We start from the raw sequence: 60,948 nt of genomic DNA, 5'->3' as shown, positions 1-60,948 counted from the left end.
GATCTTTTTCATGGTGTTGTGGTGACCAAATTTGAATTAAAACTCCGCGCTGAAAAAAAAACAGAAAATCGTTAAACATAGGCAACAACGTGCACGTTTAGTTCCTTTCTGGTGGTTGGTAGCTCTCCTAGGAAATTTCTGGGTAGGATGAAGATTTTAATCATTACTAGTTCTAACACAGTTTAACAGTCAGGAGTTTGTTTAAAAGCATTTGCTAGGAGATTTCATGAAATTCACTTATTCAGGACTCATCTTTTGTTTATCAAGTTATAAATAAGATTTCTGGAAGCTTTTTTGTATGTATTTTGAAAAAAAAATGTGTTGAAAGTTTAAAACGCTGCAGAAAATAGATTGAGAAACCCACAAGGTTTCTTTATATATAAAATAAACTGTAAAAAATGTAATTGTTTAATCCTGTTCCAATGTTGTATGAAGAAATGAACTAAGTCCATCTTGAATGGTCGGTATTAAAGTCTACCCCTCAATGTTTCCCTGAAAAAAAGTTACTTATTTCAAATAAGAAAACAGAAAAAGTGCAATTTACGATTTTAACCATATTCTAAGTTTCTTGTTGTGAAAGGATGGCTATGTATATTAAAAAAGTCAAGATGTAAGCCGAGGGGCGGAGCTTAATTGTTAAATCCTTACTTTTCTGTGAGAAATTACCATGTGAAATATGTTCTTAAGCAATTGTGTTATACACACAGACAAAAATAAATGTATTAATTAAAAAAGAAAACCAAAAGGGAAGCCCCCACCCATCCGTCTCGATCTCAATCGTGATGAATTTTTCATTCGGTGTCAGACCGAGGGGCGGAGCGTAATTTCAAAATGGATACTCTCTTACAAAAATTTACCATTTTAAACATGTTTTACCTTTCTTGTTGTGAAAAGAAGACTACACATATTGTGAAAAAGGCAAAACAGTGTAATTGTAATACCTAATCTGTTTTTGAGACGAATAGCAATAAATTTTGTCGATTTAAACGTCGAGGACTATCTTTAACAATGCATGAGTACTGCTAGAAAGCTACAGTGTAGAAAATGATGGCAACTATTTAGAATATGAGGGTTTCGGCGAACAGGTGATTAAATGGCTTAATATTGTTGGACCTCATTAGCTCTATCAAAATTTGATTTTCGTGGAATTAGTGCTGTTAACTAAAAAAATGTCCCCCCTATTTCAGGGGATTTTCCTTCAGGTTGGCAGCACTGCACTACCGCAATTTGATTGGTTGAAAACCCAACGTCAACGGCAACGTAACGGCGAGCAGCAACGTCAGCGGTAAGTTTATAAATCGACTTTTACTTTTCATACGAAATTTTCAGATTTTCGTTTCGTTGTTTGTTATTGAGCTCGATTTATTTTGTTATGGATGAGGAAGCGGGAAGCATTTTTTTCTCTCAGTTCCCTAATGTGATATTACACTCTGTATAGTTAAAAATAATTCTAGTAAATGAAATGCTATTTAAAAAACTATACATCTCTAGTTTTCGACTTTTTTTCTAAGTATTAACTAGAACTAGAAGTTTATATCTATTTGGTATTATTATTTTTGGTAGATAGAAAGTTTTATTGTGTTATGTTCTTCATATAGGTACATTTACGTTATTTATGACATCATACACACTTTTATTTAGATTTCAGTTTGTTTATTTTCTGTTGCTTATAATTTGCTTTTTTTACCTGTAGGAAACAAAGCATTATTTCAGTAACAAATTATTATTGTTATGAAAAAAAGTTTGACTCATACTTCATCTTTAACGAATCATTATGAAGCTCTCCAAAAAATCGTATGAAACTATAGCAAGGCCTCCTAGATATAAATCCAAAGTCCAAGACTTCGTCTCCTCAAGCCGTTCGCGTGAGGCCTTTTTTTATTCTGTAGCTATCTTCAGATCCTTCGCCTACTGTAGTGACATCTATTGGATTTATCGATTAAGTACAGTAATTTCATAATGCTTTTGTCTGCACAAGTTTTACTTCATACCAGATCTTTTTTTTTTAATCTTTGCTAATTTTTTTATGTAAATATTTTGTTGATTAATGTTTTCATCATATAATTTTCTGATGTCTAATCTTAATCTCAAATAAGAATTCTTTGCCGTTTAAAAATTTCACGAGAGTGTATGGCGAATTTAATAAATGTTGTTTATTGCTCTTTGAAACTTTGACACTGGTTCAGTCATTTAAATGGAACTGAGGTAAAATAACACAGAAACACGTAGCGGAAGCGGAGTGCGCGGTTCCTCGTCGAACTGGCGGCCGCACCATCTTGCATAAAAGTCAGGGACGGTCGTGATGACGTGACGCTGTCGATTTGACCCAATAGTCGAGACCCAGCCACGAGTTTGCGACCGTAACGGTTTGTTTCCGCGTGGGAAGTTTCTTGGTCATAGAGGGGTACTGGATGGCATGTGTTGTCGATAGAATAGAATCACCGTCGCGGTGGAAGAACAATCACGACCAGGAGTCCCAAACTCCGCTCGTGCTAGTGTCAATTTAAGGCCGGATATTTGGGTTATCACAATATATCATACACAATCTCATTAAGATTTAAGTTTATTTCCTGTTTCGTGAGCAGAAATAAGAACAAAATGACAATATTTACTATAAATTAATGATACACATAATATTAAAAAAACAAAAAATATAAATTAAAAATAATAAAATAAATTGTAGACCTCATATGTTTAGTTGAGCATTTAACGTCTTCATCCTTTAAGTGGTGTACAATCGCACGCAAATGTTTTGAGCCTATGGGCGGATCGTTTTTGCCTGCCCTCACCGAAGAAGGCGGTCCAAATCCTTCAAGGGTAGAATTTGTAGGTAGGCTCAAACTACAACGAAATTCACATTTTACCCTATAAAATTTTATTGACAATAACGGGAGGGACAGTAGTTATATATACATTTGGTAAGAAATATTTATGGCTCACACTAGTTCTCTGGAATTTGTCCGAGAAGATTTAACAGGTAGTTGTTCCCATAAAATAATGGTCACTTTCGTTCGTGTGTAACGATGGTCCGGACATGAATTATTTTGCTTTCTAACATCTTTCGACCAATTGTTCCGTATAAAAAATTTCATCACTTTTCCAAATAAAATACTCTTAAAAAAAACGATATTGTCGTTGAGTCACATGTAACTGGCATAATAATAAAAACGTGCCATTTTTGTTAACTGATATTTTTTTCATAAATGTCGCAAAATTATTAAATTTGTCTAATCATCCCCACCAATAATGTAATGACGTCACTTCAAATTTATGCATAGTAAATGGGTTTTAAATTGTATACAGTAACATAGTCCTACACATGTAGTTTATGACTCCGTGTTGAGTTTTTATCCGAAACGTCCAGATTTTTGGAAAAAAAATCAAAATTATAAAACAATATTTTGCAATTTAATTTTGAATTTGCAAAAATCGAATACTTTGAAATCTTGCAAATGTTTTAAAATCATGATAAACATGATACATTTTTAATTAAAATATATTTGCTTATCCCCTCTAAAAAATTTTTGACGTCACCTCAAAATTTTGCAGAATAAATCCTATCTTAAATGTATAAAATATGATGAGTTTTATGCTTGTGATTTATCACTGCATTAATATTTTTTAGATTTGGTTATACAGGGTGTCTCAAAAACGTTAATGACTGAGTCAATTTATTTTATTGAAGAAATCAAGAATAGCAAAACTGAATACTTTGAAATATTGTAGATGTTTTGAAGTTTTTGTAAGCATGGTAACTTTTTCGAAAATTTGATTAATCAAATATGCGCAAAATCAAAAATCGGAAAAACTGAAATTCACTAATGCAAAAAACAGAAAATCGAAAAATACAAATCGTAAAAATCGAAAATCAAAAAATGGCTAATCAAAAAATCGAAATTCACAAACCTCAAAAATCGAAAAATCGAAAATTGAAAAACGGGAAAACCAAAAAATCGAAGTCAAAAATTTGTAATATTGAAAATTAAAAAAATCAAAAACAAAAATAAAAAAAATCGGAAATTAAAATAATCAAAATATATAAAGTAAAAAAAATTGCAAAGCCTAAAAACTGAAACGAACAGAAAAATCGAAAAAGCAAAAAATTGGAAAAACAAAAATTCGAAAAATCTAAAATCGAAAAAGTGGAAAATCGAAAATCTGAATAAAGAAACTTGGAAATTCTGAAACTTGGAAAATCGAAAACCAAAAAATCGGAAAGTAACAAAATTGAAATCTAACAGTTGAGAATGAAAAAACTGAAAAACCGAAAATTCTAAAAATCGACAATGGACAAATTGAATATCGCAAAATTTAAATTGAAAAATTGAACATGGAAAAATCGATGAATTGAAAAATCGAAAATTCGACTACTCAAATTTTCTAAAAATCGAAAAATCATAAAACTGAAAAATCCAAAATTCTAATCATCGAAAGTCTGAAAACTGAAAATCGAAAATTCTGAAAAGCGGAAAATAGAATATCGAAAAATTTAAAAGAAAGAAAATTGAAGTCTAAAAACCGAAGAATGGAAAAATTAAAAATCAAAAATTCGAAAAATCAGACCCGAAAAATTCAAAGATTTAAAAAGAAAATCGAAAAATCAAAAATCTGAAAATTGAAACTCGAAAATTTGGAAAATCGAAAAGTAAAAAAATTGAAGTCTAAAAGCTGAAAAATGGAAAACTGAACAATCGAAAATTCGAAAATCAAATATCGAAAAATCGAAAATTTGATAAATCAGATATGCGAAAAACAGAAAATCTGAAAATACAAAACTGGAAAATCAAAAATCTAAAAATGGAAAAACCGAAAATCGAAAATTCAATGAATCTAATACGTAGGTCGATCGAAAAACTGGAAATTCACAAATCTGAAAAATCGAAAATTTGTAAGATTGAAAAACCGAAAATTGAAAAATCAAACAACCGAAAAATGGAAAAATCAAAAATCGAAAAATAGGAAAACCGAAAATTCGAAAATTCATAATATTGAAAACTCTAAACGACAATTCAAAAATCAAAAAAATGGAAAGTAAAATAATCGAAAAATCGAAAAGTAAACAAATTGCAAAGCCTAAAAACTGAATCAAAAAGTGGAAAATCGAAAACTGGAATTTGAAAAATCGAAGATTGGAAAATCGAAAGTCGGAACATGGATAATCGACAAATTAAAAAACCGAAAAATCGAAAAATTAAAAAATCGGAAATCGAAAAATGAAAAAAAAAACGTAAATTCAAAAATCGAATAATCCGAAACTAAAATAATAAAAAAGTGGAAAAGTAAAAATTGCAGTGTCAAAACTGACGAACAGAACAATCGAAAAATAAAAAAAAAATCGAAAAATATCTAAACATGGAAAGTCGAAAAATCGAAAATCGAAAATTCGATGAAACAAAAACTCGAAAAAGCGAAAAGTAGAAAAATTGCAAGGCCTAAAAATTGAAAAATCAAAAAATCGAAGAAATGAAAATCGAAAAAACGACGATCGAAAAAAAATCAAAAAAATCGAAAAGTGGAAAATCGGAAAGTAACAAAATTGCAATCCAAAAGCTGCAAATTGCAGAACCATAAAAACTGAAACAAACAGAAAAATCGAAAAACCACAAAAGCGGAAAAACCAAAATCGAGAAATCGTAAAATCAGAAAATGGAAAATCGAATAATCGAAAGTTGAAAAATCGAAGGTCGAAAAATAAAACAACCGAAAAATCGAAAAATTTTGTGATTAATGGAAAATCGAAAAATCGAGAATAGAATAATTAAAAAACCGGAAAATTGAAAAATCGGAAATCGAAGAATTAAAAACGTAAAATCGAGAATTCAAAAATCAAAAAAATCGGAAAGTAAAATATAACCGAAAAATGCAAAAAAATTGCAAAGTCTAAAAACTGACGAAAAATCAAAAAATCTAAAAATGGAAAGACGAAAAATCGAAAATTGAAAGAATGGCAACTTAAAAAATCGAAACATCGAAAAATCAAAAAAACGAAAAATTAAAAAATCGAAAAACGAAAAAACTGAAAACTCGAAAAATCAAAATACCGCAAATTTGAAAAATCAGAAAATTAGAAAGTAATAAAATCGAAAAGTTGATAGAAAAATTTAAACTGAAAAATCTAATTCGATGAAACTGTTGGTCGAAAAAACGAAAAATCGAAAATCGAAGTGACCTTTTTTTGAGACAGGCTGTATAAGTAAATCTAAAAAATATTACTGCAATGATAAATCACAGGTATAGACTCATGATATCAAATTTTACGATGACGTCATGCATTTTTTGGCGAAGATAAGCAAATACATTTTGATCGTGGCTTTGAAAGTATTCTTCGACTTTCGTTCCATTTCAAAATTTACTCTTTGTATATTTCAGTGGTCACAACGAGTTCACTAACTACGCTGAAGTATGCAAAGATTAAATTTGTCGCCGAAAAGATGTCGGAAGTGATAAATTATCCAATCGGTCGAAGAACGTTCGGTCCGGTGTTACACCTCGATCCAAGAGAGACCGCAGTAAAGGATAGCAAATGAAACGGATAAAATAAAGCGTCAAATATGATTGATAAACTTTAAACCAAAATTAGGAAGTTAAACTGAACATTTTTTTTGCTTTTTCAAATGTAGTACACTTCAAAAAATGTCCGTGACTTACTTTAATGTGAATTTTATAACTATGGTCGGCACAATTAGACCTGATATTAGTGTGATTGACAAGATTCCAAAGTATTCAGTTTTGCAATTCTTGATTTCTTCAATAAAATAAATTGACTCAGTCATTATTTTTTTTGAGTCACCCTGTATGTATAAACAAATCCAAAAAATATTAATGGAATGGTAAATCACAAGTACAGACTCATCATATTCTGAACATTTTAGATAGGGTATTTATAAAATTAAAACTAATTCAGAGTAAGTATTTATAAAATTAAAACTAATTCAGGGTAAGAATTTGGTCAACACGTAAATTTCGTTGTAGTTTGAACCTACCTACAAATTCTGCCCTTAGACGATTTGGACCGCCTCCTTCGGTGACGACCGGCAAAAATGATCCGCCCATAGGTTCAAAACATTTGCGTGCGATTGTACATTTATGTGACGGTTTAAACTGCTCTTCCATTTGGTTTTGTAGGGGCAAACTTTACATTCGTACCATTTAATATCTTCTTCATTTTTGTGGAGTTGTTTTACATGTTTTTGTATAGCAAGTCTATACTTAGTTTTGAATGGACACTTTTTACATCCATACCACTTAGGCCCGGTATTTCAGTAGTCGGTTAAAATCAGGGTTAACTAACCTTGGTTAAATTTTAACCAAAACTTTAACCAAGAACCGGTATTTCAGTGTCGAAAATTTGGTTAAGTATTTTCTGGTTAACTAACCATTATTTCTCTTAGGCCCGGTATTTCAGTTGTTGGTTAAACCAAGAAATTGTAGTTATATTTGATGGTTAAATTTCTTGGTTAACTAACCAAGCCGAAGGAGGTTGGTTACGAATTATTTTTCGGTTAACACATGCGCATTACGGACAATGTATCATCGTGGCTCATCGTGGTTCTAATGTTCTAACCTCAATCTCTTGTTATTCTGTAATTTTTGTTTAGCGGGGGTAGCTTGTGTTTTGTGTTTGATTGCATTATATATCCTAAGCCAAGAGCCAAGATGAATAGTGACCGTGTTAGATCAAAAAATTTTGAGTCCCAAGAAATATCTCTTCTTGTGGACTTAGTTCGAGAAAACAAGAAGGTGATTGAGTGTAAGGAAAGTGGAATTGTCACTAATAAACAGAAGAACATAGCGTGGGAGAAGTTAACAGAAAAATTTAACGCTATTTCTAGAACTGTTCCTCGGACGTCCAGAAATTTAAAAGAGAAATGGACGAATTTAAAAAAAAATGCGGTGCGTAATTTTTCAAAAGACAAAAATTACAGACAAGAAACTGGTGGTGGTCCCTCCAAAGGTCCACGTGAGACGTCAGTAGACGCAATTGTCCGCGACATTTTAGGGGACCAATTGACAGGTTTGCCAGCAGTGTGTGATGATGATGGTATGTTATCAGACTTAAACTGAAAACAGTAACATAGTTGTAATTGCTTCTTAAGTTGTAGATGTTGAAGTAACAACTCACAATGAAAATGAGGATTCAGTTTTTATTTTTAAACAGGACCTACTTAAGGAAGACAGCAAACAAAAACAAGAAATTCATAACATAATAAAAAAACATTTACAGGAAGAGCATGAACAAAAGCTGAGGCATCGAGAAGAGGAACACAATTTAAAATTAAAACTGATGCAGGAGGAGCATACATTGAAGATGACCTTATTAAGGCAAAATAGTTCATCAATAAATGTTGATAGTAATCTGTGAGATATAATAAAACAATTTTATATAATTTCGTTTTTAATTACTTTGTCAGATGTAGCATCAGACAGGCAATGATCAGACTAATACATAGGTGATGTGAACAACAAAAAATATTAAACTAACTAAAGCACAGATCAGAACATAAGTTGAAATTGTATTTAATAAATTCAGAACTACAATGTAAAGAATTATATTTATAAAGTTCTACACCTACAGTATGTAAATTTACAAATTAGCAAAATATGCAATAAATTCATCTCTTGCTCTGTTCTCAGAATTTCTAAAAATTGTTGAGTCGTGAGCAGAACCGGGCCATCTTGCTACAATATTTATTATTTTTAAATTAGAAGCAGCAATTGTTTGCACATTCAGGGAGAAAAAATTTTCGCGATTGCCATAAATTTCAGCATTTTCTCCACCTGCAAAATTTTCTATACTAATGTCCGTTAACACAAACACCTTATTAACATACCCGGTGACTTTATTTTGATATGTGTGCAATCTAAAGCACCATCAACTTGTGGGAATCTTGCAAGTTGATAAAAACCTTGCTGCACTGTAGTCATTTCTTCTCCTGTTCGAGGAAATTTAATATACTCTTCTCGCAAATTTGTCACAATAAATTGAAGGTTACAAGAGCTATTGCAAATTTGCGTGTATAAATGTGTAATTAAATTCACTTTAACCAAGACTTTTCTTAAAATAAACGACGTTTTTTTTTACGAAAAAACAAAGAACGATTTGAAATGCAATATACTTTTCACAATCGCACGGAAGAATTAGTTTAGTATGACACGTCAGTTAGATGACAGGTCCGTCAGAAACGCCAACTATTGAAAGTAATTCGAAGTGGCGATTCCCATACAAAATTTTTAGAATTTTTTTATTTTTTAACTGTTCTTTTAAGTTATCCTTATTTTTTTATTTATAAACCATTCCCGTAATATAAAAAATGTTTCAAATCGGTCAAGCCGTTTTTGAGTCTTGGCGAGACTAACAGGAAGAGCAATTGATTTTTATTTTATTGACGATTAAAAAATGGGGGTTGGTAGTAGAAAGGTGAAAATTTAGGGTTATGTGTATTTTTTGATGCCAATTCTTAAAAAAATAAAAATAAAAAATTTTGTCCAAAAAATAGACAAAAATTTTTTAGGGTGGGCCACCCTTATCACTTAGGGGTTTAAAAAATAGTTTACAACCTATTGTCAGACATACCGAATATACATAAAAAATTTCATACAACTCGGTCAACCCATTTCGGAGAAGTTCGGTTACAAACACTGTGACGCGAGAATTTTATACATAATGCATTATTATTTTAGAACAAATTTCATTACCATAAAAAAGGTTATACTGAGTCGACCTTAAAAGATAGACATATGCTGTCGCAGACTTTTCTTTAGAACTTTTAGAGGGGAACAATTTTGTCATACATGATTTTTACGTAACTTTAACCGTTTAAGCAGCGTAAGCAACGGAAGCTGTCAAAGGAGGAATAATTTTCCCGTTTTTCCGAATTTTTCATTGCTACTTCGCTCCTATTGATCATAGCGTGATGTTATATAGCCTATATGTAATTATGATACATGGACTATCCAACACAAAAGATTTTTTGAATTTGAACCAGTAGTTTCTGAGATTAGCGTGTTCAAATAAACAAAAGCTTCAGCTTTATTATATAAGTATAGATTTCTAAATTCATTAAATGCAATTTCAGCTCATGTTCCGCTCTATGCTTTAGTATTTTTCATTGTTCACATCACTTATGTATTCATCTAACCAAGTAAATAAAAACAAAATTATATGAAATTAATTTATTATATCTCACTGATTTACTAATTATTATCAACATCGGAGAACGTGATTTGTTGTTTCAACAATGTCATCCTTAATGCATGCTCCTCCTGCATTAATTTCAATTTTACATAATGTTCTTCTTCACGATGTCGCAGTTTTTGCTCATGTTCCTCCTGCAATTGGTTCTTCATTATTGCATGGATTTCCTGTTTTTGCTTGTGGTCTTCTTCAAGTAACTTTTTTTTGAAAACTGAGTTGTTCCTTTTCTCGTCGGCAAGCTGACACCATTTGTAATTAGTAAGATTTCCACCCACTCTTATTTTACCTGCGGAGAGTACATTTTATTATCAAAGTTACTTACTATTATTAATTATGTCAAATCACCTTTCTTTGAAACATGTAGTGGTTTCGAGGGAAGCTTTTTTAACATCCTTGGAGTGTATTGTGACCAGTTTTCACTAGGGTGTGATACCAGTTTGTGACTTGACAAGTTGCTTTTATATTTGGTTTTATACGAACACTCTTCACATTCGTGCCACTTAACATCTTGTTCATCTAAATGGTGCCCATTTATATGTTCCTTTAATACTCTATGATATTTAGTCATATATTGACAGCTTTGACATTTATGCCATGTAACATCCTTATCTTTTAAATGATGTACAATAATGTGTCTCTTCAAAGCCAACACATTTTTACCTTTGTATGAACAAATCTGGCACTCGTGCCATGTAATATCCTTCTCATCTAAGTGCAAGGAATTTATATGCTCGATTAAATTCCCCTTAACTTTAGTTTTATGTGGACACTTTTCACATTTATACCATTTAATACCCCGCTCATCCACATACTCTATAACACCAGGAGTTTTTAAAAAAATCCGTCTCTTTGGTTTGTTCATATGCCTCATTACATGTACTTTTAAACGCGATTTCAGAATGGATTTATAGGAGCAATGTCCACAATAATACCACCTGCGTTGATCATCACTCAAATGTTTTAAAATTTTGTGTGCCTTCAAGTTTTGTTTCCTTGTGAATCTGCCTTCACACTGGTTGCAGTAATACCATATGGTAATTTTACCATTAGGTGTTACTATTTGAAAGTTATTGCTTCCCAAACACTGTGTACCGTGCTGAAGCCACTTAAGCTTGAAATGTGTTTCGAAACTGCACTTCTTGCAAATGAAACTTTGAGTTGAGTAAACTTGCTCTGGTAAATTCTCTTCAGACTTCCTATAACACAGTCGGGCGTGCTGCTTGAAAAGAAGTGTTAGTTCTGTCTGGAAATTGCAGTCCTCGCAGTGGTAAGTTTCGACGTCGATATTTTCACAGTTGAAATATTGTGGGGGAGCTTGGTGGCGTTTAACGTGGTTCACCATGAGCAAAAATGAGGTTGTGAAATATGGACAAACCTTACAGCGGTGGACATTGTTCAGGGAAGGCTTCATTTGGACGAGCTTCTTTGAGTATTTTAGTAACGACATGGTGATTTATCTAAAAATGTTTATAAGTGTGTGAAGCGGACGTCAAGTTTGTTCCTACCTGGTACTTTGAGAGAAAAGCGTCTAATTTGTTGTAGCATGTGCTGTAGTTATAACCTCAAATTTGTTGGCTTTCTAAATCGACTTTTGTTTTTTTAATATACAAACATGAAAGGAGAATGAAAGGTTACCCCGTGTTACCCAAACATTATCACATAGTATATTTACTTGATAGAAATATTTTGTAAAATAACTGTTAAAAGGGAAAAATTCCGAAATTAAATAATGCCTCCGATACCACCGTGCTCCGAACCACAACAAAAACTTCAAAAACATTAGAATGACAGATTAGAATGTCACGTTACAGATTTCTGTAAGGCAATGGAATGTCATTGAGAAAATTATTTAATTTGCTGCAGTTTCAATATAACCTCAAATTTGTCTGCTTTTTAAATCAATTTTTGTTTTTAAATATACAAACAAAAAAGTACAATGAAAAGTCATCCAAAAATTATCAAATAGTTTATCATAGATTAATATAGATGCGACATACAGGCTGATTTTGCAAAAAACCACCCGAATTGACATTGGAGTCCTCAACCGCCTAAAACAAGCGCGAAATTTAAATAGTCGATGCCAATAAAAAACTTGTTTCACTACAACTCGTCGCCTGAGAACTTGTTTGTTCTACAGACCAGAGCGCGCTCAGGCCAATGTCGACTCTAAGCGTTCAGAAGCGATTTGGTTGCTTTGGACTATTATTTCTGCGGGAAATAGTTGTTTGGTCGGTTTTTATAACGACTAAGTGAATATTTTTGGTACATAAAGTCGCGATCTTTTCTATGGAACCACTCCCTAGTGTAAATTTTCAAAATTTGTTTAGTGTACCGTGAGTGTAAGTGACCTTGACGGGTTTCTGGGGGAAAACATATGTGTCAAAAATTTGACAGGTTAGATGGCCCCATTGTCAATGTAGATATTTTATTTTAATAAATAGATGAACAGAACATACAGTATGCACGGGATACAGTGCGGCATAAATGAGGGCAACCGAAACATTCGTGTTGTGCTAGTTTCGATTGCCATATCAACTACCGCTACCAACCGCTTTCGGCGTAAAGTACTAGATGACAGGGCTACCAACTTGACTTTTTATCGAGTGGTTCCGTAGAAATGACCGCTACTGTATTTAGATGATTTTACATATTTTCTTTAACCAAGAATTAATTCATTATTTGTGTTTTATACTAGCACAACATCTTAAACTAAGAATATTGTTGAAATCGTAATAACCCAATGGATTTTTTTCGGGAAAATGTTTTGGAAACACTGTGTTATATTTTGTATGAATTTTTAAATGTTTTTATTGACAATTTTTGTGGTAGTTTTCGATACACTGTATGATATTAACAGTGAGAAAAAAAAAGAAAAATTAAAATAAGCGAAAATTCGAAAAATCGAAATTTTAAAAATCATAAAACCGAAACATTGAAAAATCGAATTATCGAAGAACTGAAAATCGAAGCATCGAAAAACTGGAAAATCGAAAAACCGAGAAATCGAAAAATAAAAAGATCAAGAAATCGTGGAGTCGAAAAGTTGAACAAGTGAGAAACCGAAATAGGCCAAAATCGGAAAATCGAAACGTTAAAAATTGAACAATTTATAAATTGAAAAATTGACAATCAAAATATCGAAAAATCCAAATCTCGATAAACTGAGAAATAAAAAAACTTGAAAATTCGAAAAATTGAAAAATTGAGAGATTGAAAGATCCAAAGAACGAGAAATCGAAAAGTGATGAAGTCGAAAAATCGAAAAATAGAGAAATCGACAAACAAAAAGCTAAAAGTTGAAAAACTGGAAAAGCGAAAAAATCAAAAATCGAAAAAATGGAAAACTGGAAAAACTGAGAAACCGGAATAGGCCAAAATAAAAAGTTGAAAAACTGATAAATCGAAAACCTGAACAATCAAATCTCTATAAATCGGGAATGAAAAATTAACAAATCGAAAAATTGAAAGCAAAACATCTAAAACCAGGAAGTCGAAAAATCGAAAGATTATAAATATTGAAAAATTAAAGTATCAAAAGACTGAAAATTCTAAAATTTAAAAATCCAAAAATTGAAAAATCGAAAAAGTAAAAAGGTAGACGGAATTACCATCTGCAGATGGCTACCGAAGTGATGACGAGGTTGATGTAAATTGTACTTTTTCTTTTTTTTTATTTGAAATAAGTAACTTTTTTTCAGGGAAACATTGAGGGGTAGACTTTAGTACCGACCATTCAAGATGGAAGTTCATTTTTTCATACAACATTGAAACAGGATTAAACAATTACATTTTTTTACTGTTATATTTGGACATAAACGGTTTATTTTATTTATTTTTAAAACATTATAAAGAAACCTTGTGGGTTTCTCAATCTATTTTCTGCAGCGTTTTAAACTTTCAACACAATTTTTTTTTCAAAATACATACAAAAAAGCATCCAGAAATCTTATTTATAACTTGATAAACAAAAAATGAGTCCTGAATAAGTGAATTTCATGAAATCTCCTAGCAAATGCTTTTAAACAAACTCCTGACTGTTAAACTGTGTTAGAACTAGTAATGATTAAAATCTTCATCCTACCCAGAAATTTCCTAGGAGAGCTACCGACCACCAGAAAGGAACTAAACGTGCACATGGTTGCCTATGTTTAACGATTTTCTGTTTTTTTTTTCAGCGCGGAGTTTTAATTCAAATTTGGTCACCACAACACCATGAAAAAGATCGTCCAATAGTTAAAATAATCGAAAATTTGCTAGTCTATCATTTTAAAAAAATTGATTTGGAATAAACGCGTTATTTTTCTATACAAATTAAAAAATTAAAAACCGTGAAAATGAAAATAATACTAATAATAGTGAATTTATTTCCACTAGACAATTGAAGATCAAGTATTTTATTTTTTAACTCACAATGGAAAAACTGCAAATTCGAGAAGTTGAAAATTTGAAAGAATAGAAAATTAAAAATTGATAAACTGAAAAAATTGGAATATCAAAAGGAATAAGAAATGAAAAATTGTAAACGCGAGACAGTGAAAAATCGAAAAAATTTAAAATTGTGAAATCGAAAAAACGAAAAATCGTAAAACTGAAAAACTCTAACACTGAAATATTGGATGATTGAAAAATTAAAAAAATTAAAACATCGAAGGATTGATAAATCAAAAGCCTGAAAAATCAAAAAATTAAAGAACTGAAGAACAGGAAAATCGAAACACTCGAAGGTAAAGAAATGGCAAAACCAAAACATCGATTGATTGAAAAATCGAAAAATTGGGAGATTATGAAAGTCAAATTTGAAAAATTAACAAATCGAAAATTGAAAAACAGAAAATCTAAAACCAGGAAGTCGAAAAATCAAAAGATTAAATATCGAAGAATTGAACTGAAAAATCGAGAAATCGAAAAATCTACAATTTTAAAAATTAAAAAATCGAAAAAGTAAAATAATCAACATTAAAAAATTGTAGCTGAAATGAAAAATCGATCGAGAAATTGAAAAATCTAAAATTTTAAATATTGAGAAATTAAAATACCAAAAAATTGAGAAATCTAAAATTTAAAAATCGAAAAAGTAAAAAGTCGACACATCGAAAAATCCAGAAGTCAAAAATGAAAAAGTCGAAAAATCAAAAAACTAGAATATCGAAAAACTGAAAACTGAAAGAAAAACTGACGAATCGAAAAACTGAAAAATCCCAAAACTGAAATAACCAAACACTGAGAATCTAAAGAATCGAAAAATTGAGAAATCGAAAAATCAAAAAAGTGAAGTGGAAATATCGAACCCTTAAAAAAAATCGAAAAATTGAAAAATCAAAAAAGTAAAGTTGAAAAATCGAAACCTGAAAAAATTGAAAAATTGAAAAACCAAAAAACCTAAAAAATCAATTAATTGAAAAATCGAAGTGAAGGAAACAGTAAGCAGCTTATAACATTCTGGTAAATCTAGTGTCAATTTGTCGAAAGCAAAACGCGTCGTTAAAAATATTATGATATTTTTTCAATTGTAGTGATAACTTTAGGATACTAAAATGTTTTAAATGCTCAAGATATGGACATATGAGTCGTGATTGTAAAAATGAGGAGTCAGTATGTTACAAGTGTTCTCTAAGTCATGAAGCTAAACAGTGTACTAGCGAGTCTTATAAATGTATCAACTGCGCTGAGTATAATTTAAAAAACAAAAATTCATTAATTTCGACACAACATGTATGCGGGAACAAGCAGCAGTGCACTATGTACAAGAAGCAGCTTAATATATTAATATCTAAAATTGACTATGGCCAGCAGCTCAAATAAAAATAATTCTAAGCTAATGAGTATAGCGCATTTGAATGTACGTTCCCTGTTTACAGGATTTACTGAATTTCAAAATTTAGTATATTCCAATGACTTTGATGTGGTAGCGGTGACAGAGACTTGGCTTTCTGATTATATACCTTCCTCAGTGGTCAATATGGATAATTATAAACTATATAGGGCTGATCGAAAAGGGACTGGTGGGGGAATCGGAATCTATGCAAAAAATAACATCAGAGCTAAATTGGTGCTCCATGATTATAATGGTATAAGTGGCATTGAACTTTTATGTATTGAGCTTCAGCTTCAAAAATTAAGTTTTCTTATAGGTATTTTTTATAAAACTAAATGTAAGTTAGAGGATACCACTGAGTTCTTTGACAATTTTCTGTCCTATGTGACACCTCAGTATGAAAATATTATCATTACTGGCGACCTGAATATCGATTTTCATTTTGACAACAAGTTACAAGAATGTTTTACCACATATGATTTTAGACAAATTATTACTGAAAGTACAAGAGTTACAGCAACATCTGCTACTTTAATTGATCCCATATTTGTTAATAGTACTGATTTTATATATGAAAGTGGTGTAATTAATGTCGATCTAATTTCGGACCACAGGTTAGCATACTATCTACTGTGTATAAGGTTTCTGAATGCATATACTTAAGTGTTACATTATAACACTTCTTAATTTCTCACACAAGTTAAATTAACAAAATTCATAATATCGAGGGGAAGGGGGGGGGGATTAAAAATTTCTTTACTTAGACAGTTACCATCATTATTATCATCGTTATCATCATTACATCACCGAGGCATTTCCTCGCAACGCTAAAAATTACATCACCGAGACGCTGACTGGATATTTTGTGTTTATTTATCATGTGTTTTGTTTGGGATAAACAGTTCACAATATAAACCTTCAAAACAAATTGTTTTAAGTAACCAATCACTTAGATCACATATGGCATAATGTAACATCAAATAAATTCTTTTGAATACAATTTTTCTCTATGTCACAATTTTAACTTCAGTAATTTTCTTTGTTGTATAATTTAAATTGAACGTAAATTTCCATACTCTGCAGTTTTAACCTCACGTAATATTTTTTTTTTGCACAAGTTTATTTCATACCAGATCTTTTGTTTTTATAAATTCTTGCTATTTTTTTTTTGTTATGTAAATATTTTGTTGATGAATGTTTCCATCATTTAATTATCTGATGTCCAAGTTTAATCTCAAATTTTTGAAACTTTAAGACTTGTTCAGTTGTCGTTAATAACAGAGGCATAGAAATTGAACATTTAAATGGAATTGAGATTAAACAATGCAATAACAAACATGTAGTGGAAGCGGAGTGCGCGGTTCCTAGTCGAGCTAACGGGATTTATCGATCTGTCGAGACCCAACTGTGAGTTTGCGACCGTAACGTCCTTCCGTACGCCACGTTCGTAATAGAGAGATGCTGTGCGGCAGTGCTTACCATAGATAGAATCATTGTCGTGGGGGAGAACAGTCACGACCGGGAGCCCCAAAACTCCGCTCGTGCTACAACGCCCTATGGGTATTTTTGTTGTGCTCTAGAATGAAATTGACATAGTTCGAGCCTCTAGCGCCACACTCTTGTAAGCACTCTGATATCGTTGCCGCTGCTTAATTTGTTTATTAAAATTTTGTGCTCTTTTTGACTGCCATAATTTAAATTTGTCGCTACACGACTGTAATGACTTGTGTATCTACATCCAGTTACTTTATTCAGATTTTCCTTTGTTTTTATTAAATTTGTGATTTTCAAATATTTGCATTGATTCCGAACGTTTAATTTGATTTCATTTAAATTTTATTTAAAGTTCAATAAGCGGAGGAATAAATAATTTTGTGTCCTCCATAAATATTGTGTTTTATTTAGCGGTTCTTTTCCAACCTTGGAGTCCACCATTTGCATCTGAACGCATCCCGCCATTTTTCAAAAACACAACGTAGGGTTCCATTTTGTTAGACGATCACAGCCAAGACCAAATTTTGAATTTTTGAATTTTTCGCGAGCCTTTCAAACTTTTTCAAGTGTCAATTTAAGGCGGGATCACGGTGGGCGGGATGTTTGGGTTATCACAATAGTTTCAAAATTTCGTCAAAAATGGTGGAGGCCCCCGGATAAATCCACGATTCTCTAAGTTATTTGCGAATGTACATCAAAAATAAGAACAGATTCGTGATCCTGAGAAAATTTCCGATAAAACAGACGTCTCTCTGGAATCATTTGAGCAGTTTTAAAATTTCGTCAAAAATGGTGGAGGCGCCCGGATAAATTCGCGATTTTCAAAGTTATTTATGTGGTTGTATTAAAAACAACTCGAATTTGTACACAGTTCTATTGACTAACTGAAGTACTGAGATTAATTTACTCTAAACGTTTTATTTACTAAAAATTTTCTAACATTTGCAAGATCAAGCTTTAAACATTTGACGTTAACCAGTCGAGCTGCCTGCCAGCCGAGAAAATGATGTGACGTGCCCAGTATGCAGTAGTACCACCTGTACAACTAGCGTGACAGTCAACTCAAATTCGTTATATTTTCTATTGCATGGTACAAAGAATGTAACAATCAGAAGTAACAATGTACTCTTTAAATATCAAGACAAATACTACTTCTAAACAGCCTTTTTTTAATCTAAAACTGTTGGCATTATTGACGAAAATTTTGTTTTACTAAAACATAACCTCAAAGATTTCCCCCTGAAGTAGTGTGATATAGGCAACCAAACATTCATTTCTAACCATCCTGAATAAACTCAAAACCATTCACTACTCCATCATAGTTGGAAAAAGATGAAATTATCGTTAAGTAATAAAATAAAACAACACTGCCATTTATTGTACACAGTTTTTTTCAAATTACATATGAAAATCATTGAGGACCTGACGAATATATTTACAAACTACAACTTTGTTGTATATAATTTTAAGGTAGTTTTGGTTTGTACAGTTTAACTTACACCTGTTCATCTGCATGCCGAAGATTCATGTGACTTTTCAAATCAAAATTCCGTTTACCTTTGTAAGGACACTTGGTACACTCATACCACTTAATATCTTTGGCATCTAAATGCCGCGCGATTACGTGGCTTTTCAAATTCGAACTTCTCTTAGCTTTAAATGGACACTGTTTACACTCGTGCCATTTAATATCCTTCCCGTCTGAATGTCGTGCGATTACGTGATTTTTCAAATTTGGTTTCCTTTTAGCTTTGAATGGACAATACTTGCATTCATACCATTTAATATCGTCCCCATCCAAATGGTGCGACGTGATGTGACTCGTTAAATTAGACTTTTGTTTAGTTTTGTATGGGCACTTCTGGCATTCGTACCATTTAACGTCGTCTTCTGAGTGGTTAAACTGGATGTGTTTTTTTAACAGAGAAAGACGTTTGGCTTTATAAGGACACTTGTCACATCCATAACGCTTAACATCCTTTTCACTAAAATGGTGGGCGATCATGTGACTGTTTAACGTCGATTTCTGTTTAGCTTTGTATGGGCACTTGGGGCATTCATGCCATTTAATATCCTCTTCGTTCAAATGGTGGTTGTATATATGTGACTTCAAATTGACTTTTTGTTTGCCTCTGTATGAACACCTAGTGCACTGATACCAACTGATTTCGTCGTCAGTCAAGTGTTTTGAAATTTTGTGCGCTTTTAAAATCCACTTATATTTGGATTTAAAGTCACACTGATCACATGTAAACCATGTCACAACAGTTTTCGTGACACTTTTAGTTTTGGTATAACGTTTACTCTGTAAACACGCCAATGTGTGTTGAAGCAGTTTCACAGAAAAGTAAGTTTCGAAGCTACACTTTCGACACAAGTAGCTTCGAATGGTGTATTCCTTTTCGTCGTTTGTGGTTTTGTGGTGTTTATCGAAGTGTTGTTTCAGAAGAAGTCTGAGCTCTGTTTGAAAATTGCAGTCCTTGCAGCAGTAAGTTTCGAGGTTGGAGTTTTCACAGTTGAAATGTTGCAAAATTGAGTGCATGTAAAAACTGGCACGTTGAGGCTCCGAATATTCCAGAATTGACATTTTTTTACCTAAATTTCCCTATTACTTTAATTGAATGGAAATGACTTCACCTCACCTTGTACCAAAAAAAGCCCTGATTGTTTTTTAGTTAAAAAACTGTAACAAAAATTGGTGTAATTAATAAGTCAATGTAGATAAGTTTGTTCTAATTTGTAGCAACAAATAATATTTTTCGTTTTTGCTCACCTCGCGAACATAACCTTAAAAGTTGTTCAATCTGTGTAGGTTAGGCAACACACTGTTTTCGTGTCAAATGTTAGTATGATTGGTTGCCTGCTTTACAAATAAACAATCATTGCTATTTTGGTTTATTTCTGGGTTTTTTTAGATTTGTAGACTCACCTTATAAACATGATGAAGAATCAAAGAGTTAAGTAACGATTTCAGGTAAATCAGAACGTCGCTTTTGAAATGTACTAATTACAAGCGAGATTTATAATTTAAGGTTATGCTATTGAATCAATGTTAATCGACAATTGAAACGATATATAACAACATCCTCGTAATATAAGGTAATAAATTACGATATAGTGCTCGTCATCTTGTAATAAAATAGTAAAACATGAATTTAGGTGATCCACAATGTCAGTTCTGGAATACTCCAAAACCTTTGGTTCCATGAAACCATGGAAGAACGCCCATCGTTGCAAATTATGCCCATACTTTTCAACATCTTTCTTTTTGATGATGAACCACATCAAGCGCCACCGCACCTCAACCCAGCGTTTTTACTGTGAAAATACCAAGATTGAAACTTACTATTGCAAAGACTGCGATTTCCAAACAGAAACAACATTTCTTTTCAAACAACACCTCAAAGAACATCATGGAATTAAAAGAGAAAACGAACAATACATTGTTCAAACCTACGTTTGTAAAAAGTGTAGCTTTGAAACCCATTTTGTGCTTAAATGGCTTCAACATATTGCAGCGTGTGTTGGAAATAATGAAAATTTCAAAACTAAGTTATTGTTAAAAAGAAAATCTGATGACTGGTATGAATGTAAAAAGTGTCCATATAAAACTCAAGTCAAAGGCAATTTAAACAGACACAGTTTGCAACATTTGGAGGAAGTCAACATTAACTGGTATGAATGTGACAAATGTTCATACAGGACTAAACTTAAAGGTAATTTGAAAAGACACACAACGTTGCACCATGTGGATAAAGGTGACATTAGCTGGTATGAGTGCCAAAGATGTCAGTTCAGAGCCAAAGAAAAATCAAACTTAAATAGACATATAAATGCGCGTCATTTGGAAAGACAGTGTATTAAATGGCGTACTTGCCCTAGGTGCCCTTACAAAACCAAAGAAAACTCCCATTTAAAAAACCACATAAATGCGCACCATTTAGACGAGAAAGATATTAAATGGTATGTGTGTGAAAACTGTCCCTACAAAGCCAAAAGTAGTTCAACTTTGATCCACCACAGAAAACGCCACCACAACATGGATAAACAAGACTTCAGCCGCTATGAATGCAAAACGTGCCCCTACAAAACTAAATATAAGCAGTCGTTGGATAGACACATAAGCGCGTACCATTTAGGTGAACAAGATATTAAATGGTATGCGTGTGCCAGCTGTCCATACAGAGCCAAACAAAATTCGCAGTTGAAAATTCACATAAACGCGAATCATTTAGACGCGAAGGACATTAAATGGTATGAATGCAAAAAGTGTCCATATAAAGCTAAGCAAAGCTCGCATTTGAAAAGTCACGTAAATGCGCACCATTTGGACGAGAAAGATATTAAATGGCACGAATGCCAGAAGTGTCCATATAAAACTAAAAGACACTCTGATTTAAATACGCACGTAAACGCTGTCCATTTGGATGAGGAGGACGTTAAATGGTACGAATGCGAACAGTGTTCGTACAAAAATAAGCGAAAGCGGAATTTAACAAGACATGTAGGGTTACACCATTCAGATGAGGATATTAAGATTCTCATAACTAATATTACTGCGCATCACTGAAAGACGAAATCTTGCTATTGTTGTCAGTTATAACAATATGAAGTAATAGAATTTATAATAAAATGAGTGTTTAATGTGTTGCATAACCAAAGCCTGCTGTCAATCCAGTGTAGGGACAGAGAACATAGAGAAGCGTCATAGTTTAAATTAAATGACGGTTGAGGACTTCTCGACTTATGTTGGCAACAGTGTTTGTTTCTAACTAGGAATAAAATTAACTAGAAAAAATGTCATAATATTTTTAACGATGCGTTTTACTTTCGACAAATTGACATTAGATTTACCAGAATATTACAAGCTCCTTCACTTTAATTCAGGTCACACGAATTACAGTCCGTCGTCTGAGAACTTGTTTGATCTACAGACCAGAGAGCACTCAGGCCAATGTCGACTCTAAGCGTTCGGAAACGATTTGATTTATAAGCCATGATCCGTGATCTGATACACATTCTAACCGGTTTCGACCATAATTTCTTGCTGTTCCAACTTTCAAATTCTCAGTTTTTCGAAATTTTAGTTTGGGGACTTTTCCGTTTACTCCTATTTATTTTTCAATTTTTGAATTTTACAATTTCTCAATTTTTCAGTTTCTCGGTTTTCAGTTTTTCTCTTCAATTTTACGATTTTGAAATATTTCGATTTTTCAATTTTTGACTTTTATAAACGCTTTATTTGTAGATTTTTGAATTAATTGCTTTTTCAGGTTTTTAGGTTTTTCAATTGTTTCTATTTTTTAAGGTTTCGATATTTCGACTTCACTTTTTTGATTTTTCGATTTCTCAATTTTTCGATTCTTTGGATTCTCAGTTTTTGGATATTTCAGTTTTGGGATTTTTCAGTTTTTCGCCTGGTTTTTTTCATTTTTTAGTTTTTCGATTATTTCAGTTTTGGGATTTTTCAGTATTTCTGTTCTTCGACTTTTCCATTTTTGACTTCTGGATTTTTCGATGTGTTAACTTTTTACTTTTTCGATTTTTAAATTTTAGATTTCTCAATTTTTTGGTATTTTAATTTTTCAATATTTAAAATTTTAGATTTTTCGATTTCTTGATTTTTCATTTCAGCTCTTCCATATTTCAATTTTTCAAATGTTTCGATTTCTTAATCTTTCGATTTTTCGATTTCCCGGTTTTGGATTTTCTGTTTTCGGATTTTTCAGGTTTTCCATTTTTCAGTTTCTCTTTCATTTTTCAGTTTTTCGATATTTCAGTTTTGGGGTTTTTCAATATTTCGATTCTTCGACTTTTCGATTTTTGACTTCTGGATTTTTTGATGTGTCGATTATTTTGCTTTTTCGATTTTTAAATTTTAGATTTTTTAATTTTTAAAATTTCAGATTTTTCAATTTCTCGATTTTTCAGTTCAGTTCTTCGATATTTGAATTTTTCAAGTTTTCGAATTTTTCAAAGGTTTCGATTTCTTAATCTTTTGATTTTTCGACTTCCCCGTTTTGGATTTTATGTTTTTCAATTGTCATTTTATCAAATTTTCGATTTTTTAATTTTTCAAATTTGACTTTCATAACTCTCAATTTTTCGATTTTTCAATTAGTCGATGTTTTGATTTTCCCATTTCATGACCTTCGAGTGTTTCGATTTTCCTGTACTTCAAGTCTTTAATTTTTTGATTTTTCAGGTTTTTGATTTTTCAATTTTTCGATTTTTTAAGGTTTCTATTTTTCGACTTCACTTTTTTGATTTTTCGGTTTTTCAGTTTTTAGATATTTCAGTTTTAGGATTTTCAATATTTCAATTCTTCGGATTTTCTATTATTGACTTCTGGATTTTTCGATGTGTCTACCTTTTTACTTTTTCGATTTGCAATTTTTGGATTTTTAAATTTTTGATTTTTCAATCTTTTGATATTTTAATTTTTCAATATTTCTTAATTCGATTAACTTCGATTTTTCGACTTCCTGGTTTTAGATGTTCTGCTTTTCAATTTTTCGATTTGTTAATTTTTCATTCCCGATTTATCGAGATTTGTTTGTTCAGGTTTTCGATTTATCAGTTTTTCAATTTTTTATTTTGGCCTATTTCGGTTTCTCAGTTTTTCCAGTTTTCCATTTTTTCGTTTTTTGATTTTTCCGCTTTTCCAATTTTTCAGCTTTTAACTTTTTGTTTGTCGATTTCTCTATCTTTCGATTTTTCGACTTCATCACTTTTCGATTTCTCGTTCTTTTGATCTTTCAATCTCTCAGTTTTTCGAATTTTTAAGTTTTTTGATTTCTCGATTTATCGATATTTTGATTGTCAATTTCTCAATTTATAATTTGTTCAATTTTTAACTTTTCAATTTTTCGATTTTGACCTGTTTCGGTTTCTCAATTGTTCGACTTTTCGACTCCACGATTTCTTGATCTTTTGATTTTACGATTTCTCAGTTTTTCAATTTTTCAGTTTTTCGATGTTTCGATTTTTAGATTTCTCGATTTTTCGATTATTTTAATTGTTTTTTTTTTCTCACTGTTAATATCATACAGTGTATCGAAAACAACCACAAAAATTGTAACTAAAAACATTTAAAAATTCATACAAAATAGAACACAGTGTTTCCAAAACATTTTCCCGAAAAAAATCCATTGGGTTATTACGATTTCAACAATATTCTTAGTTTAAGTCGTTTTGCTAGTATAAAACACAAATAAAGAATTAATTCTTAGTTAAACAAAATATGTAAAATCATCTAAATATGTACCAAAAATATTCACTTTGTCGTTATAAAAACCGACCCAACAACTATTTCCCGCAGAAATTATAGTCCAAACCAACCAAATCGCTTCTGAATGCTTAGAGTCGACATTGGCCTGAGCGCGCTCTGGTCTGTAGATCAAACAAGTTCTCAGGCGACGAGTTGTAGTGAAACAAGTTTTTTTATTGGCATCGACTATTTAAATTTGGCGCGTAAGGACTCCAATGTCAATAAGGGTGGTTTTGCAAATTCAGCCTATATGTCGCATCTATCTTAATCTATGTTAGGGAATTTAGCTAGTGGTAACAAAAAAGTTACTAACTTAACATTTTTACATTTATTTAATTTTGTGGAAATTAGAGAAAATATCCTTTTTTCTGACCACGCAAAATAAAAATTATACAAATTTCTGGCTCCCAGTTCAATATTAACACGCAAGGTACGTGAAAAATATAGTTTGTCGATTTTGTAATTTTGAGGTTATGTTGTGACAGGTGCTTCCAAAAAAGTTTTTCAAAAAGTAATCAATTTTAGGTAAATAATGTCTGTACTGGAATACTCTGTGAAGTTTGCTTATGTGAAATCTTCCCCCAACAATGTCCATCACTGTAAACTTTGCCCATATTTTACGACGTCGCTTTTCACCATGGTAAACCACGTGAGACGCCACTATTCTTTTTCAATGCCCTTCAGCTGTGAATATTCCAATGTTGAAACTTACTACTGCAAGGACTGTGAATTCCACACAGAACTAACCCTTTTTTTCAAACAACATGTGCAGCAGTGTCATAGTTTTAATCAACGAAAGGCAGCAATTACATACATTGGAGAATACGCTATACGAAACTATGTTTGTCAGAAATGTCGCTTTGAAACTCATTCTGGGTTACAATATTTCCGGCATGTCGTAAATTGTGTCAAAAAGAAAGTGATGAAATCTAAAAATCGTACGAATAAGAAAGTTGTCAAGTGGTATGAGTGTGGTGAGTGTGATTTCAAAGCCAAGCACATGACCAATATCAGAAAGCATAAAATTTCAAGACACTTGAAAGACTCAGAAATACCTTGGTTTTACTGTACGGACTGTACTTACAGAACTAAGCAAAAAAGCAACCTAAAGCGGCACTCACATTATCAGCATTCAGACATACAAGATATTAAATGGTTTAAATGTCAAGAATGTCCATATAAAGTTAGACAAAATTTTGCTTTGAAACAACACATAAACCGGAATCATTTGAACGAACAAGATATTAAATGGTACAACTGTAAGAAGTGTTTGCACAAAACTAAGGATTATTATAATTACAAGAAACACATGAAGACGTTCCACGTAGACGCTGTTAAATGGCATGAGTGCAGCAAATGTTCATACCGAACTAACTACAAATACTCGTTAAACCAACACGTCATTGTTCACCACCTAGATGACGAGAATGTTAAATGGCACCAGTGCCAACATTGTCCGTACAAAACTAGACAAAACTCCAACCTAAAAAGACACACGAATACGCACCATTTAGACGACGCTAGTGTTAAATGGTACGAATGCGACCAGTGTTCATACAAAGCTAAATTAAATTCGAATTTAAAACGACACATTGTTGTCCATCATTTGAAGGAACAGGAGATCAAGTGGCACAAATGCGGTGAGTGCTCACTGAAAACTAGACATCTGTCGGTTTTGAAAGACCACATCAATGGGTGCCATTTGAGTGATTCGGATGTTAAATGGTACCAATGCAAACATTGTTCGTTCAAAGCTAAGTATAAGTCGTCTGTAAATAGACATGTAAATTCGCACCATTTGGAAGTGGCTAATATTAAGTGGTATCAGTGTGATAAGTGCCCGTATAAATCTAAACAAAATGACACTTTAAGACGCCACGTCGTTGCGCACCATATGGATGAAAAAGAGATTAAGTGGTATGAATGTAAACAGTGCCCCTACAAGACTAAGCGAAGAGCGTATTTAAAACATCACGTTTGGGTGCGTCATGAACTTGAATGGGTACAACAAATGTCCACAGACGCCTAAAGAGAAATTGATTGTTCTTAAAATCGAAATATTAATGTTAAGATATGTAATTGTTCACAACTACAAACTTTATAATCGTTATGTGTAATAAAATTCTCGAAATATTTCCTTTATTAATTAGCCACAATTTGTTACTAGACAATTTCAGAAATTGAAATGTGTGTTGCCTATCCTTAAATTTAGTTTCCAAATGGCCGACTATGTAGGGACTTTTAATGAAAGTTACTAGATTTGACATTATTTATTACCAAAAATGGCGGTTAGTTTTAAGACCAACGATCAGGGGTCCTGAAATGAGATAGCCTTCACCTTATCCTCTCACTGCGTGGTTCAGAGCCCGCCGCCAGAGGTCGGAATAAAAAGATATCTGTAAAAGCTGATTCGCGCAGATTTTCAAAATTTTAAAATTTGTTTACACCCCCTCCTCTTCTACCCTTTGTCATCACTTTCACCCCAAATGAATCACCATTCAATCACTCAGTTCATTTACGTTTTTCTCGGTTTTCTGCGTGATTTGTGTTTGAAACGACTTGTGAATTTATTTTATTGAATTTCAGTGTCTAATTTACAAATGTGAGTACATAAGTTTGATTTTACAATATTATTATTATTATCAATTTTTGTAGAAAAAAATGCAAGGCAGTCATACATGTTCTGTACACGAATGTGCTGCGAGATTGAAACCCATCTTTAGGTTTCCACACCCAAATCGGGGCCTTGATCGGTTTCTCGCGTGGGTTAAAGCCGCGAATAACCCAAAATTCGTGGTTTTGACCCACGACCAAATTCACCGAAGGGGGTACATTTGTTTCCAGCATTTTCAACCCGAGGATTATGTACCAGGAACACAAAGGCTGCGTCGATCTGCAGTACCAACCATTTTGCCTCCTCGAGGTAAACAAATTGAAAGTTGCTAGAAAACAAATATTACGATATCTTTACTTATAGATGATAACGAACTGCGTTCATCACTCGAAGCAGATCAGATCGACGTGTCCAATGTAGGGCCACAAACCATTGATCTCACTTTCCTCACTCCAGAAAAAGAATGCCCGTACTTTCATGCAATAGCAAATTTAACTCCACGTACGAGACGAACTCCAAGTTCTCAAAGTAAGTAACCATTGCAACTATTTCAGTATGTATAGCACTAACTATTTTCCACTTTATAGGTTTAGCTACTAAACTGGAGACTCTCGGGGGTAGAAGTGCATGGAGTACTGGCGTTCCAGTGCGACAACTGAATTTTGGAGCAGGTATTGTAGTGCTAAAAAAATTAAATAAATCGAGAGAAAATAATATTACTTACCTTACAGAAGAGGATGGGATCAATGAGCTCCCTGGTGCTGGGCCTTCGGGGTTACAAAATATTCCAAAAATAGGTAAGAAACTGTAATGTTTGACCCCATGTTTTACAAATGATAAAATATAAAACTGTGGTGGATTGCAAAACTTCATCATTTGTTTATAAAACAACATTTTTGTACCGCAGCGTGGCGTCACTTCGCTTTTCTGTGCGTATATGTCATATGTTCATTAATCGCCAACACCTGTCAAAGCAGGTAAAAAAGCAGTGGCGTAACTTCGGCTGGTGAAACACCTTTTTGTTTCGACTTGAGATTGTAATGTTTTTGTATTGACAAAAAAATATTTTATTATATTTACATTGGTAAATTTACCAATAATAAATATAATAAAAATAAAATAAAACATTTTAGGTATGTGTTTTATTAATTTTTATAGTAAAAATGATGAAATTAGTTCGCATCCGCCTTCAAACCGTACAGTAATAATTCTTTTACTGCATAGCAACCTCAAATTCATTAAAACAAAATATATTATACGCGCCTCCATAGAAAAGTCTTTTCACAACTCGTATACTATTAAGTTAACTTATAATTAATTTATATTGCCCATTTTTAGATTTTGCTGGAAACTTTGTACCTGCCAGGCAGTCGGTGGATACTTCCAAGTCCATGACCAAGACTCCACGTATGTATTTTGATATACAGACTAAAAATGATGAAATTAATTCATATTCGTGTACATTACAGGAAAAATATTAGATCGGCTGGGGATCAAAGGGACCACCGTCAATTTTAGCAGCAATGAAACCCTGCTGTACGTGGAGGCGAAACGCCTGCAAAGGCAAGTGGGGAGACTGCAGAGGCAGGCACAAAAGCGCAAAAGCGCACTTCATTCTGTTAAACAACTTCTGCGAGATCGACAACTGGTTCATCTCGTGGAAGGGTTGTCTCCCCTACAGCAGAGATTTTTTAACAGCCAGATTAGAAATGTAAATCGTAAACCGAAAGGCAGAAGTTTTACGTTTGAGGAGAAGGTAGATGCCATTGCCATTTGGAAACATGGCCCAAAAACGTATAAACTTCTGTCAAGAATGTTTACGCTGCCGTCTATTGACACTCTGAGGGCAACCCTAAATAAAGTTCCAATAGAACCGGGTATCAACAAACCCATTTTCGAAGTTCTCAGAAAGCAAGTATGTCGCAGAATGGACAGTAAGTACAATTTATGTACTCTCATCTTTGATGAAATGTCCATTCAGCCTCACCTCGACTACTTGCCTTGTGAGGACAGAGTTGTGGGTTTTGAAGATGACGGTACAACAAGGTCGGAAAAAATTGCAGACCATGTTTGCGTATTTATGCTAAGAGGAATTTTCAAAAGGTGGAAGCAGCCTGTTGCTTTTGCTTTTTGCAAAAACTCTATGTCTGCTGCAAACATTGTCCGTTTTTATAAAGAGATTGTGAAAGAAGCAACAGCGGTCGGCTTAAACATCATTGCTTCAGTTTGTGATCAAGGTACTACAAACAGTGCCGCAATCAATATGCTTTTACAAGAAACCAAACGACGTGCTATTTTGGGAAATGAAGAGGAAGTTGAAGAGAATGTGATAAGAATTGGTGATCACGAAGTTATCCCTCTCTTTGATCCTCCTCATCTTCTAAAAAGTATGCGAAACAATCTTCTCACCAAAGATCTGCTTTATGTAGAAAAATCAGGTGTAGAGAGAAGAGCTTCTTGGAGTTTTTTTGAAAAGGCATATGATTTGGATCATACGGAGGGTGACACCCTGAGAGTGATGACAAAGATCACCATAGACCATGTGAAGCCTAACTTAAGAGGCAAAAAAATGAAAGTTCGTTATGCTTCACAGGTCTTTAGCTCAACTGTTGCTAAGTTCATATATCTCTGTTCCACCGGGGCATTAGGGGGAAGCATACCACCTGATGCTCGATACACTTGCAATTTGTTTTTGTTCATGGATTCTGTCTTTGACAGCGTTAATGGAGGATTTGGAGACTGTGGTGGTAAGAAATTACGTCAAATGGTAGGAGATGACACTCTTCATCATAGTTTTTGGCTGGAAGGGAAACGCATGTTCAGCAATATGAGATTTGAACCACGTAAATCTGGAGATCGAGCAAAACCTCCAGTTTTGCAAGGGTGGTATCGTACTTTAAATGGTTTTATGCTTATCAAGGAAACTCTAAAGAAACTTGGTTATAACTCTTTCCCAGCAAGAGCTTTTAATCAAGATCCTTTAGAAAATTTTTTTGGTCAATTAAGACAATATGGAGTACGATATACAAATCCGTCTTGCAAAGCATTCGTACCATTTTATAAATCACTAATGATGAAGAATTTTTGCTCCTATCATTCTCGTGGATCTAATTGTGAGCAAGATGACGAGTCATTTGTGGTCTCAATTAGAGAGTTTCTTAGTCTTGATATAAATCGTAAGTGTATCGAAGATCAGTGGAAGCCGCCACCAGTTCCTGATACTGTGTCTGAGGATAATTTTTATGACCAAAATGTTATAGGTTATATTGGCGGATTTCTAGTTAAACACATGCCAAAACCACTTGACTGTGAAATCAGTCGATTTAACTTGATACATGATGGCGTCCCAAACATTCAATATCATGGTCTGGTGGTGCAGAAGGAGTATGATGGTGAAAAAAGACGGTTGCAATACGCGAATGTCGAGATGATTAAAACTCTAATTAAGATTTATAATCATCTTGTCATTTTGGTTCCGTCTGCAATTTATCATCCTTCTCTTTCTCAAAGGTTAATAAGCCACCTGCGAATTACAGTTGATTTTGATTTTCGGGAGTGCTTACATACCGAAGAACTGAAAGCTCAACTTTTTCATCTATTTATAAGAGTGTATATCTTTAGATACATGAAAAAACTCAGCAATTTCGTATTTGGTAAGGAAGAGCCTAACAAATCAACTTCACTGGAAAGACAAATGCAACAATTATATTTACGTTTTAAAAAAAGAAAGAGAACGTTTGTATAATTTTGCATTTCGCAGGCTATACATCAGCTTAGTTTTGTTCATATCGGAAGAAAGTAGTGTGCTGGGTTTAATTGTGATATTTCTGACGGTATGAATGAAAAGTGCAAAGGCAGTTTGCATTTCTACTGGTTGTTTGTATTTTAAAAATGTCTTGTCCATATTCTGTTTCTTTTCTTATTTTAATATAATGTAACTAATGTAAGTTATTAGAGAATACTTTATTCACACTGTCATTTTTAGCAAATTGTTGTTATATTGCAGTATTTTCATTTATAAATCAATTTTAAACATTTCATACCTGAAATGTTATTGTATTATGCGCTTTTCGTTGGCTTTTGCTATTTTTCTAATATTATATTATAAATATATATTTATATATTATACTATATATTTTCGTAAGAACTGTTATTGTTATATAGTAATATTTTCATTTATAAATCACTTTTACGTTTCAATATACTATGTATTCTATCTTACATGTATCATTTTTTTAAACTGTTTGTGTGTTTTTGTATGTTAGTCTCAAAACGTATTAAGGCGTTTTGAAACTAGCATATAAAAATTCACAAACAATGTTTTCCCCTTCACTTTATAAAAAAATTCACCAGCAAAATTCACTTTCAAATTTTGCGCCGCTTTTAGTTTCTAAGCCTGGTGCTAGAGGCGCTCTTAGTGAACAAAACGCAAGTATTAGAGACCGTGTTCTAAGGGAGGGTATTCTATGCCAACGATTGTTTGCTCGAAGTAGCTGTGGGATGCGCACGTGTGTTTTTGAGGTTATATTCGCTAATAAAAATATCACTGAAAAAATTGTAAATTTTTATTTTTCAATTTCCCAATTAACTGAGTTTTTGGTTTTTCCCATTTTTCAAGTTTTTGAATATTTGAATTGCCACATTTTCATTTCTTCCATATTTTTATTTTTTAATTTGTCGAATTTAAAAATTTTTGATTTTTTGATTTAAAAAATTTTCCAAGTTCACGATTTTTAGATTTCTCGGTTTTTCAAGTTTTCGATTTCTCTGTTTTTCAACATTTCAATGTTTTGACACGTTTAAATGTTTCGATTGCTTGATCTTGCGATTTTTCGGATTGCGATTTCTCAATTTTTCGATTAATCGATTTTTTGGTTTATTGCCTTTTCGATTTTTCTATTTTTCTTCGGTTTTTTACTTTTTTGATTTTTCAGTTTTGGGATTTTTTAATTATTCGATATTTCAGTTTTGGGATTTTTCACTATTGCGATTCTTTAATTTTTCGACTTTTCGATTTTTTATTTTTTCAATTTTTTGATTTTTAATTTTTTTGGTTTTTGATGTCTCAACGTTTTCGATTTCCCAACTACCTGATTAATCGATTTTTTGATTATTGACTTCGGTTTCTAGATTTTTTTTAGTTTTTCAATTTTTAGTTTTCCGATTTTTAGAATTTTCTATTTATCAATTTCTGGATTATTCGATTTTTTGGTTTATCGCTTTTTCAATTTTACGATTTGTTAAATTTGCGATTTTTCATTTTTTTGTTTCAGTTTTGGGATTTTTAAATTTTTCGATTTTTTGATATTTCGATTTCTCGATTTGCAGGTTCTTGAATTTTCAGTTTTTCGATTTCTAAATTTTTTGATGTTTCAGTTTTGGGATTTTTCAATTTTTAATTTAATTTTTCTTCGATTTTTCAAGTTTTTGATTTCTCAATGTTTTAACATTTCAATTTTAAAAATTCTATTTTCAACGCATTTTAATAATTCGATTACTGGATCTTTCGATTTTTCAGTTTTTCGATTTTTAAATTTTTCAATTTTTAACGTGCTTAAATGTTCGATTTCTGAATTAATCGATTTTTTGGTTTATAGAGATTTCACTTTTGAATTTTTTTAATTTTTCGATGTTCCGATTTCTCATTTTCGATTCTTCAATTTTTGAGTATCTCGTTTTAATTTTTTGATTTTTTTGTTTTTCCAATTTTTCGATTTCTCAATTTTTCAGGTTCTTCATTTTTCAAATTTTCGATGTTTCACTTTTTCAATTCTTCTTTTTTGATTTTTCAATTTTTCGATATTGCTTTTCTTCAATTTTTCAGGTTGTTAATTTTTCCCGATTATTCGAGTTTTTGGCTTATTTTGGTTTTCGATTTTTCAACTTCTCGATTTCTCTTTTTTTTTTAATTTTTCGATTGTTCAATCTTTCGATTTTTAAATTTTGAATTTTTCGATGTTCCGATTTTTCAGTGTATCGATATTTATTCAGTTTTGGGATTTTTCAATATGCGATTCTTCAATTTTTTTACTTTTCGATTTTTGGTTTTTTCAATGTTTAAATATTAGTCTGTAATTTTGCGATTTTTCTATTTTTGACGTTTCCAAATTTTCGATTTTTCAATTTCCGGTTAAATCGATTTTTACAATATATTATAAATTTTCAGTTTTTAAAATTTTAGATTTATCGATTTTCCAGTTCTTCGATACATATTTCTATTTTTCAATTTTTCGAATTTCTAAATTTTAGATTTTTCAGTTATATGTTTCCAAATTTTCTATTCTTTGATTCCTGAAGTTCCCAATTTTCAGTTTTTCGACTATCCAATTTTTCAAATTCTTGATTTTTCGATTTTTAAAATTTTTCAACGTTTCAATTTTTCGACACATTTTAATTTTACAATTGCTCGATCTTTTGACTTTTCGGATTTTGGTTTTTCAATTTCTCGACTTTTCATTACTCAATTTTTGATTTTAAAATTTTTCGATTTCTCAATTTCTCTTTTTTCATTAATTAACTTTTCAATTTTTCAACTTCTCGATTTCCGGATTTTTCAGTTTTTCTTTAATTCTTTTACTTTTTCAGTTTTTCGATATTTCGATTTTTCAAATTGCGATTCTTCAATTTTTCGACTTTTCGATTTTTTACTTCAATTTTTAATTTTTTCAGTTTTTGACGTTTCTAAATTTTCGATTTCCCGATTAATCGATTTATATAAGACACAATAAATTTTCAATTTTTAAAATTTCAGATTTTTCATTTTTCCAGTACTTCGTTATTTCTATTTTTCGTTTTTTTTTTAATATTCAATTTTGGATTTTTTTATTTTTCTATTTTTGACGTTTCTAAATTCTCAATTTTCCGATTAACCGATTTTTTGGTTTTTCGATTTTTAAAATTTTACATTTTTCATTTTTATTTTTTTTTATTTTTCAAGTTCATTTCTCAATTTTTCAACATTTCAGTTTCCGAATTTTTGAATTTTTCAATACATTTTATTTTATCCATTCCTCAATCGATTTCTCTGTTTTTCAACATTTCAATTATTCGACTGCTTAATCTGGCGATTTTTCGGATTTCGGTTTTTCAATTTCCCAATTTTTCATTGTTCAATTTTTCGATTTCTCAATTTCTCGATTAATCGATTTTTTGGTTTATCGATTTTTCGATTTTTTAAATTCTCGATTTTTCAATTTTTGGATTTGTTAAATTTTCGATTCTTCAATTTTTCTTCGATTTTTTACTTTTTCGATTTTTCAGTTTTGGGATTTTTCAATTTTTCGATACTTCAGTTTTGCGATTTTCAATACTGCGATTCTTTAATTTTTCGACTTTTCGATTTTTAATTTTTTCAAGTTTTTTACTTTTTTGATTTTTTTTCGGTTTCTGAAGTTTCTGCATTTTCGATTTCCCAACTTCCCAATGAATCGATTTTTTGATTTTTGATTCGGTTTCTAGATTTATTTAGTTTTCCAATTTTTAGTTCTCCGATTTTTCAGGTTTTAGATTTTTAATATTTTCCATTTATCAATTTCTGGATTATTCAATTTTTCGGTTTACCGATTTTTCAATTTTACGATTTGTTAAATTTGCGATTTTTAATTTTTTTGTTTCAGTTTTGGTATTTTTTAATTTTTTGACTTTTTGATATTTCAATTTCTCGATTTGCACGTTCTTGATTTTTCAGTTTTGGGATTTATAAATTTTTCGGTGTTTCAGTTTTGGGATTTTTCAATTTTTGATTCAATTTTCTCCGATTTTCAAGTTTTCGATTTTTCAATTTTTCAACATTTTAATTTTGGAAATTTGATTTTCAACGCATTTTAATATATAATTCGATTACTGGACCTTTCGATTTTTCAATTTTTGATTTTTAAATTTTTCAATTTTTAACGTTCGATTTTTCGATGTTTTACTTTTGAGAGTTTTTAATTTTTCGATGTTCCGATTTCTCAGTTTTTCGATTCTTCAATTTGAATACTGAAAGTATCTCGCTTCAATTTTTTGATTTTTTGTTTTTTCAATTTTTCGGTTTTTTGATATTTCGATTTCTCAGTTTTCAGGTTCTTCATTGTTCAAATTTTCGACGTTTCACTCTTTCGATTCTTCTTTTTTTTGATTTTTCAATTTTTCGACATTGCGATTCTTCAATTTTTCAAATATTCGATTTTTCACTTTTCAATTTTTAAATTTTAACTTTTTTGACGTTTCTAAATTTCCCGTAGATTTTTCGATTTTTCACTTTTTCGATATTTCAATTTTTTAATTTTTTTAATTTTTGATTTTGATTTTTCAGTTTTTTAATCATTTCGATTTTTCGACTCGGTTTTAGATTTTTAAAATTTTTAACTTTTCGATTTTCCATTTGTCCTATTTTTGACGTTTCTAAATTTTCAATTTTTCGATTTACCAATTTCCCAATGAATCTATTTTTTGATTTTTGACTTCGGTTTCTAGATTTTTTTAGTTTTTAAATTTCTAGTTTTTCGATTTATTAAAATTTAAAAATTTCTCAGTTTCTCGATTAATCGATTTTTTGGTTTTCGACTTCGATTTCTGTTTTTAAATTTTTGAAGGTTTTTGATTTTTTTAAATTTTAGATTTTTCGATTATCGAATTTTTAAATTTTCAATTTTTCAACACATTTTTTACTTTTTCAATATTTTGATTTTTTCAGTTTTTGACGTTTCTAAATTTTCGGTTTCCCAATTTCCAACTATTCGTTTTTTATGAGACATATTGTAATAAATTTTCAATTTTTAAAACTTTAAATTTTTCGTTTTTCCAGTACTTCGATATTTCTATTTTTCAATTTTTCGATTTTTTAATATGTAATTTTGGATTTTTTTATTTTTCTATTTTTGACGTTTCTAAATTCTCGATTTTTCGATTTCTCAATTTCCCGATTAACCGATCTTTTGGTTTTTCGACTTCGAATTTTTGATTTTTTAATTTTTCGATTTTTAAAATTTTACATTTGTCAATTTAAATTTTTTTTCGATTTTTTGGTTTTTCAACTTCACTTTTCAGTTTTTCGACTGTCCAATTTTTCAAATTTTTGATTTTTCGATTTTTAAAATTTTTCAACGTTTCAATTTTTCGACACATTTTCGGATTTCGGTTTTTCAATTTCACTTTTCATTACTCAATTTTTGATTTTAAAATTTTTCGATTTTTTAAATCTTACATTTGTTAGTCAACACATTTTATTTTATCCATTTCTCAATCTTTCGATTTTGCGATTTTCCAATCTTTCGATATTTAAAATGTTTGATTTTTCGATTATTCAGTTTTTGATTTTTAAATTTTTCGATTTCTCAATTTCTCGATGTTTCAATTCTTCGATTTCAGAATTTTTCGATGCTTCAATTTTTGGTTGTTTTAAATATTAAATTTTGCAATTTTTTTATTTTTGACGTTTCCAAATTTTCGATTTTTTAATTTCCCGTTTAATGGATTTTTATGATGTATCATAAATTTTCAGTTTTTAAAATTTTAGATTATCGATTTTTCAGTTCTCTGATACATATTTCTATTTTTCGAATTTCTAAATTTTAGATTTTTCAGTTTTTTGATGTTTCCATTTCTCGATGTTTGGACTTCACGGAAATTTAGAAACTGCAAAATCTAAAACGATTTTCCAGCTTCTAAATTTTCAATTTTTTGATTTTTGGAGAAAATGGCTGACACTAATACAGTGCAGAAAGCAGCTCTTATTAATTTCAATTGTACTACGTGTAAAAAACCAGTAATTAAGAAAAAAGTGATATGTGTTAATTGTAAAGCTACATTTCATCAAAGTTGTGCACAAAGAACAAATTGCTGTTCCAAGAAATCAACAATTGCCTATCATGAAAACGAAAGTTTCGCTGACGACGGCGACGATGACATTGAAGAAAATGTGACCTCACAAGATATTCTTACGAATTTTCAATGGGAAAACATGAAACTCAAAGCAACTATTGCAGAAATGTCAACAACAATAGAATTGCTTAAAGAACAACTACACTTCTCAAGAACTGAAGTTGATACTCTTACGAAACAACTTAAGCAAGTTAAAAATACTTCGATACTTGGTAAATATGCATCTGTCGACATGGTAAATGAACGCTTCCATCAAATTATTAACGAAATTCACCAAATTAAAATCGACCTATATAATAAAACTGCGAATTCAATCGTGAGCGTTGAAAAACCTCAGTGTGCGATTGATAAAAGACTTATTTCTACAGGTACTGCTGCTGATTATAAGAAAACAAAAAATGCACAGCTGATGCACGATAAACAGCTGCAAATCATGAATGAAATTATCTATCTGAATGAAGATGACAACAAAACTCAACATGACGCAGACGATGATGTCTTCCAGGATGGTTTTAAACTGGTGACTCATAAAAAACGTGGCAATAAGAATGAGAAACAACTTAACTCTGGTAGCAGCCCCAAAGGAAAACCTTCTCTTAACGAGAAAAGGAGATCTAAACCAATAGTTGGCAGTGGTGTTTCGTCAAGTGGGAATACCTTAGTTGGTGTTCCAAAGCGCAATAAAACTTCTAGCTTTCATATAAGCCGCCTTCTTCCTGGTACAACCGTTGAAGATGTAGTTGCATTTTTTGCATCAACGTCATCAGAGATAAACTGCGAGAAAATGAGCTCTAAACATCCAGAAGTATACTCGTCTTTTAAAATCACCGTCCCAAACTCATTAACTGAATCTGTAATGGATCCAAACTTTTGGCCTTCTGGAGTAACTGTCAATAAATTTTTTTGGAAGCGCACGAATCAAAACCAAGTGGCCTAGCTATTACTCACCTGAACGCAAGATCTTTGTGTAACAAATTTCACAAGTTCAAAGACATAGTACTCCAACATGATTATTCCCTCATCGGCGTCAGTGAAACATGGTTTCCACCGGATGTTCCAGACGATACTTTTAGCTTGCCAGGCTACAACATCATTCGCAAGGATCGTGCCACAGTAGGTGGAGGTGTTGCTTTATATGTTAAGTCTTTTCTTAAATTTGAAATTTTAAAGTTTTGTTCGGATGAAACTTCTGATAGCTCTATTGAATACTTATTAATTAAACTTAAGATAAACTCACAAGAGATTGCCGTAGGTACATTTTACAGACCACCTGATATTAATTTTAACAATCTAAATTTGCTAGGAGATATTATAAATTTTTTGACCCTTAAAAAACTTGATTTTATATTTATTGGTGACTTCAATGTTGATTTGCTTGTTGATTCTCCTGGTAGCAAATTTCTAAAATCTTTGTTATTTGAACTTGATTGTAACCAATTAATTAATGATCCCACACGGATTACCAAGGATAGCGAATCTCTCTTAGATCTAATTATTGTTAGTTCAAATGTTGAAATTATTAAGTCTTGGGTATCTGATCTTGCACTAGCCGACCACAACAATATTCATTGTATAGTAGATTTTAATAATTATAACGAGATAACTAATCATAAAATTACTAGAAGTTTTAAAAATTTGGACATAAATGAATTTTCCAAGGATGCCGAGAGAATTAACTGGAATCAAATATATATGTTGCCAGACTTAGATGAAAAAGTTAAATATTTTAACGAATGCATTTTAAGTATTTTTAACGTACATGCTCCATTAAGAATTTGTTGTCATAAAACTAAAAGATCTCATCAACCATGGTATACTCACAATCTTAGAAAATTGAGAATCCTAAAAAGGAAAGCTTGGAATCATTTTTGTAGGACAAAGCTTGAACAACATAAAAGGTACTATTGTGAATTAAGAAATTTTTATAATATTGCACTAGAGCAAGAAAAACGTGGTTTTATGACATACAACTTTACACAGAATTGTAAAAATAATCCAAGAAAATTTTGGGCAACCTTACGGAACTCTAATATAATAGCAAGTAAAAATAATGAAACCATACCTCCTGAACTAGCTAATGCTGACCAGATAAACAACTATTTTATAAATTCTGTTCCTGCGGTCACTACAACATCTAGCTTTCGTGATTACATTAACCGAACAAATTTTTCTAATGACAGTAATTTTGTATTCTCACCTGTGGGAGTAGAGAAAATTGAAGAAGCAATACTGAAATTAAAACCTTCTATTATGGGGTATGACGGTATTTCTGGTAGGATGTTGAGAATTGCTTTGCCATTTGTTAGTGCCCCCTTGACACACATCATTAACCTCAGTTTTGAAAATGGTTATGTTCCCAAATTATGGAAAACTTCATGCGTAACTCCCATACCAAAAAAGAATAAATTTACATCTCTGAATGACATGAGGCCCATTAGCATTCAGCCTGTTGCTTTGATGATTGCTGAGTCTGTTATTTATCAGCAGCTTAGTGAATTTATTAATTCCAAAAACATCATACCACCAGTTCAATCAGGTTTTCGTAAATGTCATAGTACCGCTACTGCACTTGTGTCGTTAACAGATCATATAATTAGCAATATAGATTTAGGAAATTTAACTTCTGTAACGTTATTAGACTTAACCAAAGCGTTCGACTCATTGAACATAGACTGTTTATTAGAAAAGCTCTACTATTATGGTATCTGTAATCCAAACTTTGATTGGTTCAGAAGCTATTTATACAATCGTAAACAAGTCTGTCGTTTAAATACAACTGAAGGTCAAGTTTTTTCTAGTGAGCGCAGAGTTAGCAATGGGGTTCCTCAAGGCTCCAAATTAGGCCCTCTACTTTTTTCCGTTTTTATATCTGACATCGTTTATATGCCAAAGTTTTGTAAAATTCATCTATACGCCGACGATATTCAATTATTTTTAAGTTTCCCTCCCTGTGAAGTATTACGTGCTCAAGAACAGATCAATCATGACCTAAACGAGATTTACAAATGGACATCATCAAATTCATTATTGATTAACACAAAAAAGTGTCACAATATCTTGTTTGGCACATCACATAAACTTTCAGGCGTCAGTCTTCAAATTACTATTAATAATGAAAAAATAGAGTACGTAGACAAGCTTAACAATCTTGGGGTTATATTCGATTCTGAATTAACATTTTCTTCTCATGTGTCTCATATCTGTAGAGAGTGTTACTTAAAATTTAGGCAACTTATTCCTCTAAAACATATTTTAAATGGAAAAACTAAACTTTTGCTTATGAATTCGTTGATTTTATCACGCCTCAATTATTGCGATCAATTGTATGGTCCTTGCCTTACTATAAATGACAAAGCAAAGCTTCAAAAAATTCAAAACAACTGCATTAGATTTATTACAAATGTTCCTTTTGGTGATCATATTACTCCATATTTGAGATCTTTTGGTTTACTTAAAATGAACGAACAACGTTGTATTCATTACAGTTGTTTTCTTAACAGTGTCTTAAAGGAACATGCACCAGTTTATCTTTACGACAAAATATTGAAAAGAAGTCAAGTTCATTCCAGAAAATTACGATTTGTCGATGCACAACTTGATATACCTTCGCATAAAATGTCAATGTTTAAAACTTCATTTTCTTACTTGGCTAGTTACGTTTTCAATAAGTGCCCTGAGTTAGCATGTGGGTACTCTAATTTTAATCTTAAAAACAAAATAAATAAACAAATTTTGAGCAATAATTTTAACATTGACACAATAAAATTTTAATGTGTTTCTTTTTTCTCGTCTTATTTTATTTTGTATACTCTTGTTTGTATTTACGGGTTTGGTTCTTAGAAATGTATCAGCGTTGAGCTGTAGCCGAACCTTTTGTTCTCACATTGTCTCTTTTGTAGAACAATAAACGCTTTTATTATTATTATTATTATTCTTAATTTCCCAAATAATCGATTTTTTGGTTTTTCAACTTCGATTTTTCGGTTTTTTACTAAAATTTTTAATTTTTTTGACGTTTCTAAATTTCCAATTTCCCGATTAATCGTTTTTTTAAGACATATAATAAATTTTCAATTTTTAAAATTTCAGATTTTTCGGTTTTCCGGTACTTCGTTATTTCTATTTTTCAATTTTTCGATTTTTTTTAATATCCAATTTTGGATTTTTTTAATTTTCTATTTTTGACGTTTCCAAATTCTCGATTTTTCGATTTTTCAATTTTCCGTTTAATCGATTTTTAATATTTTACATTTCTCAATTTTAATTTTTTTTATTTCTCAATTTTTCAACATTTCAATTTTTGAATTTTTCAACACATTTTATTTTATCCATTCCTCAATCTTTCGATTTTTCGGTTTTCCAATTTTTCAATATTTTAATATTTAATTTTGATTTTTTCTTTTTCAATTTTTGACGTGTCTAAATTCCCGATTTTTTGATGAGGGAAGTTCTGTCCTACTAATTCAACCAATATTACTTAGGAAGTAGTGTCAATAAACGTAGTTACGTCCACACTTTGCAGCGAGCGGCACTCTCCTTCCAGTGATGCAAACACGAAAGATCAATATTTTATTTTCTAAAAAAAGTACACAACACTATTAAACAGGTACATTTTTATGTATGCATAAGTTCGCTAGTTTTCGGTAGTATTGCACCATAAAGACCTAAAACCTAGCTAATAAAAAAATAATTTTCAACTTACAATAAAAACACGTGCTGCCATGTAAAAAAAGCTCAACTCTTAAGTACAATTTAAGACAGTAGAATCTATCAAAAATGGCAGTTTTAGTCAATTTTTGACAACGATTTACAAATCAGTCTTGCAACTGCGAATAGAAAAATCAAGTTCAAGAAATTCGTAGTTGCGTCAATAAATGCAATCCACCATCTGTATCGAGCGGCTAAAAAATCGAATTATCTAAAACAATAAATAAATTTACAAATACACAAATTTACAGTTAAGTCGAAATAATACATAATATAAATGCAAATCTGCGCGATAATAACAAGCGAGACTGAACTGTCACTAAGTTTAAATATGGACACAATATACAATTTTAAAACTACGTAATTAAGTAAACGTTACGTCGTTTCCATGTTTCTGTGGACTGTCACTGGTACAACGATGCATTTGTTTCTGGGGAGGCAAGTGAACTGGGTGGATTCGGGTCCTCGGGGTTTTCCGGACACGCTCGTATGGATGGATATGCTATCTGAGCCTAAGTCGTCCTCCAGGGAGTCTAGCTCAACTGGCGCTAGTGACATATGCTCGGATTCGTCGTGCTGCGTCATAGTCGAATAACCATGATCAGAATCAGCCGCCAGAGTCGTCCTTTTGTAATTACTGGACACACAATAGGGTGAAATCGGGTTGGGTTTGTCATCCTGTAGTAACTTATCCCTGTGGTTACCCAGCACGTGGAAATTATCGCTCAAGTTGAGATCGCTCATTCTTAAGTGGTTATCTTGAGTGGACGAAAGATACAACCTTTCGGTGGTTTGTGCCGAGAATGATCTATGATATATGTAGAACATACACACGAAGAGAAGAGTCCCGAAAACGAACAAAGTAATAACACTAATAGGCAGCGCTGGATTATATATGAGGCGCATGAGGCGCGCGCCTCAGGGCCCGGGGAGACAAGGGCCCGACAGCAAGCGAACAAGTCTTAACTTAAGTTCAAATTAATGCTTAATAATTTAGGTTCGCTAATTTATTATTTTAGGTTGTTTTTGGTTTTTGTTGAGAGTTTTATGTTTATTTTATATTACAGGAAAGACAGGAAATATTTTTTTGTTGTTTTTATGAAAAATATATTTTATTCTGATATTATATTTAGTTTCTTGTTTTTTACACGTAAGTCATGTTAAAAAAATTGACAACAATCGACCCAGTAGTTTCAGAGATTATCTGTCTAATAAAAATCGGTGACGGCAGATAGACAGACAGACAGACGAAAAAGAGAGACCTATTTCTTCGTATTCTAGGGGTTATGAAAGATCGAGAAAACGTAAGAGTAGAGAGTCGATCGACGGACAATACTTCTTTCGCTTACGCTCGGAAAGTAAAAATTAAAACTAATAATGTCAAGATGAAAGGGGCCAGGGGCCCAGTATTTTTGCGCCTCAGGCCCGAAGATTCTTTGATCCGGCCCTGCTAATAGGTACATTGTAGGACTCTTCTGGATTTTCTAAATCGTGTAAATTACGATACGGGGTAACCGACCCGACCATTCCGTTAAAACAAGTAGTCATGTAACCACAAAACGGGTTATCCAAAGGTGTCCCATCAACGTCAAACCGACACCACTCACACCCCGTCATACCCAGACACCGATAGTGACTTTGTTCCTCGTTACAAGTCGTCGGAAAACACGACTTCATATCGTTAGTCGCATCTTCGTGAAAACGTGCAAGGACTGTGAATTCCACACAGAACTAACCCTTTTTTTCAAACAACATGTGCAGCAGTGTCATAGTTTTAATCAACGAAAGGCAGCAATTACATACATTCGAGAATACGCTATAGGAGACTGTGTTTGTCAAAAATGTCGCTTTAAAACCCATTCTGGGTTACAATATTTCCGACATGTCTTAAATTGTGTGAAAAAGAAAGTCAAGAAATCTAAAAATCATACTAATAAGAAAGTTGTCAAGTGGTATGAGTGTGGTGAGTGTGATTTCAAAGCCAAGCACATGACCAATATCAGAAAGCATAAAATTTCAAGACACTTAAAAGAGTCAGAAATACCTTGGTTTTACTGTACGGACTGTACCTACAGAACTAAGCAAAAAAGCAACCTAAAGCGACACTCACATTATCAGCATTTAGACATACAAGATATTAAATGGTTTAAATGTCAAAAGTGTCCATACAAAGTTCGACAAAATTTTGCTTTGAAACAACACATAAACCGGAATCATTTGAACGAACAAGATATTAAATGGTACAACTGTAAAAAGTGTTTGCACAAAACTAAGGATTATTATAATTACAAGAAACACATGAAGACGTTCCACGTAGACGCTGCTAAATGGCATGAGTGCAGCAAATGTTCATACCGAACTAACTACAAATATTCGTTAAACCAACACGTCATTGTTCACCACCTAGATGACGAGAATGTTAAATGGCACCAGTGCCAACATTGTCCGTACAAAACTAGACAAAACTCCAACCTAAAAAGACACACGAATACCCACCACTTAGACGACGCTAGTGTTAAATGGTACGAATGCGACCAGTGTTCATACAAAGCTAAATTAAATTCGAATTTAAAACGACACTTTGTTGTCCATCATTTGAAGGAACAGGAGATCAAGTGGCACAAATGCGGTGAGTGTTTACTGAAAACTAGACATCTGTCGGTTTTGAAAGACCACATCAATGGGTGCCATTTGAGTGATTCGGATGTTAAATGGTACAAATGCAAACATTGTTCGTTCAAAGCTAAGTATAAGTCGTCTGTAAATAGACACGTAAATTCGCACCATTTGGAAGTGGCTAATATTAAGTGGTATCAGTGTGATAAGTGCCCGTATAAATCTAAGCAAAATGACACGTTAAGACGCCACGTCGTTGCGCACCATATGGATGAAAAAGAGATTAAGTGGTATGAATGTAAACAGTGCCCCTACAAGACTAAACGAAGAGCGTATTTAAAACATCACGTTTGGGTGCGTCATGAGCTTGAATGGGTACAACAAATGTCCACAGACGCCTAAAGAGAAATTGATTGTTTTTAAAATCGAAATATTAATGTTAGGATATGTAATTGTTCACAACTACAAACCTTATAACCGTTATGTGTAATAAAATTCTCGAAATATTTCCTTTATTAATAATTAGCCACAATTTGTTACTAGACAATTTCAGAGAAATTTCAAAATTGAAATCTGTGTTGCCTATCCTTAAATTTAGTTTCCAAATGGCCGACTATGTAGGGACTTTTAATGAAAGTTACTAGACTTGACATTATTTTTTACCAAAAATGGCGGTTAGTTTTAAGACCAACGATTGTTTACTTGAAGTACCTATGAAATTTCACTGAAAAAATTTTAAATTTCAGATTTCTAATGTTTCTAAATTTTCAATTTTTTGATTTTTCAATTTCCCAATTCATGGACTTTTTGGTTTTCCAACTTCGATTTCTCGATTTTCAGTTTTTCAATTCTTCGGTTTTTCGATTTTATAATTTTTCAAGTTTTTAATTATTTAAATTTCCACATTTCATTTCTTCGATAGTTTTATTTTTTAATTTGTCGAATTTTTAAATTTTTGATTTTTCGATTTTTAAAATTTTTGATTTTTGCGATTTTCCACTCCTTCGGTACATTAAGATCTACTTTTCAATTTTTCGAATTTTTAAATTTTAGATTTTTCAGTTTTTCAATTTTTAAATTTCCCGATTAATCGACTTTTTGGTTTTTCGCCTTCGATTTCTCGATTTTTTAGTTTTTAAATTCTTCGGTTTTTCAATTTCTCGATTAACCGATTTTTTGGTTTATCGCCTTTTCGGTTTTTCAATTTTTGGATTTGTTAAATTTTCGATTCAATTTTTCTTCGATTTTTTACTTTTTCGATTTTTCAGTTTTGGGATTTTTCAATTTTTCGATATTTCAGTTTTGCGATTTTTCAATACTGCGATTCTTTAATTTTTCGACTTTTCGAAATTTTATTTTTTCAATTTTTTGATTTTTAATGTTTTCGGTTTTTGAAGTTTCTGCATTTTCGATTTCCCAACTTCCCGATTAATCGATTTTTGACTTCGGTTTCTAGATTTTTTAGTTTTTCAATTTTTTGTTTTCCGATTTTTTGGTTTCCCGATTTTTCAATTTTACGATTTGTTAAATTTGCGATTTTTCATTTTTGTTTCAGTTTTGGGATTTTTAAATTTTTCGAGTTTTTGATATTTCGATTTCTAAATTTTTTGATGTTTCAGTTTTGGGATTTTTCAATTTTTGATTCAATTTTTCTTCGATTTTTCAAGTTTTTGATTTCTCAATTTTTTTCGATTCTGAAAATTTATTTTTCAACGCATTTTTATAATTCGATTATTGAATCTGTCGATTTTTCAGTTTTTCGATTTTTAAATTTCTCAATTTTTAACGTGTTTAAATGTTCGATTTCTGAATGAATCGATTTTTGGATGTTTCGATATTGCGATTCTCCAATTTTTCAAAGATTCGATTTTTCACTTTTTCAATTTTTTAATTTTAACTTTTTTCACCGTTTCTAAATTTTCAGTTTCTCAATTTCCCGGTTAATCAATTTTTACGATATATTATAAATTTTCAATTTTTAAAATTGTAGATTTTTCGATTTTTCACTTTTTCGATATTTCCATTTTTTAATTTTTTTAATTTGATTTTTCAGTTTTTTGATGTTTCGATTTTTCGACTTCTGGGTTTTAGATTTTTAAAATTTTTAATTTTTCGATTTCTCAATTTCCCAATTTATCGATTTTTGACTTCGGTTTCTAGATTTTTTTAGTTGTTCGATTTTTCAGTTTTTAGATTTCTAAATTTTTCGATGTTTCAGTTTTGGGACTTTTCAATATTACGATTCTTCAAATTTTCGACTTTTCACTTTTTCAATTTTTGACGTTTCTAAATTTTCGATTTCTCAATTTTTCGGTTAATCGAGTTTTATAATATATTATTATAAATTATTGTCAAATTTTAAAATGTTAGTTTTACGATTTTCATTTCTTCGATATTTCTATTTTTTAATTTTTCGAATTTTAAATTTTAAATTTTTCAGTGTTTCGATTTATTACAATTTTAAAAAATCTCAGTTTCTCGATTTTTTATTTTTCGACTTCGATTTCTCAGTTTTTCAATTTTTCAAGGTTTTTGATTTTTCAGTTTTTTAAAATTTTGCATTTTTCAATTTTTCACGATTTCGTTTTCTCAGGGGCTCATTTTTCCAAAATTTCCAATTTTGCAACACACTTTTTACTTTTTCAATATTTCGATTTTTTCAGTTTTTGACGTTTCTAAATTTTCGATTTCCCGATTAATTGATTTTCATAAGACATTATAAATTTTTAATTTTTAAAATTTTAGATTTTTCGGTTTTCCAGTACTTGGATATTTCTATTTTTCAATTTTTCGATTTTTTAAATATTTTAATTTTGGATTTTTTTATTTTTGACGTTTCAAAATTCTCGATTTTTCGATTTCTCAATTTCCCGATTAACCGATTTTTTGGTTTTTCGATATCGAATGTTTGATGTTTTAATTTTTCGATTTTTGAAATTTTACATTTGTTAATTTTAATTTTTTTTTTCGATTTTTTGATTTTTCAAGTTTTTTATTTCTCAATTTTTCAACACAATTTTATTTTATCCATTCCTCAATCTTTCGATTTTGCGGTTTTCCAATTTTTCGATATTTAAAATGTTTGATTTTTCGATTATTCAGTTTTTGTTTGTTAAATTTTTCGATTCTTCAATTTCTTGATGTTTCAATTTTGGGATTTTTCAATTTTTCGACGTCCCAGTTTTGTAATTTTTTGCATTTTTTAAATTTTATATTTTTTAATTTTTCGGTTTTTTGATATTTCGATTTATCGATCTTCCAATTTTTCAATTTTTTAGGTTTCAATTTTTCAAGTTGTTAATTTTCCCGCTTAATCCAGTTTTTGGCTTATTTTTTTCTCGATTTTCCAATTAATCGACTTTTCGATTTTTCAATTTTTTAATTTTTCGATTTTTCAACTTTTTGATTTCTCAGTTTTCTAACTTCTTAATTTTTCGATTCTTCGATTTTTAAATTTTGAATTTTTCGATGTTCTGATCTTTCAATGAATCGATACTTTTTCAGTTTTGGGGTTTTTCAATATTGCGATTCTTCAATTTTTTTACTTTTCGATTTTTGGTTTTTTCAATGTTTAAATATTAGATTTTGCAATTTGTAATTTTGCGATTTTTCTATTTTTGACGTTTCCAAATTTTCGATTTTTCAATTTCCCGTTTAATCGATTTTTATAATGTATCATAAATTTTCAGTTTTTAAAATTTTAGATTTATCGATTTTTCAGTTTTTTTATGCTTCCAATTCTCGATGTTTCGACTTCACGGTTTTAGATTTTTCAGTTTTATGTTTCTAAATTTTCAATTTTTTGATTTCTTAAGTTCCCAATTAATCGATTTTTTGGTTTTTCAACTTCGATTTTCCAATTTTTCAAATTTTTGATTTTTCGATTTTTAAAATTTTTCAACGTTTCAATTTTTCGACACATTTTAATTTTACAATTGCTCGGTCTTTTGATTTTTCGGATTTCGGTTTTTCAATTCCTCTTTTTTGATTAAATTTTCGATTTTTCAACTTCTCGATTTCTGGATTTTTCCGTTTTTCGATATTTCAATTTTTCAAATTGCGATTCTTCAATTTTTCGGCATTTCGATTTTTTACTTCATTTTTATTTTTTTCAGTTTTTGACGTTTCTAAATTTTCGATTTCCCGTTTAATCGATGTTTATAAGACATATAGTAAATTTTCAATTTTTACAATTTCAGATTTTTCGTTATTCTTATTTTTGAATTTTTCCATTTTTTTAATATTCAATTTTGGATTTTTTTATTTTTCTATTTTTGACGTTTCTAAATTCTCGATTTTTCGATTTCTCAATTTCACGATTAACAGATTTTTTGGTTTTCGACTTCGATTTTTCAAGGTTTTTGATATTTTTAAATTTCAGATTTTTCGATTTTCAGTTCATATTTCTATTTTTCGAATTTTCAAATTTTTGATTTTTTAAGTCTTTAAAATTTTGCATTTTTCGATTTTTGACGTTTTCGATTTCTCAACATCTCATTTTTGGAAAATTTTAATTTTTCAACACATTTTTTACTTTTTCAATATTTCGATTTTTTCAGTTTTTGACGTTTCTAAATTTTCCATTTCCCGATTTCCTGATTAATCGATTTTTATAAGACATATACATATAATAAATTGACAATTTTTAAAATTTTACATTTTTCGGTTTTCCAGTACATACTTCGATATTTCTATTTTTCAATTTTTTAAACATTAAATTTTGGATTTTTTTTATTTTTCTATTTTTGGCGTTTCTAAATTCTCGATTTTACGATTTCTCAATTTACCGATGTTTTGGTTTTTCGACTTCGAATTTTTGATTTTTCAATTTTTCGATTTTTAAATTTTACATTTGTCAGTTTTAATTTTTTTTCGATTTTTTGGTTTTTCAACTTCACTTTTCAGTTTTTCGACTGTCCAATTTTTCAAATTTTTGATTTTTCGATTTTTAAAATTTTTCAACGTTTCAATTTTTCGACACATTTTAATTTTACAATTCCTCGATCTTTTGATTTTTTGGATTTCGGTTTTTCAATTTCACTTTTCATTACTCAATTTTTGATTTTAAAATTTTTCGATTTCTCAATTTCTCTTTTTTGATTAATTAACTTTTCGATTTCCGGATTTTTCAGTTTTTCGATTCTTCAATTTTTCTTTGATTGTTTTACTTTTTCAGTTTTTCGATATTTCAATCTTTCAAATTGCGATTCTTCAATTTTTCGATTTTTCGATTTTTTACTTCAATTTTTAATTTTTTCAGTTTTCGACGTTTCTAAATTTTCGATTTCCCGATTAATCGATTTTTACAAGACAATAAATTTTCAATTTTTAAAATTTCAGATTTTTCGGTTTTCCAGTACTTCGTTATTTCTATTTTTCGATTTTTTTAATATTCAATTTTGAATTTTTTTATTTTTCTATTTTTGACGTTTCTAAATTCTCAATTTTCCGATTAACCGATTTTTTGGTTTTTCGATTTTTAAAAGCTTACATTTTTCAATTTTAATTTTTTTTTAGTTTTCAAGTTTATTATTTCTCAATTTTTCAACATTTCAATTTCTGAATTTTTTAATTTTTCAACACATTTTATTTCATCCATTCCTCAATGTTTTGATTTTTCGGTTTTCCAGTTTTTCGATATTTAATATTTAATTTCGATTTTTTATTTTTCAATTTTTGACGTGTCTAAATTCTCGCTTTTTCCATTTCCCAATGTCCCCATTAATTTATTTAGTTTTTCAAGTTCGAATTCCCGATTTTTTGATGAGGGAAGTTCTGTCCGAGTAATATTCAACCAATATTACTTAGGAAGTAGTGTCAATAAACGTAGTTACGTCCACACTTTGCAGCGAGCGGCACTCTCGTTCCAGTGATGCAAACACCAAAGATCAATATTTTATTTTCTAAAAAAAGTACACAACACTATTAAACAGGTACATTTTTATGTATGCATAAGTTCGCTAGTTTTCGGTAGTATTGCACCATAAAGACCTAAAACCTAGCTAATAAAAAAATAATTTTCAACTTACAATAAAAACACGTGCTGCCATGTAAAAAAAGCTCAACTCTTAAGTACAATTTAAGACAGTAGAATCTATCAAAAATGGCAGTTTTAGTCAATTTTTGACAACGATTTACAAATCAGTCTTGCAACTGCGAATAGAAAAATCAAGTTCAAGAAATTCGTAGTTGCGTCAATAAATGCAATCCACCATCTGTATCGAGCGGCTAAAAAATCGAATTATCTAAAACAATAAATAAATTTACAAATACACAAATTTACAGTTAAGTCGAAATAATACATAATATAAATGCAAATCTGCGCGATAATAACAAGCGAGACTGAACTGTCACTAAGTTTAAATATGGACACAATATACAATTTTAAAACTACGTAATTAAGTAAACGTTACGTCGTTTCCATGTTTCTGTGGACTGTCACTGGTACAACGATGCATTTGTTTCTGGGGAGGCAAGTGAACTGGGTGGATTCGGGTCCTCGGGGTTTTCCGGACACGCTCGTATGGATGGATATGCTATCTGAGCCTAAGTCGTCCTCCAGGGAGTCTAGCTCAACCGGCGCTAGTGACATATGCTCGGATTCGTCGTGCTGCGTCATAGTCGAATAACCATGATCAGAATCAGCCGCCAGAGTCGTCCTTTTGTAATTACTGGACACACAATAGGGTGAAATCGGGTTGGGTTTGTCATCCTGTAGTAACTTATCCCTGTGGTTACCCAGCACGTGGAAATTATCGCTCAAGTTGAGATCGCTCATTCTTAAGTGGTTATCTTGAGTGGACGAAAGATACAACCTTTCGGTGGTTTGTGCCGAGGATGATCTATGATATATGTAGAACATACACACGAAGAGAAGAGTCCCGAAAACGAACAAAGTAATAACACTAATAGGCACATTGTAGGACTCTTCTGGATTTTCTAAATCGTGTAAATTACGATACGGGGTAACCGATCCGACCATTCCGTTAAAACAAGTAGTCATGTAACCACAAAACGGGTTATCCAAAGGTGTCCCATCAACGTCAAACCGACACCATTCACACCCCGTCATACCAAGACACCGATAGTGGCTTTTTTCCTCGTTACAAGTCGTCGGAAAACACGATTTCATATCGTTAGTCGCATCTTCGTGAAAACGCGCCGTCGAAGAAACGTGCTCCGGAAACCAATTGCAAGTCGGGTTGTTACTGTTATCGAAATCCGTACAGCGACTCTGTTCCAACGGACATTCACACGGACATTCACACTCCTTTTGCTCCATGCGGTTACAATTCAGACATAACCGATCGACTATACTACACGGACAGAACGTAACTACGACGTTACACGTGGCGTTAACTATCCCGATGAACACGTTACTGTTACGTAATGCAGCTATATGGTAACTAACACACTGCTCGCTCTGTATGGAGCTAACCAACACGTCGCTGTAACTAGTATTTAGCTTGTAGTACCTCTGGACGGTACCACCCCCATAACTATTACACAACACTTTCTCAATAAACAACTTCCGGCTTAAGATATCGTTAGCAAGCAGCGACTCTTTATGGACTATGTGCTGTTTCTCGACCGGCCCGTGCCCGTTCGGGTCGATCAAGTTCGGGTGGTAGATCAAGTACCCTCTGTCGTCCATCAAAAAACACGTGATGTTCGTGGACAAACAAAACGGCATTCGTTTTAAGAGCAGTCTAAAAATGTACCCGTACGTTACGTCCAACGCTACCACTACGTTCGAGGTTGCGTATGCTACGGTGACTATGTAGCCGGCGCCGCCTTCGTCTAAGTAGGGCGGGGTCATCACCAGTTGTGATTTGTGTTCGACGGCTTGGCCGAACCAGGGTCTGACGGTGGGGTCCAGGCCTTGGTTGAGAATGGTGCCGGGGAACATCTGGAGTACGCCGTTGTAGGAAGTTACGTACCGACGGACTATGTACTTCGATTTTAGCAAGTGTTGGGTTCGCAGGAAGTTTAAGATGTTGGCGAGGGCGGCCACTTCGTCTTTGATTTCTTCTTTCAAGCCCGGGTTTTTTAGTAGGCGGGTGTTGTCTTGGAGGTATGCCATGAAAATTTGGAGGGAGGTGGTGTTGTTCATGTCTTGGAGGGAGGCGGGGGATTGGAAGCAGGCTGCGCTGAGGTACAGGGAGCCGGCATCTACAAACAAAAAAAAATGTATACATGCACTAAAGAACTTTTTCGGTCATATTAACTGAGTAGTAAAAACACGATTAAAAACAGCTATGAATTTTTGAGTTTAATTGTCGCGTTTTTAACTCAAACTCTGAAATTTAATGTTAAAATTCTCGATTTTTGATTGTTCGATTTTTCAAGTTTTGTTTGATCAATTTTACCACTTTGACATTTTTTTTAATGTTTCAAGTTTTCGATTTTACAATTTTTAGAGATTTTAATTTTTTGTTTCTTCGATATTTCAATTTTCCGTTTTTTTTCAATTTATATAACATATTATTTACATTTTGCAATTTTTTCCCATTTTTTTTTTATTTTGAATTTTTCAAGTTTTCAATTATATATTTTTCATTTCTTTAGTTTATCAATTTGTAATTCTTGGATTTTTCAGTTTCTCAATTTTTTCATTTCTCGATTTTAAATTGTTAATTTCTCGATTTGCACGTTTTATAGTTCGCCAATTACGATTTTTCTATTTTTCAACTTTTACATACAACTGTAATTTTTTTATTTTTTAGTTTCTCGATTTTAAAAATTTTGAACATTTCGATTTTTTATTTTTCTTTTTTTTTCGATTTTCCACAATTTCCGTTTTTTTTAAATCGTATTTTTTTCAATTTTTCGAGTTGTTCATTTCAATTTTTTGTTTTTTATTTTTTCAAAAATTGGATTTGCAACTTCTAAGTTTGCCCAAAAATTTTTCGATTTGGGAACTTCTAAATTTTTCAATTTACAATTTCTCGAATTTTCAGTTTTACAGTTCTGTTTTTCTATTTTTCAACTTTTAGATGTTTCAATTTTGTAATTTTTCAATTTCTTGATTTTTCAGTTTTCAATTATTCGATTTTTTAACTTTTAAATTTTTCGATTTTTCAATAAGTCGATTTTTTAATTTCTCGTTTTTTAGTTTATTAATTTTTGATTTTTCAATTTCTCAGTTTTTAATTGTCCCGTTTCTCAATTTTTGATTGATCGATTTTTCGAATTTTTCTATTTTTAGCACTTTAATATTTTAATTTTCGTTTTTTTTTTTTTTAATTTTGAACAGATCAATTTTTCGTCTCTCCGATATTATATCATTTATTTTGAAATTTCTTCCAATTTTTAAATTCTGAATCTTTCAGTTTACAAATTTTCAACTTTTCAATTTGTTTAGTTTGTTGATTTGTAAATTCTCTGATTTTCGATTTTTTCATTTTTCGACTTTTCAAATTTTGAATTTTTGATTTTTTAAATCCTAAATTTTTCACTTTCTCAATTTGTAATTTTTATAGTTCACCAATTAAAATTTTTCAATTTTTCAATACTTCGATTTTTAATTTTAAAATTTTTCAATACATCGATTTTTTAATTTTTCAATTTTTCCATATTTAACTGCTCCGTTTCTCAATTTTTGATTATTCGATTTTACAAGTTTTCTGGCTTTTGGCACTTTAATTTTTCAATTTTCAGTTGTTCTAGTTTACAATTTAAAATTTTTCAATTTTTCGTTTTTTCTCCAACTTTTGAATTGATCAGTTTTTCGTTTTTTCGATAAAATCTTTCATATATTTTGCATTTTTTTCGTTTTTATTTTAAATTTTGAATGTTTCGGTTTATAATTCTTCAAGTTTCCAATTTTAAATTTCCCATTTCTTCAGTTAGTGATTTTGATTTTCAGATTTTGATTTTTAAATTTTTCGATTTTTCAATACTTCGATTTGCAATTTTTAAGTCTACCAATTAAAATTTTGTTGTTACAATTTCTGGAGTTTTCAGTTTTTCAATTCTGTTTTCGATTTTTCAACTTTTAGATGTTTTAATTTTGAGACATTTCAGTTTATCGATTTTTCATTTCTCAATTTTTCGATTTTTAAAATTTCGAATTTTTCGATTTTTTCGTTTCTTCAACATTACGATTTTGCAATTTTTCTGAGTTTTCAATGATTCGATTTAACTTTAGTTTTCAATTTAAAATTTTTTAATTTTTCATTTCTTCAGTTTTTCGATTAGCAGTTTTGCGATTTTTTTACTTTTGATTTTTTCGTTTCTCCAATTTTACGATTTTGCAATTTTTTCAATTTTTCAGTAAGTCGATTTTTTTAATTTTTTAGTTTCACAATTTTGCAATGTTTCGACTTTTCAACTTTTCATTTTTTAAATTCTTCGATTTTTTAACGTTTGAACTTTCCAATTTACAATTTCTGGAGTTTTCAGTTTTAAATTTTTCAATTTTTCATTTCTTCAGGATTTGATTTGAAATTTTTCGTATCTCCATTTTTCAGTTTTTCGATTTTTCAACTTTTGAAATTTCGTTCCTTCAATATTACTTACGGTTTTGCAAATTTTTTCGATTCGACTTTTTAACATTTAAATTTTTCAATTTCCAATTTTGCAGTCCTTCGATTTTTTCATTTCTTGATTTTTAATTTTTCAGGTTCTCGACTTTTCAGTTTTAAATTTTCTAATTTTTCAGTTCTTCAGTTATTGATTTTGGTTTTCAGATTTAGATTTTTCAATTTTTCGATTTTTCCACATTTGAAATTTCATTCCTTCAATATTACGATTTTGCTATTTTTTCGATCCTTCAATTATTCGACTTTTTAACATTAAAATTTTTCAATTTACAATTTCCAAAGTTCTCAATTTTAAATTTTCAGTTTTTTGATTGCAAGTTTTCCACTTTTCAACTTTTTAAATATAAATATATAGTTCTTTTAATTTTACGATTTTTCTGCTTCTCGATTTCCCATTGTTCAATTTTCAGATTTTCCAAATTTTAAATTTTTCGATGTTATAAATCTTATATTTTTCAATTTCTCGATTTAAATTGTTCATTTTTCAATTTACAATTTCCCGAGTTTTCAGGTTTTTTTTTTTTGATTTTTAGATTATTCGATTTTTAAACTTCTAAAACTTTCGATTTACAATTTCTGGAGTTTTCAGTTCTAAACTTTTCGATTTTTCAACTTTTAGATATTTTAAAATTGCGAATTTTCAGTATGTCGATTTTTTAATTTTCGTTTTTTCAATATCGATTTTGAATTTTTCAGTTTCCGAGTTCACAATTTTTGGAGTTTTCAGTTTTAAATTTTTCAGGTTTTTTTATTTCTTCGATTTTGCAATTTACAATTTTTAGGTAGGTATTTTAATTTTGCAATTTTTCAGTTTCACGATTTTGTAATTTTTCGATTTTTTAACTCTTCGATATTTTAATTCTTCCGTTTTTTCTTTTTACAACTTTTGAATTTTTCGTTTCCTCATTTTGCATTTTTTTTAATTTTCAGTCGTTTTTTTGCAGTTTTTAGATTTTTTAACTTTGAATTTTTCAATTTTCGATTTCCGGAGTTTTCAGTTTCAAATTTTTCTTTTCTTCAGTTTTTTGATTTGCAATTTTTCCATTATTCAACTTTTAAATACATATTTTAATTTTTCGATTTTTCTGTTTCTCGACTTTCCACTTTTTAATTTTGCAATTTTTCGATTTTTTAAATTTTGAATTTTTCGATTTTTTAATTTGTATTTTTACAATTTTGAGATTTGTAATTGTTCATTTATCGATTTCTGAATCTTCCATTTTTCATTTTTTTGGTTTCTCAATATTTCGATTTGTAATTTTTAAGTTTGTCAATTAATTTTTCTAATTTTAAAATCATGAATTTTTCAATTTACAGTTTCCAGAGTTTTCAGTCGTTTTTCTATTTTTCAACTTTTAGATGTTTTATCAACTTTTGAATTTTTCGATTTTTTAACATTTCAAATTTTCAATTTACAATTCCTAGAGTTTTCAATTTAAAATTATACAGTATTTCTTCAGCTTTTCGATTTTTCAACTTTTAGATATTTTAGTGTTGCGATTTTTCAGTTTATCGATTTTTTAATTTTTTCGATGTTTCGATTATTCGAGTGTAATTTTTTTAATTTTCAATTTTAACTTTTTAAATTTTTCATTTTTTCAGTTTTTCGATTTGCAGTTTTGTGATTTTCAACTTTTCGATATTGTGATTCTTCGATTTTTCTTTTTTCAACTCTTGAATTTTCAGATTCACAATTTTGAAGTTTTTCGATGTTTGAATTGCTTGATTTTTAATTCCTCAATTTTCTTTTTGACTCTTTTAATTTCCCAGTTTACAGTTTAGAGTTTTCAGTTTTAAATTTTTTTATTTATTCAGTTTTCTTATTTACAATTTTTCTATTTTTCAACTTACAGAAATTATTCGATTTTTTACCATTTAAACTTTTCATTTCTTCCGTTTTTCAGTTTGCAGTTTTGCGATATTTTAATTCTTCGTTTTTTCTTTTTCCAACTTTTGAATTTTTCGTTTTTTTGATTTTTCGTTTCCTCAGTTTTACGATTTTGAAATTTTTTCGATTCTTCAATAAGCAGATTTTTTAATTTTTCAACTCCACAATTTGGCAGTTCTTAGATTTTTCAACTCTTCACTTTTTAAATTATTCGATTTGTTAACTTTTGAATTTTTCAATTTTCAATTTCTGCAGTTTTCAGTTTTAAATTTTTCAATTTTTCGATTTCAACCTTTGGACTTTCGTTTCTTCAATATTACGATTTTTTTTTATTTTTCAATTATTTCATTTTCAATTAATCGATTTTTTTAACTTTAAAATTTTTCAATTTACAATTTTTACAGTTTTCAATTTAAAATTCTTCATTTCTTCAGTTTTTCAGTTTGCAGCTTTGCGATTTTTAAACTCCTCGATATTTTAATTCTTCGTTTTTTCTTTTTACAACTCTCGAATTGTCCGTTTTTTTTTAATTTTTCGTTTTCTCAATTTTACGAATTTGATATTTTTCCGATTTTTCAATCAGTCGATTTTTTAATTTTTCCACTTCTCAAATTTGCAGTTTTTAGATTTTTCAATTTTTGACTTTTTAAATTTTTCGATTTTTTAACTTTAAACTTTTTAGTTTTCAATTTATGCAGTTTTCACTTTAAAATTTTAAATTTTTTCAGTTTTTGATTTGCAATTTTGGGGTTCTTCAACTTTTCGATATTTTAATTCTTTGATTTTTCTTTTTCAATACGTCAGTTTTTTAATTTTTCAATCACACAATTTTGCAGTCCTTCAATTTTTCAATTTCTTGATTTTTCATTTTTCAGTTTTAAATTGTCAAATTTTCAGTTTACCGATTCAATTTTTCCATTTTTCGAATTTAGATATTCTAATTTTTCGGTTTTTCAATTTCTGGAATTTATAATTTTCCGTTTCTTCGATACAAAATCATAATTCGTAATATTTTCAATATTTTATAAGTAGATTTTTAAATTTTTCAATTTTGCAATTTTTTGATCTTCAAATCGAACATTTTTCACTTTCTCGATTTTTATTTTTCCACTTTGATTGCTCGATTAATAAATTTTCTCCATTTTTCAACTTTACAATTTTGTAAGTTTTCGTTTCTTCAATTTTACGATTCGCTTTGATATTTTAATTCTTCGTCTTTTTCTTTTTCCAAATTTTGAATTTTTCGTTTTCTCAATTTTACAATTTTGAAATTTTTTCGATTTATCAATCAGTCAATTTATTAATTTTTCAACTTCACAATTTTGCGGGTTTTAGACTTTTCCAACTTTTCACTTTTTAAATTTTCCGATTTTTTAACTGTTGAATTTTTCAATTTACAATTTCTACAGTTTTTAATTTTGAGCCGACGTCATCGCATCGTTGGTGAGAGGATTAGACACATTTTTAGATTTAGATTGATTTTTTTCTAGTAAACGTCATTAAAATTTTATAAAATAACGTACCCCTATTATAGTGGTTTCTGTCTCTTTTTATCTAATTTTAATTTTGAGATTATCACAAAAAAATAATAAATTTTATAATTAAAGAAACGGGATTTGTTGAAATGCATTTCAGACCAATTTTTTCGACCATATGGTACTTTCCTGTTTTCATATGGTTAAGAAGTACCATGTATTGTATTGTTTAAATGTAACCACACCCGTATTATTGGTTGCCTAATGGACAAAACACGAGTTTTTTTTTTTAAATCAAGTACTCAATGAATTTGACATTTGTTCAGAAAACTGTCACTGTAAAAGTGGTAACTTGATATTTTTAATATTTAAAATAGAAATTAGTAAAATTTAGTTTCAAATAAGCAAATTTCTGCTTATTCCTTCTAGTTCGAATACATACCTAAAGTCGCCACTTGATTCAAGTGCCGGCACAGTTTCGAATTTTCCGAATGCTGCAGGCTTTGGTAAACGAGTTTAATACTGTAGGAATCCGAAGAGTTAAGGGGCCATTTAACCGCGTACGGTCTCACGGCTAACGGAGCATCACGTGTTACTAAACAAACCACGTACCACTTCCCCACCCTCTTCCACGACCATTTTATCTAAAAAAAACCACTACAGATCGAATTTTAACATACTTTTCGTTATTACAGGCAAACCAAATTGTTTCGTCATTTGAACCCCTTCTGGCTCAGTCAAAAGCCGGTTCTTCACCATGTGAAAAAGAGGTACTTTTTCAAAGTATGATATGTCTAAGAACTGAAGCCGCTGTTTCACAGTGCTCAGAGACGCGAATTTTGGGTGCACGATCACGCGTCCTAGAGTAAAAATATTAGAGAAGAAACAATAATAAAGCAAACTGACGTACCTTCCATGTCTGTTAAAAATGCATAGTAGTTTTTTTGTTTACTACTAAAATAAATAAGATTTTCGACTAAACTGGCAAAGTATATGTCAACCCCCAACACTCCAAACTGGTTATCACTTAAGCAACCAATTGAAAACGAAACGGTTAAATCTACAACAACAACAACAACAATAACACTAGTCTGAAGACGTTTGTGAAGTTACCTTTAGAATTTTTATCCCACAAAAGCAGCGACATTTTCTTTTCTAAATCAAACGAAAAATTTGCGTTAAATACAGCGTAAAATCGGTTAAGGGCAAACTCTACGGCGTCCGACGAATTAACAGCGATCATCGCCCCACTTACAGCACTCCCGGAAAACGAAATATTATATTTGTTGTAATTTTGCAACGCTATGTCTTCCAAAAATTGCGTCTCGTAGATCGTCGGTCTACTATCATCGATCACCGCGCACGTGTTAATGACGAACTGGCACGTGATATTCTCGGAAGCCTCTTGAATCGCCTCCAACACGACTTTAGCTTCGGTCAAAGAAGACAACAATCCGCGACTAACGTATAAAATCATCACAGTTTCATTTTGTATTTGGCTTTTCTCTATAACACTTAAAGCTTTCTGAAGGCCTAACGAGTGGTTTGTGGCACCACGTCCTTTGTACATTCCGTCGATAAATTTGTACAAGAGTTTCTTTTTGGAAGGATCGACTGAGGTAAACTTCGGAACATCACTAACTACTGGAGGAACTTGGTTTGGCATTAGACATTCTTCGTTTAATTGAGGAGATATCCAGTCGTTCGATATGGCAAGAACGGCAATTTTGTCTTGTTCAGTCAGACTTTCGATAATTCGTTTCGCTAAAACAAAGCAAAAGTGCAATCTAGTGGGTGTTACTTAACCTTAAACGTCAAATTTTAAAATGGACGTGAGTGTCAGTAGGGCCAACTTAAAAACAAGATGCATAGCATGGCCTCCTAGATGTTATGAAAGTAGGGTAAATTTCGTGATTATTATTATAAGGGGTTAACAAATATTTTACTCACCAATGGTGGTAACAATGGCAAAGTGTCTCCTACTGAGAGACCCTCCGTGATCCAGGAGCAGCACTACATTTTTAGGAACATAATTATTCCGTGCCATGTAATTATTCCACAACAGCATGTGGTCAATTTTTCCACAGTCCACAAACGGCGAATACAAATTTGAGTCCAAGTCGGAAGACGAAATAAAATATTGTTGCTTGATACCACTCTTCATAACCATCATTTTTGACTTCAACTTATGCAAAACTAAAACACCAACTGTAACTTACACAGAAAAAAGCATTTTTTACTTACTATAATCCAGTTTCAAGTGGTCTTTCTCATGCTCATCTGAACTATCACAAACTTTAGAATTTTTCTGTGTTGTATCATTATTTCTATTTTGTAGACAAGGCAAGACGACGGAGCTCGTTTTCGTGGTATTATCCAAAGTTTGCATGTTCTCGATAGCCACTTTAGCGCGTACCAGCGCTGAAAATATGTCGTCTATTTTCTCTTCCAATTTGTGCGCAATTT

The 60,948-nt window shown here is 30.9% G+C and overlaps 7 protein-coding genes and 1 long non-coding RNA gene across 10 annotated transcripts in view; 5 read left to right on the top strand and 3 right to left on the bottom strand.

Moving 5' to 3' along the window:
* The first annotated feature begins 7,544 nt into the window (after positions 1-7,544).
* LOC135130458 (uncharacterized) lies at positions 7,545-8,387 on the top strand. The gene is made up of 2 exons (XR_010280781.1): positions 7,545-8,041; positions 8,097-8,387. It is a non-coding gene; the product is annotated as an uncharacterized LOC135130458 (long non-coding RNA).
* Positions 8,388-10,158: 1,771 nt separating this feature from the next.
* Positions 10,159-11,928, bottom strand: LOC135130119 (zinc finger protein 711-like). The gene is made up of 3 exons (XM_064057450.1): positions 11,701-11,928; positions 10,541-11,652; positions 10,159-10,481 (listed from the first exon to the last, which is right to left on the bottom strand). Exons 2-3 carry the CDS (start codon positions 11,640-11,642, stop codon positions 10,195-10,197), a joined length of 1,389 nt encoding a protein of 462 aa, XP_063913520.1. The 5' UTR covers positions 11,643-11,652; positions 11,701-11,928; the 3' UTR covers positions 10,159-10,194.
* Positions 11,929-18,856: 6,928 nt separating this feature from the next.
* Positions 18,857-20,285, bottom strand: LOC135130127 (zinc finger protein 711-like). Its single transcript, XM_064057460.1, has 3 exons — positions 20,278-20,285; positions 20,147-20,187; positions 18,857-20,099 (listed from the first exon to the last, which is right to left on the bottom strand). The coding sequence occupies exon 3, from the start codon at positions 20,089-20,091 to the stop codon at positions 19,000-19,002; it is 1,092 nt and encodes a 363-aa protein (XP_063913530.1). The 5' UTR covers positions 20,092-20,099; positions 20,147-20,187; positions 20,278-20,285; the 3' UTR covers positions 18,857-18,999.
* A 110-nt stretch (positions 20,286-20,395) lies between these two features.
* On the top strand, positions 20,396-22,092 carry LOC135130257 (zinc finger Y-chromosomal protein-like). Its single transcript, XM_064057612.1, has 3 exons — positions 20,396-20,478; positions 20,537-20,603; positions 20,664-22,092. Exon 3 carries the CDS (start codon positions 20,674-20,676, stop codon positions 22,072-22,074), a length of 1,401 nt encoding a protein of 466 aa, XP_063913682.1. The 5' UTR covers positions 20,396-20,478; positions 20,537-20,603; positions 20,664-20,673; the 3' UTR covers positions 22,075-22,092.
* A 2,985-nt stretch (positions 22,093-25,077) lies between these two features.
* On the top strand, positions 25,078-26,919 carry LOC135130025 (zinc finger X-chromosomal protein-like). 3 transcript variants are annotated; one of them, XM_064057324.1, is made up of 2 exons: positions 25,078-25,204; positions 25,300-26,919. In XM_064057324.1, the coding sequence occupies exon 2, from the start codon at positions 25,307-25,309 to the stop codon at positions 26,801-26,803; it is 1,497 nt and encodes a 498-aa protein (XP_063913394.1). In that variant the 5' UTR covers positions 25,078-25,204; positions 25,300-25,306; the 3' UTR covers positions 26,804-26,919. The 3 variants fall into 3 exon arrangements, with proteins under 3 accessions (XP_063913394.1, XP_063913393.1, XP_063913392.1); XM_064057323.1 differs by having other exon boundaries at positions 25,287-26,919; XM_064057322.1 differs by having other exon boundaries at positions 25,260-26,918.
* A 516-nt stretch (positions 26,920-27,435) lies between these two features.
* On the top strand, positions 27,436-31,227 carry LOC135130558 (uncharacterized). Its single transcript, XM_064057963.1, has 7 exons — positions 27,436-27,697; positions 27,752-27,916; positions 27,976-28,059; positions 28,120-28,185; positions 28,727-28,795; positions 28,858-30,793; positions 31,149-31,227. Exons 1-7 carry the CDS (start codon positions 27,436-27,438, stop codon positions 31,225-31,227), a joined length of 2,661 nt encoding a protein of 886 aa, XP_063914033.1.
* Positions 31,228-43,948: 12,721 nt separating this feature from the next.
* LOC135130557 (zinc finger autosomal protein-like) lies at positions 43,949-44,977 on the top strand. Its single transcript, XM_064057962.1, has one exon. The coding sequence runs from the start codon at positions 43,949-43,951 to the stop codon at positions 44,975-44,977; it is 1,029 nt and encodes a 342-aa protein (XP_063914032.1).
* A 5,481-nt stretch (positions 44,978-50,458) lies between these two features.
* The window catches only part of LOC135129994 (VWFA and cache domain-containing protein 1), an 11,178-nt gene continuing 688 nt past the window's right edge, over positions 50,459-60,948 (bottom strand). Inside the window, exons 2-8 of the mRNA XM_064057270.1 lie at positions 60,727-60,948; positions 60,433-60,678; positions 59,596-60,246; positions 59,393-59,542; positions 59,176-59,342; positions 58,925-59,126; positions 50,459-52,747 (exon numbers count right to left, since the gene is read on the bottom strand). The exon at positions 60,727-60,948 is cut by the window's right edge and continues 61 nt beyond it. Of these exons, the coding sequence (XP_063913340.1) occupies positions 50,985-52,747; positions 58,925-59,126; positions 59,176-59,342; positions 59,393-59,542; positions 59,596-60,246; positions 60,433-60,678; positions 60,727-60,948 (3,401 nt within the window). The 3' untranslated portion in view covers positions 50,459-50,984. The remainder of the gene's footprint in view (positions 52,748-58,924; positions 59,127-59,175; positions 59,343-59,392; positions 59,543-59,595; positions 60,247-60,432; positions 60,679-60,726) is intronic.

Source organism: Zophobas morio, unplaced genomic scaffold, assembly GCF_036711695.1.
Source record: "Zophobas morio isolate AGI-343-1 ecotype UQ-CSIRO unplaced genomic scaffold, CSIRO_AGI_Zmor_V1 ptg000017l, whole genome shotgun sequence".
In the NCBI taxonomy this organism is placed as follows: domain Eukaryota; kingdom Metazoa; phylum Arthropoda; class Insecta; order Coleoptera; family Tenebrionidae; genus Zophobas; species Zophobas morio.
The sequence above is the reverse complement of the archived record's forward strand: the minus strand, read 5'-3'. Positions and strand labels throughout refer to the sequence as shown.

What these genes read in the sequence shown, in the direction of transcription:
- LOC135130119 (XM_064057450.1), bottom strand. Translation starts at nt 11,642, where the DNA reads ATGTCGTTACTAAAATACTCAAAGAAGCTCGTCCAAATGAAGCCTTCC. An exon ending in ACTACATGTTTCAAAGAAAG is followed by an intron (nt 10,482 to 10,540) that starts GTGATTTGACAT and finishes TACTCTCCGCAG; the next exon opens with GTAAAATAAGAGTGGGTGGA.
- LOC135130127 (XM_064057460.1), bottom strand. Translation starts at nt 20,091, where the DNA reads ATGTCAATTCTGGAATATTCGGAGCCTCAACGTGCCAGTTTTTACATG.
- LOC135130257 (XM_064057612.1), top strand. Translation starts at nt 20,674, where the DNA reads ATGTCAGTTCTGGAATACTCCAAAACCTTTGGTTCCATGAAACCATGG.
- LOC135130025 (XM_064057324.1), top strand. Translation starts at nt 25,307, where the DNA reads ATGTCTGTACTGGAATACTCTGTGAAGTTTGCTTATGTGAAATCTTCC.
- LOC135130558 (XM_064057963.1), top strand. Translation starts at nt 27,436, where the DNA reads ATGCAAGGCAGTCATACATGTTCTGTACACGAATGTGCTGCGAGATTG. An exon ending in ACAAAATATTCCAAAAATAG is followed by an intron (nt 28,186 to 28,726) that starts GTAAGAAACTGT and finishes GCCCATTTTTAG; the next exon opens with ATTTTGCTGGAAACTTTGTA. An exon ending in GTCCATGACCAAGACTCCAC is followed by an intron (nt 28,796 to 28,857) that starts GTATGTATTTTG and finishes TGTACATTACAG; the next exon opens with GAAAAATATTAGATCGGCTG.
- LOC135130557 (XM_064057962.1), top strand. Translation starts at nt 43,949, where the DNA reads ATGACCAATATCAGAAAGCATAAAATTTCAAGACACTTAAAAGAGTCA.